Source organism: Lygodium microphyllum, chromosome 7 (genome assembly GCF_053477565.2).
Source record: "Lygodium microphyllum isolate KBCC chromosome 7, Lygodium_microphyllum_v1.1.10, whole genome shotgun sequence".
NCBI lineage: Eukaryota > Viridiplantae > Streptophyta > Polypodiopsida > Schizaeales > Lygodiaceae > Lygodium > Lygodium microphyllum.
In genome coordinates this window covers 152,135,626-152,207,714 of record NC_141141.1, presented here as the reverse complement: position 1 = coordinate 152,207,714, position 72,089 = coordinate 152,135,626, and positions in this window count along the sequence as shown.

The window sequence follows — 72,089 nt, the reverse complement described above, 5'->3', positions numbered from 1 at the left end:
AAAGCAAGCACCAACCGAAAAAGAACGAGCAAAAGAAAAAAAAAACCACAACTGTCGTCTTATCTCACGCCGTGCCTCCTTCCCCCACTTCTCTTTGTGCGGCCCTTCTCCCCCTTCTCCTTCCTCTGCAGCATCCTCCCGTCCTCTCGTGCTCCCATGTCGCCTCCCAGCCTCCTGCTCCCGACCTCCCGCCCTCCCGCGCCACCTCCCAGCCTCCTGCTCCCGACCTCCCGCCCTTCCGCCTCCCCTTGCGCTTCCTCCTCCCCTTCTGCCTTCCCTTGTGCCTCCTTCTCCTAGCGCTGCCTCCCTCCACTCCTCCTCCCCCCATTCCTTCCCCCACCTCTAAATTAACCCACCACCCCCCTAACCCTAGTTCCTCTAACTTAATCCACCCCCTCCCTACCCCAGTTAACCTAACCTAACCCACCCCCCCTCACCCGAATTTCTCTAACCTAACCCCCCTCTAACTTAACCCCAGTTTCCCCCCTTCTAGCCCCCTTTCCTACCCCTACACCACTCTACCCCCACCCTCCACACGCAGGCCACTTGCTTGGTGGTTCCGTGTCTGCGTGTGTTCGCGCGGGTGCCACGGCTTATTCGCATGATCGGGAGCTCCCTATGGTGGGTGTTCACGCATGAGGACGCACGTTTGGTCTTCTCCGTACGGTGGTGCGTGCCGTTCCTGAGCACACACATCTGCTCACACGTAGCCTGGGTATTTTCTTTGATTTTCCACAAACCCGCGAAAAATACCTTAAAAATACCTCAAAATTCAATTAAAAAACAAAAAAATTACTAAAAATTTCCTTACTAAATTAGATAATTTTTTGGTTGATCTTGTTGATTATAATATAGAGAATTAATTGTTTAAAAAATTTAACAATATTTAAAATCCTTTTGAAATTCATTAAAAATTGAGAAAAAATCATTAAAAATCCCTAAAAATAAGAATTAAATTCAAAAAAATCACAAAAATTCTATCAATGCATTTGGCTACTTTTGGAATATTTTATAAGCTGAAAACACCTTGGCACATGATCACCCTATTATTTTTGGACCCAAATGATAAACTTTTAATCTAAATTCATAAAAAAATTCATTTTGAATTCCAAAAATAAGCTATCAAATTACAAAGTAATTAAAATTTTTTTACAAGTCCATTGTCGAAGCCTGATGGTTTTATTTTCAATTAGGTTTGATTGATACTCTAATAAATCAAATATTTTAAAATAAAAAATATACAAAAAAAGAGAAAAACACAAAATAAAAAATAAAAACACACCTAAATTACAATTTAAAAAAATACTAATAACAATCTCATCGAAACACTAATCAACATTGCCTATACCAAATGTGATCCCACTAACATTGCCTTGATATTTATTTTGTTTTTTTAAATAATAAGGTATTTTATTTTTTTAGTCAGTGGTTTTTACTTTTTTGATTGGATTCCTTGCATTTGGGACTACTCAGTGCACCCTCAATCTCTTGCATACACACACCTACCAGGTATCTATTTTTTGTGCTTTATTTATTTTGGCCATCCCTTAACCACAGTTAATTGCTAAAATGAACTTTATTCACCCACTTTTTCACGCGCGCTCCTGCCAAACACACATTTTTCTAATAACTTAAAATCAACCTGCCGTTCACTTTGTACATGCTATGTGCGCTTCAGAGGCACTTTAATTTTAAATAAAAACGAGCCAGCCGTCACAAAAAATGCACGCGCTGAAAAAGAAGAGTGCTTCAGACACATTAAATTTTTAATCAATGAATATGTATTTAGAGACTTGAGTTTGGGGATCGCAGTACGGGTTTCGTTAAAAGCACAGTTTCACATTAATAAATTGTAACTAACAATTTAACAATGAACCACCGTTTTCTTATTAAGGTTTACAACCTAATAAAATTTCAACCATTGTTAATAATTTATTAAAACGAACCCTTCACTAAAATCATTCCCCTCAGTGTAATTTTTTTTCCTTTTCAATAAATACGCTTTGTGGGATAGATACGTATAGTCCTTTAAGCTGACAATGTGTATCAAAGTTTTGGTTATGTCATGATTAGGTTTTTGAGGTATTATGGTTTGATTATGTGATATGGTTACGGGTGTGGTCTGTATTTTTTTTTTTGCCTAATACGGGGTCTTGGGTGCCTGCTTGTTGCATAGCATGAAGCTTTCGGTCGCATATGTGTAGGGGTCATGATGAATTTTTCCTAGGATGTGGGTTGTTTGGGGTGGTCAATTGGTTAATTATGCCTTTGTGTGTTTTTTTTGATCGATTTCTTTTTTATAGCTATTTTGTTGTTTTACAGGCATTCTCTGTGATTGTTTGTGTTTGTGATGTGTGTATATTCCATCTGAATGGCGCCTCAAGCTCCTCCTCATGTTCAGTATGCCCCATTGATCAGTAGGGATTATTCTTCCCTACTGACTTTTGAGCGTATCGCGAAAGCTGTTGCAACTTTTGTAGCTGCTTCACTCCCTTTGATTCCAGACGATCCAGCCCTTATGTGATGAGTTTCGTACGTCATACCGTAAGAAATCGGGCTTGGTTCGTGATACTTCCATGGTCCTGACACCTAGAGGGTTAGGGAAGGCTTTGTTCTTCCCTAGAAAGGAGAAGCCTTTGTTACAACCAGACAGTTATTATCAAATGACGAGATTCTCAAGCTGTTACAGAAGCAGACTAAAGAGTTTCTCGATGTCAAGAAGGTGATTAACACTTCAGAAGTGTCTTTCTCAATGATCAATGATCCTCTCTGGAAGCTAGTCTGCCAATTTCTCCAAGACAGGTTCATGCCTGCCAAGACACCATCTCACTATTTGTCCAAGGAGCTCTTCACAGCTTCCAAGATGGTGTTAAAAGGGATTGCCATTGACTGGAGTACTTACCTTCGTACGAAGATGGACCAACATTTTGTCAAAGTGACTAGAGGAATGTTATCAACGTAACCTATGGTTCATATTTATCTGCTTTCTTGACATATTCAGGTCTTAAGAAGGGTGTGGTACCTTCTCCTCCATCTGATCCAGTACCTCCCCCTCCACCTTCAGAAGATTCAGAACCCATTGACTTAGAGGACCTTGGTTCCCCTCCTCCATTGGTTATTCAGCATTATTCAGGGCACATCGAGAGGGTTCTTTGGAAATATCAGTTCCTTCGCTGAACAATTTAGTGTCAGGGGATGCCATTCCTTTCCTTTGTAATGACATCCAGAGTTCTATTAAACTCTCAGTGACAGCTTGTGTTCAACAGTTATATGCTTCTTTTTATGAAGAATTGATGCAATCCAAAGACCAGTTGCATAAGGCAACCACAGAGTTAGCATCTGCTAAAGACACTCTTGCCGATATGTTTAAGCAGATGGAGCAGTAGACCCAAACGATTGAGACACAGAGAGAAGAAATATCTTCTTTGAAAATTCAGTTAATAGAGGCTTAGTCAGAGGTCACTAGAGTTTCAGAAGAGAAAGATAAAATGTCTAAAGAAGCTCAATAGTTTAAGACTCTTTTAGATATGAAATTGTCAGCTTTGTAGACTGCTCACAATACATTGGAATCCCAAGCTTCCCAAATTAAGTAGTTGCAGGACTAGAGCAGCTACAGTACAGTACAGCACCAGAGCAGCTACAGTACAGTTACAGTACAGAGACAGAGCAGAGACAGAGGCTCTACAGAAGGTTACAGAAGGTCATCAGAACCTCATAACTCATACTCAAACCATTCCAAACTATCAAAAACTATTCAATAGGCTTCCAAAAGATCTCAATATTCATAAATCATCAATCCATACTTCATACAAAAGAAAATAAGAACAAAATAGAAGCTATACAGAACCAATCAAAACATCAATAGAACATCATAGAGCTTCATATCTCCACTGAGAATCATCATGAACTTCCAAAACATAATCAATATCATCCAAAACACTCTCAAACACTTCCATTAACAACCATACATCACTCTAAATCCATAAAAAATCAATCATTCAGATCTCAAAAACAACAAAAATCAGTCAAAAATTCAGTCTTTTTTCACTTTCAACATATCCCCACACTTAAAAAGGAAGCGTCCTCGCGACCTAAGGAAAAGAAGAATATAAGTTCATTAAAGAGCTTAATTTTAATCTTTTGTAGGATATTCAATAATCTCTCCAAACCACGACCCCAACTTATCACCTGTATTTGATAGAAAAATACCACTAAAGGAAAACTTCATTATTCATTAACTCATCTGATAATCATTTAAAAGTCATAACAAATTGTAAAGGATATGAGAGGTTTTCTTCAACTTTGCACCATATACTTTCCATCAACCATCAATATTTTGAAAAGAGCTCTTAAACAAATTATTATCAATCAGCACGATCTCATCACATACAATTAACCCACAACACACACAAACACTAATACAACCATCTGAATGATACCTCCAAAAAGAGAGATATATATAGCATTAAGAATCATCCAAAATACATTGCAAAGGCATCAATGAAGGTGATCCCTTTTGAAGGATTGGTGGTTTCGAAAATGATCCATGGAGAAGGATTCATCTACAAATGTCTTTGGAGGATTTTGAAAGAACTGCAGGCTGCACATCCTTTCTAGCAAAATAAGGTATCTGCTAGGTAGACATAGGGCATGAAAATACAGGACATCCAACTGGTGGGAGTCAATGTTCACATTGACATTCATACAAAGCTTTGGAATGGCCTTTTGATTATTATGGGAATGCCTATGCATATATGCTAGATACCAAGCAAAATGAGCTGTCAATCTCACTGAAGGATCTAGAGATTGTGAATATTGGTGAGCAAAATGAAGGTAGTTCTGGTCTGCTTGACTGGCAGTTGTCCAGTCCCCTAGAATTATTGGCCAGTTTATCTGAGGTCCTGTAAGAGAATCAGTTGAGCTCCATCCTCTTCTTCTTGGAATCTGCTGATCAAACCCTTCGTATTCACTAACCAACTGAGGGGGTCGAGAAATAGAAGTGGTAGGAGATGGAAGTGGAATAAGTAAAAGAGGATGAAGAGATGGGTAGGCAAAATCATAAAAGGAGAAATAAGATAAAGAAGGAGTGGCTGAAAATTTAAGGGAATCAGTTAGGAAAGGTGTTAATTGATAAACATGAAAAATAGAAGGTATATGGATAGATGGTGAAGGGCATGGTGGAGAAGGGGAAAATACTCTATCTTTGATAAAAGAGCAATAGGTAAATATGAGAATTTGAGGAAAAGATTGAGGTTGGAAAAGAAGAGGTAAGATTGCTGTTGAATTGGTTTGATAAAGGGAAAGATAGGTATAATAGCAATAGATAAATATGGGAATTTGAGGAAAAGATTGAGGTTGGAAAATAAGAGGTAAGATTGCTATTGAATTGATTTGATAAAGGGAAAGATAGATATCATAGCGATAAGCCATTTTTTGATAGTATAATAGGCTAGGAATAGAGGGACCTAAGACAGATATTCTCTTATAGGCATCAAAAAAGGTTGAATCAAATGGATGGTTTTTGGAAAGATGAGCTAAGAGATCCACCCTCAGTTGGTTAGTGCTCTGTACATAGGTAGAAGTTGTATTCTGACGTTGATTCAGGACCACAGAATCAATCATTGAGTGCTAGGAATTGTCAGGGCAAGTAGCCACTTTTGAGGAGTAACACTGGAACATGTCATCTATCCGCAACTCTAAATAGTTGACATACAAAACAGCTTGCAAAACCACGTCCCCCACATGCCAAGCCATATCTACTTCATTTGGAATCAACAGATCTCCCCGTAGATACATGTAAGACATCAACATGGTATCCGTCGTCACAGAATCTTCAAACACATACGGACCACTTCTGTCAGTAACTCAGGAGACCAAGCTCCACTCCAACCATCCTCTGGAAGAGGAAGATCCATCATTGAAAGCTTCATATAAAAGGCCAACTTTTGCAACTGATAGTGGACAAAGAAGGAGGAATATACTCCTAGAAATGCTCAAATGTTGACCATAACAAATCCATCCGGGACTGCAATCTTTCCACTTTATCTTGGAACAATGGACACAATGTGGCCTGTCTCTGGAGAACTATCAAGTCCTACTTAGAGAGAGAAGGAATCATAGGAACATTGGGGCTTGGAGGAACAGACCGTGACTGCGTTAGTTGGTCTTGCAACTGCTTGATTTGGGAAGCTTGTGATTCCACTGTGTCATGAGCAGTTTGTAAGGCTGAGAGTTTTGCATCTAAAAGAGTCTGAAACTCTTGAGCTTCTTTGGACATTCTCTCCTTCTCCTCTGAGACTTTAGTGACCTCTGACTGAGCTTCTGTTAGTTGAATCTTTAAAGAAGATATTTCTTCTCTTTGGACCTCAATCATTTGGGTTTGCTGCTCCATCTGCTTAAACAGATCTGCCAATGTGTCTTTAGTAGAGGCTAACTCTGAGGTTGCCTTATGCAACTGGTCCTTGGACTGCATCAGTTCTTCATAAAAAGAAGCATACAGTTGTTGAGAGCAGGCTGTTACTGAAAGTTCAATCGAACTCTGGATGTCTTTACAGAGGAATGTAATGGTATCTCCCGACACTAAACTGTTTAGTGAAGGGACTGATATGTCCAAGGAACCCTCTCTATGTGCTTTGAACAAATTGTTACATGTGAGGTAAGCAGGGAGGTCACTGCCAGATGTAGCAAGAATTGACTGAAGGAAGAACTGAAGGATTTTTATTTGCCACATGCTTCAAGCGCTTTCGTTGAATGACCAGTGGAGGAGGAGAATCAAGATACTCTATGTCAATAGGCTGTAACTCTTCTGAAGGTGGTTGGGGAGGTACTGGATCAGATGGAGGAGGTGGTAGCACACCCTTCTTTAGGCCTGAGTATGTCAAGAAAGCATACAGGTAGGAACCATATGTGACATTTATAACATTTTCCCTGGTTACTTTGACAAAATGTTGGTCCATCTTTGTAAGCAGATAAGTACTCCAATCAATGGCCACTCCTTTTAACACCATCCTGAAGCTGTGAAGAGCTCTTTGGACAACTAATGGGATGACGTTTTGGCAGGCATAAACCTGTCTTGGAGACTGGCAGACTAACTTCCATAGAGTATCAGTGATCATGGAAAAAGATATGCCTGAAGTGTTGATCACTTTCTTGACATCCAGAATTTCCTTGGTCTGCTTCTGTAACAGCTTGAAAATCTCATCGTTGGAGAATAATTGTCTAGCTGCAACAAAGGGCTCTCCTTTGTAGGGAAGAGACAAAGCCTTCCCTAACCCTCTGGGTGTCAATATCATGGAAGGACCATGAACCAGGCCCGACTTCTTGCTGTATGATGCAAGGAACTCATCACACAAGGATGGATCATCTGGAATCAATGGGAATGAAGCAGCCATGAAAGTCGCAAGTCCTACTTTCGTTGTAGGCTCAAAAGCCTGTAGGGAAGAATAATCGCTACTGACCAACGGGACATACTGGATAGGAGGAGGAGCATGAGGCACCATTCAGATGGAAAACACGCACCATACACAGACAATCACAAAGAATGCCTGTAAAACAACCAAAGGGCTATAAAAAAGAAATCAATCAAAAAGAAGGACACACACATACACAGACGTAGCTGACCCAATTTACCATCCCAAACAACCCACATCCTAGAAAAAATTCGGCATGACCTCTACATATATGCGACCAAAAACTTCATGCGATGCAACAAACAGGTACCCAAAACCCCGTATCAGGCAAGAAAGAAAGAAAAAACTACAAACCGTACCCGTAATCGTAACACATAAATAAACCATAATACCATAAAAATGTACATCAGGACCTAACCATAACCTTGACCAACAATTTCAACTAAGAGGACTTTATGCGCCCATCCCACGAAGCGTATTTATTAAAAGGGGGAAAAAAGTGCAGTGAGGGGAAAATTATTTTAATGAAGGGTTCATTTTAAGAAATTATTAACAATGGGTGACATTTTATTAGGTGATAAACATTAATAAGAAAACGACGGTTCCTTCTTAAAATCTTAATTACAATTTATTAGGGTAAAACGGTGCTTTATCGAAACTTTTTGCCAGAGCGTGCTTTTTTGTGACGGCTGGTTCATTTTTATTAAAAATTAAGGTGCATCGTAAGCGTACGTAGTGTGTGCGAAGTGAATGGCTGGTTGATTTTTATTAATAGAAACTATGTGTTTAGCGTGAATGCGCGTTGAAAAGTGGGTGAATAAAGTTTATTTTAGCAATTAATTGTGGTTAAGGGATAATGAAAATAAATAAAACTCAAAAAATAAATACTTGGTAGGGGTGTTTATGCAATAAACTGAAGGCGCATGGAGTAGTCCCCCCAAAATGCAATGAATCCAGTCAAACAAAAACAAAGACCACTGATTGAAAAAAATAAAGCACCTTAGTGTTTTTGTTGAGTTTTATCTTTTTTTAAAATTTTTTATTTTATTTGTTTATGGTTTTTTTTCAATTGTATTTTAGGTGTATTTGTTTTGTGTATATTGTTTGGTTTGATTTATTTAGTTTGTTATTTTATTTTTTTATATTTTTATATTTTTTAAAATAATTAAATCAAAATATATAACACGTGAATATGTTATGAAGTGTAAGAGTAACTTTTTAGCCATCTAGCAAGTGTCAACAATGTATGTTAATTCATCCATGACTTTCCAACTGATTTTCAGGATTTAAAATGAATTTTTATGAAGTGTAGAATTAAAATTAGGGTTTTTTGCTTCAAATAATATTTTTTCATTTTATGGAAACATTTCTAATTGAGAAATCAGCAGCAAAAGAGGCAAGAGAATTTGTGGAATTTTTTTGAATTTATTTCTGTATTTGTACTAATTTTTAATGAATTTTACTCATTTTACATGTAATTGTGAATGATTTTTCAGATTTTAAATTTTTTATGATTTTTTTGAATTTCCACTTTAAAAATATTCCAAATAATTTCAGCAATATTGATAAAATTTCAATTTTTTTTGTATTTTTTTGAATTTTAAATACATTTTTAGAATTTTTATGTGTTATTTATTTATTTTTATGTATTTGCAAGTTGGAAAATAAAAGGCGGTACCTGGACTGTGTGTGAACATCGAAGGATGACTACGTGTGAATGGCTGACTGCAACTGTTTTTTTTTCCCTTCAAGTGTTGCTTTGTTGTTTCTTGTTTTTTTAAAAATAATTTGTTTGCTTTGATTTATGTATTATTATGATTATGTAATCGTTTTTTTTTTCTTTTTTCTTCTTCGTTTTGTGTCCTTGTTGTTTGTGTTTTTTTTCTTCTTCTTTTTTTTCTTTTTCGAGGTGGGTGTTTTTTTTTCTTTCTCCTCTCTCTTTTTTTTCTTTTGCTGCGTTTTTTTTTGTTTTTTAAATGGAAAAAGAAAAATAAAATAAATGAATAAAATTTAAAAAATGAAAAATGGAGGGGCAAGAAACACACCCTCGGCCCGCACGCATGCGCGGGCAGGGGTAAAAAAATTTGCAGTGATGGGGTCAAACGGGGCAAGGATGGCGATGTGCGTACCATAGACGCCAGGGGGCGTCCTGAGGCGCGTTAAACCAAAAACAGCCGCGTTCACGCGTGATACGAGATACACAGGAAAAATGAAGAAAAATTAATAAAACCCAAACCGTTCGTCGGATTGAAAAATCGTAAGAAGGAAAAACATGCGGGAGACGAGGAGAAAATGATAGAAACATGCAACACCGGCTCCGGGGAAAAATCAGGGTGTTCACATGGGAAAAATGCAAAAAAAAACCCGAAAACACATACGTGTATTAATATCGGAAAATCCGTGTATCGGAACAAAGGGTGGAAAGAAGGAAAAGTGGGCAAAATAAGGTGTCCTACAACCCTATCACAACAAAACACAGTTCCGATTGAGATAGGACGTGTTCACATGGAAAAAACCCAAAAAATAGACCCAAAAATGGATTAAAAAATTAATACGGGAGAAATCGTGCCCTAAAATAGAGGACAGTAAAAAAGGAAAAATGTCCAAAAGAAAGGGATTCATAGGATTGACAAATCAAAACTCAGTTTGAAAGGAATTAGGAGGGGTTCACGTGGAAAAAATACGAAAATCACACCTGAAAACACTCGAAAAAATTAATAACTAAAAATCTGATAGTCGGAAGAGGATGAAGAAAAAAGAAAAAAGTGGGAGAAAGGCTGGAAGGACACGGCTGTCAAGTCAAATTGGAATTCCGGTGAAAATAGGGCAGATTCACATGGAAAAATATGAAAAATAAGCGCAAAAAGGCCCGAAAACTCGTAAAAATTAATAACGGATGAACTGTGCATCGGAATGACACTGAGTAAAAAGGAAAAATGGCAGGGGAATGGGTAGGATAGGGCTGGCACATCAAACCAGGATTCTGAAGCAACAAAGATGCGTTCACATGGAAAACCATTAAATTTACGGGAATTGCTTCAAAAATTAATAACTTGAAAACCATCTATCAGAACAGGGGTTGGTAAAAAGAAAAAATGGGCAGGTCAAAGGAACGAACATGATGTAAGGTTGGATTGGGAGTTCGGTGAACGTAGGGTGAGTTTGCATGGACAAATCACAAAACAAAGGATAAAGAAAAACGATCAAGAAACAACCCCAGGGACAGGGTAAAATAGCACGAAAGGGTGGGGAAGGGACCCCATCAAGGTAAAATGAAGTCACGGCATGGATGCATGATCAGACAGGGTATATCATGGGGGTATGCAACATAGACGCGCAGGGACGCGTCCCCGCACTTAAAACCTTAGTAGGAAGGGTAAACCAAACATTAAGGACCTGGTACCTCACATCAGACCAACTACGAACGTCCCCACACTTAAGATATAACCATCACTTAGAAACAGAAGGTGTAGGGTTAGAAAAACTTGGCCCATATTGCCGAGGAGGAATGTCGACTATCGAGGTTGCGTCTTGTATCATTGTCGGCTACAGGAGGTAACAAGGTGTCTTTATAACACACATTCTTCATGGCAGGGACCACGCGGCAGCACCTAGGGAGGTAACTGGTTGAAGGAATTGCATGCAATTCGGCGATGGCGAGGGATATTGCACTTAACTCACGATCACTCAAATGGATTGAAAGAGCAGTCACTCACCCCATTATTAACGTCACTCAAGAAAATAATGATAAAAACCCAGAGCTCACATCCGGTTTAGGAAGCAGCACGGGAATGGTGCATAGAGAGTATGCCAGGGTGCACAATTGATGGTGCAACTGTGCGTCCAACCCCTCTGGCAAAGGTGCAAGGAGAAAGGCCAGGGAGCCTTGTAGTGCAGTGTACAGAACAGAATGACGTGTCCTGTGCTTATGGCAGAGACCCATCTCGTGGGTGCATAGGGAAACGGGAATGTACCTGACTCCAATTGTCGCAACGTCCCTCAATCCTCACCTCTCAATAATTGATTGAAGAAACATCAGTCACACTCAGCCCACCCTTTGTCTCATGCTCTGTTGAAAGATACAAAGGGCAACCCATTCTTGAAACCCATTGATGTAATCCTCACGGTCACTTGTACAGAGGTTGTATGCCTTGTGCGCTTTTGATGCTACACTGTGCATTCTGCCCTGTGCCGGCATACTGTGCAAGAAGGAAGGCCAGGGAGCCTTATGGTGCAGTGCACTAGAACAAATCGTGCATTGTGCATTGAGAGGCCCAACCCGTGCATGCAACACTCCATTCACACATCTCACCTCTCATTTGATTTGAAGGGAAAAACTAGTTACTCAGCCCACCCTTTGTCTCACGCTCTGATAGATACAGAGAGTAGCCCATACTCACGTCCCCATCCTGTTAGGATGAAAGCTCACATCACTCAAGGGGTTGGTGATGAAGATCATATCGACTGTTGTTGTCATCAGGATCTTGAAGAGGAGGCATACCCAGGGAGGTAGCCAACAAGTCTCATACTTCAATGATTTGCAAGAAAGGTCGTTTGTTAAGAAGGACAGATGGACTGATATTGCAAAGACAACGCACCAAGGGAGATGGCTTCAAATTACGTATTGGAAAGGTTCTCCTGGTGATGAGTCAACTATCCTGAACTGCAGGGTGTTACCACCTTTTTCAAAGTCAGCTTCCTACCCAAGGGTGTTTCCATGGAACGAGGCCTGCTATGACAGGGAATTTCTTCCTTTTCTCCCATAACAGTTTTGTTTTTTTTTTTCTTCTTTTTGTTGTTTTTTTTCTTCTTCTTTTTTTCGGTGAAAAAGAGAATGGTAGAAATACCATGTGTCAGGACCAACCTCGCCACCGTTGTTGGATCAGACGAGAAGAGAACAAGGTTGGGTTGAGATGTTTCTGCGAGAGGGGTTAGCAGAATGAGACCGCCTCATGCGGAGAATCATAAGGGCTATCAGAAGCACAATGAGAAGGACAGTGTGACGCCCAAAAGGGAAGGGGTAGATCGACTGTGATTGTCAAGATCCCTAGGGAGGGAAGTACATCTTTAGGCGATAACCATTGATCAGGAAAGGATCATCAGAGGCATCAACGGTCACCTGAACAGAGCCGTTAGGATTGACAGCAAGTACCTTGTATGGGCCCATCCATCGTTGTTGAAGTTTGCTAGGAAACTTGCCAAATCTCGAATCATAGGCTAGAACAAGATCACCTTTTTTGAACTCCTTGTGCTTAATGAAACTGTCATGATAGGCCTTACGTCACACTTGAGTGGTTTCCATGCACTGTAGGGCCATCCGACGTATCTCATCCAAGCATTCCAAGTGTAGGAGACGGCGTTGCAGTGACTCGTTATCTCCCAAGCATTCTTTAACTGCCACTCGCAAAGAGGGCAATTCCAATTCAACAGGGAAGACGGCTTCTGTACCATACACTAGCTGGAAAGGGGTCTATCCTATAGCTGCCTTATGGGAGGTTCTATACGCCCAGAGGGCCTCTGTAAGTAGACCGTCCCAGTCACGACGATGTACGGTAATCATTCTTGTCAAAATCGAGCTGAGGATGCAATTGGTGACTTTAACTTGGCCATTGGCTCTGGGGTAATAAGGAGTGGACTTGCGATGGCGGATCTTATATAGCTCTGTCAACTCCTCCATGATTTTGTTAAGTAAATGAGTATCTCTGTCACTTACTAGCTCAAGGGGACTACCAAAACGAGTGATAATATTCTTGTACATGAACAGGGCTACGCTGTTACCATCATCCCGCTTCAGAGCTTTAGCTTTACACCACTTTGTGACATAATCTGTACATACTAAGATGTATATGTTCTGTTTCTGTTTGGTGGGTAGATCAATGGGACCCACGAAATCAATCCCCCACTTCTCAAACAACTTTAGGGGAAGAATGGGTTGCAGCAGCATGGCACTTGTTTTGGTGGGTTTTCCCATTCGCTGACAAGTATCACATCTCTTGCAGTAATCATATGCATCCGTGTGTGGAGGGTCGGCCACCAGTATCCTGCTAATAGATCCTTCCTGGCTGTCGCTTCTCCTGCGAAGTGTCCACCACATGGTTCGTCATGGCATGCTTTCAATACTATGCCGATTTCATCCCCTGCAACACATCTTTGCAACACTTCATCTTTGCCTCTTTTGTACAGTGCACTGCCTAGCAAGGTGTAGGGGGATGATTCTAACAGAAGCTTCTTCTTCTCACAGCTTGAGATGCCAGGAGGATACTATTGAGTTGCCAGGAGATTGGCTATGTCTGTATACCAGGGAGTAACTATTTCAACTAGAAACAAGGAAGTATCAGGAAGGTCTGGATCATCCTGTTTCTCTTCTTCTGGTTGAGGGATCTATGATAGATGATTAGCTAGGACATGGGAACGGCCAGGCTTAGTGACCACTTCAAAATCGAACTCTTGGAATAGGAGCAACCATCTCATCACTCGTCCTTTAATATCTGCTTTGTTCATCAGGAAGGACAGGGTTTCATGATCCACACAGAACTTGAAATGCGTTGACAGTAGATAGTGTTGAAACTTCTCCAGTGCAAACACCATTGCCAAGCACTCAAGCTCTGTCATTGTATAGTTCCGTTCCCTATTAGTGACCTTTTGTCTTTCATAATATATCGGTTGATCTAATTTAGAGGGGCCCTTTTGACATAGAACAACACCTAGCCCTTCAATTGATGCATCTGTGTGCACATGGAACTCCTTCGTCCAGTCAGGAGGATGTAAGATAGGTGCTTGGATAAGGCAGTGTTTGAGGGTATTAAAGGCGTCTTCACAGTAATCAGTCTAAAGGAAATCCACCTCTTTCCTTAGGAGCTTGTGCAGAGGGGCTGCCTTGGTTGCAAAATGTGCAATAAATCTTCTGTAGTAGCCCACATGGCCAAGAAATCCTCTCAATTGCTTGAGGTTTGTTGGTGCTGTTAAGGCGGCAATCTTCTCAATCTTCGCCGGGTCTGTTGCAATCCCTTGTGCAGAGACAATATGGCCCAACAGAACTCCTGAGGAGACACCAAAGACACATTTGTCGGGGTTGAGAGAAATCCCATACTCTCGGCATCTGTCAAAACATTGCTCTAGGTGTCCTCAATGCTCACGGAGCAAACTATAGACACAAAAGTCATCAAGATACACCTCAATGAAATCATGAAGATGATTCTGAAAGGCAGCCATCATTACTCATTGGAAGGTGGCAGGAGCATTACAGAGCCCAAATGGCATCACTCTATAAGCATAGGTCCCCCATTATGTGGTGAAGATTGTTTTGGATTGGTCCTCTTCTAAAATTTGGACTTGGTTATATCTGCTGAATCCATCCAAGAGGAAGCTCATGGCCTGCCACTGTGTCCAACAGTTGGTCTGTAAAAGGGATAGGGAAATGATCCTTCTTCGTCTTCGAATTGAGGTTTCGAAAGTTGACACATATTCATAGTTTTCCGTTCTTCTTGGGTACTACCACAATGGGCGAGACCCATTCACTATTAGCCACGGGATAATAATTCGGCCTTCACCAGAGTAGAGTAATTAGGATTCATACGCCTTTGTCTTTGCCTTACAGGTTTGGCATCCGGCTCTAAGTCAATGTGATGTTGACATACTGTGGGATCAATCCCCTTTAGGTCTTTATATGACCAAGCAAACACATCTAAGTTCTCCTTGAGTAGGTCTCTAGGAACACTAGTTCTTCTTCTGGAAGATTGAGACCCACTTTTAGGTGACGTTCAGTACCATCAATATCCAAGAATGTTACTTGTCTTTCACCTTCCACTTTGCGGATGAATGTCCCACGAATTGCTTCTGGATAGAGGTCTGACTCTTTCAAGAGAGTAGTATCCTCGTTTGATATCCTGCTAGAACTAGTGTCCTCCTTTTGAACAGATGACTCATTCGTCTGTTTAGGTTGTTGGAAGGGTATCAGAGCTTTGTTTGCTTCTGTATGAGTAATGATTTCTTCGGGACTTGGGGATTCATCTTTAGAGGATGCGTCCAGGAATGTCACATAGCACGGACCTTCTATGGGCCATGGCTCTGATGGCTCTAGCTTCTGTTGGCAAGGGACATCATCATCATCTTTTCTTTGGACTGAACAATTAGGGCGACAGGAGCCACTGGTGAACTTAATTTTTATGCTTTTAATCCATTTCTTATACAGATTCTGCATACTTTGTGGTCCATTGATCAACTGAAATGGAACCATGGTTATTCCATCTAGCACCCTGAGATCTTCGGCCTCTGAGGTCTCTGTAGGGACATCAACAAGATCATCCTCTATCAGAGGAAATTCTTCATCTCTGCACTCTCATAACCTGCTTCATTTTCTTCCTCATCATTTTTATCCTCTTCCTCTTGAGGCTCTATCTATGCTTCTGTTGAGGCTCTGTAAGAGAAGAACAGATCTTCTGGCTCTATAGAGGGGAAGATATTCTGTTCTGAAAGTATCAAAAATCATTCTTCTTAGGATCGTTGTTGTGTCATTATAATAATGCCAGCTTTTGAGGGTTTCAATAGTGTATGTTGTGAAAAACACTCTATCTACCAACTTCCAGTGGGTTGCTAATTGGACTTATCAGTGCACCAAGCATCCCACGTATCTTGCTGTCGAGCATCCACGAACAAATTCCAATTCTTTTCCTTCTTGTTTTCGTGAACCTCCACAGACCACGACTCGTGAAGCTTCTTCACAATCTCCCACTTGATGATGTCTGGAAACTTCTCAATGAATGCCAAATCTTCCATGGATGGTCATTCTCTCTGTATTTGCTCTTCAGTTTGTTCCCAAACAGTTTGCCACCAAGATGCAAGTTTTTGCTGCTTCAACATGAAGAGGAAATAGTCCACCACATAGAGCATGCATCATGATGGTGATATGTTTCCGCCATTGTGGGATGAACTTCTTGTGGAAAGTGGCTTTGATAATAAGAATATCCAACTCTTCAGTGGAAGAAGGAACTTTGCAAACTTCCATTGAATTCTCCTCTTCTTGGCAATGCCATTTCCTTCATTTTTAGCCTCTTCTGATACTTGTTGATGGCAAGTTTCCCCGGTTGTGCACAAAAAACATGGAGCCCCAAGAGGAACACCAAGGAAAAGGAGATTCTACTGCAAGAAAATCTATCTTGTAACATCAACAAGCTTTTATCTCATTCTTTTGATGACCAAAACAAAGAAAACAACAAATCTTCACGCAGCATCATAGTAGATTTCTCCCACGGATTTGATAGAATCAACCATATTCTTCAACATCTTCATAGAATTCTTCAATAGAACAATGAGCGTAAAGAAATACACTATCTTTGAATGAAAATAAATCACATATTATTCATCTTCAATGTCTTCATAGTTCTCTCTATCAATCTCTCATATACAGTTACACTGTTTTGATAGAATTGACTCTCTTACTCTCTCTCTCTCTCTCTCTCTCTCTCTATTAATAGTATATCATATCCTCACTACAATACTCTCATAATAACTCTCAATAATCCTTCTTAGGTCATGGGTGGATGCACCTCCCAAGAGGTATGTCTGATATGAAGAGTTACCAGAGCCACTACAGTGTCTTTTCACAGCTCACTATTGTCACTGTCACTCAGTCTTCTCTTCAATATTCAACAGCTGCTTCTTCCACTTGTTTTATCTCTTTTGAACTTAGATTCATCCTTTCCAAAAGTTATAAAACTTTCCCAAAGTCACACATACTTTCTACAGAACACTTACAGAAGGTCTACAGAACAGTACAGTACAACACCAGAGCAGCTACAGTACAGTTACAGTACAGAGACAGAGTAGAGACAGAGGCTCTACAGAAGGTTACAGAAGGTCATCAGCACCTCATAACTCATACTCAAACCATTCCAAACTATCAAAAACTATTCAATAGGCTTCCAAAAGATCTCAATATTCATCAATCATCAATCCATGCTTCATACAGAAGAAAATCAGAACAAAACAGAAGCTATACAGAAGGTATACAGAACCAATCAGAACATCAACAGAACATCATAGAGCTTCATATCTCCACTGAGAACCATCATGAACTTCCAAAACATAATCAATATCATCCAAAACACTCTCAAATACTTCCATTAACAACCATACATCACTCTAAATCCATCAAAAATCAATCATTCAGATCTCAGAAACAACAAAATCAGTCAAAAATCAGTCTTTTTCCACTCTCAACAATCTAACAGATACCTTGTTTTGCTAGAACGGATGTGCTGCCTTCAGTTCTTTCAGAATCCTCCAAAATCTTTTGTAGACGAGTCTTTATCCCTGGATCGCTTTCGTACTCATCAAGCTTTCAAGAGGGATCATCTTCATTGATACCCCTGGATGTATCTTTTGTGCTTCTTAATGAGACATCTTTTTGGAGGTGCCATTTAGATAGTTGTGTTTATATTTGTGTTGTAATAATTTGTATGTGATGAGTTCGTGCTGGTTGAATAATTTATTCAAGAGTTCTCTTTTTAACTATTGATATTAATGGTGGATGGCAAGCCTACAATGCAAAGCTGTAGAACCTCTTATATCCGTTACAAATTTGTCATCACTTTTTATTGTTTATCAGATGTGTTAATGAATAATGAAGTTTTCCTTTAGTAGTATTCTTTTCTAGAGATACAGGTGATAAGTTGGGGTTGTGGTGGCGTGATTGTTGAAGATACTAAAGAAGATCAAATTGAGCTTTTTACTGAACTTACATTCTTATTTTCCTTAGGTCGCAAGGACGCTTCCTTTCTAAGTGTGGGGATACGTTGAGCGTGGAAAAAGACTGAACTTTTGACTGATTTTTGTTGTTTTTGAGGTTTGAATGATTGATTTTTGATGGATTTAGAGTGATGTATGGTTGTTAATGGAAGTATTTGAGAGTTTTTTGGATGATATTGATTATGTTTTGGAAGTTCATGATGATTTTTAGTAGAAATATGAAGCTTTGTGATGTTCTAATAGGTTCTGTTAAGGTTCTGATTGGTTCTGTTATGGTTCTAATTGGTTTTGATACCTTCTGTATAGCCTTTGTTTTGTTCTGATTTTCTTCTGTATGAAGCATGGATTGATGATTGATGAAGGTTGAAATCTTTTGAAAGCTTATTGAATAGTTTTAGATAGTTTGGAATGGTTTTAGTATGAGTTATGAGGATTTGATGTTCTTTGGTAACCTTCTGTAACCCTCTCTAAATCTTCTGTCTCTGTTCTGTCTCTACTCTATTCCTGTTCTGTTCTGTTCTGTAGATCTTCTGTAAGTGTTCTGTAGAATGTATGTGTGACTTTGGGAAAGTTTTCTAACTTTTGGAAAGGATGAATCTAAGTTCAAAAGAGCTAAAACAAATGGAAGAAGTAGCTACTGAAGACTAAAGAGAAGATTGGAGTGACAGAGACAGAAGTGAGATATGAAGGGTTATTGTAGTGGCTCTGGTGCCTCTTCGACACAGACAAACCTCTTGGGAGGCGTATCCACAACCTAACAAGGATTATTGAGAGTCATTATTGAGTATTGTAGTGAGGAGATGATGTACTATTGAGAGAGTGAGTGAGAGAGAGAGAGAGCCAGAGATAATTCTATCAAAACAGTGTAACTATATATGAGAGATTGAGAAAGAGAACTATGAAGACATTGAAGATGAATACTATGTGATTGATTTCCATTCAAAAATGGTGTATTCCTTTATTTTCCTTGTTCTATTGATGGATTCTATGAAGATATTGAAGATTATGGTTGATTCTATCAAATCCGTGGGAGATATCTACTATGATGCTACGTGAAGAATTGCTATTTTCTTTGTTTTGGTCATTAAAAGAATGAAATAAAAGCTTGTTGATGTTACAAGATAGATTTTCTTGTAGTAGAATCCCCTTTTCCTTGGTATCTCTCTTGAGGTTCCAGGAGCTAATACCAACCTTGTAGATGATGAGCTAGACTTGGGGGAATTTCCGTTCAACATTTAGCAAATGGTAAACCAAGATGACTTACAAATCAAAATGATGCATCATGGTAGATCAGTTGAGAAGATTATAGCCGATCTCAAGGAAGAGAGAAGGTTGGCAAGAAAAGCACTACAAGGCGTTATCATCTACAACCAAGAGTAGCGAGCTCAAAAATTGAGACAAGACATAGAAATGTGTGAGGTACATCGTGTCTTAGCTCTCACCAATAGAACCAAGGTAGGATCAAATGCTAAGAGGGAGAGAGCACTAGAGACTCATCTTACACTGAGCAAACTTCTCACAAAACGACTCTTAGGCAATATAGCTGTAGAGTAAAGAGGAGCATCCCTAGTGACTACGTTGCTAACAAGACTAGGAATCACGCCAAAATCCAAGAGCCAGACTAAAATACATGCGGTTGCTAAGAAATTCGACAAGTATCAACCACCCAACAATGACCCGTACAGCTTTGTGGAGCAGTTTGAGCAAGTATACAAGGCAAATGGCCTCATGGACCTTGCTCACTAAGCACAAGCTTTCGAACTTTGCCTAGAAAACAAAGGACAGACGTGGCTTACTAGCCTAGACAAGACCAAATGGAATAATTTTAGAAACCTCAAGTCCCTTCATTAAGAGGTTCTTCAAAGTGGGATACTTTGACAATTGCATCATTAGATTGATGAATTTTAGTCAAAAGGATAAGAAGGATATCCAAGATTATTTCTTTAAGAGAATCCCAACGACAGTATGACCTAATGAATGAGTAATCTCCACTGTATTTATAATGGAATATGAAGTGAGGAGCTCTACAAGGCCTTAGTGAGCAACTCAAACCTGCAAAGGGACATACTAGCTAGGGTTTTTGAAGAAGCCATACGGGTGGATGACTTGCTGAAGGAGAGAAGCTCCAGAACCATGACCCAAGATGACATTATTGCTAGATCCTTAGAGAAAGCTACAAACATAGGCAAGAAGTCTAGCTAGAGTGCACAAGACAAGGGAAAGGGCATCGACCAACCTAAGAGTTGGTGAACATAAAGCTAGGCTTGGCCAAGCTTCAAGAGATGATGAAGAGGCCCACATGACCTCATGTGCAATGCGTGCATTGTAGAGGAAATCGCCTCTCATCCAAGTGCTTGGATTCTAGGTAAAGACCATGCACTAATTGTGGTAGGTTTGGGCATGATGTGATGCATTGTAGATTGCCAAGATGATTTCCATACCCGCAACCCATACAATTAGCCTTATTACATGGGGAATAGGCCATCACACTTTGGGAGGGAAGCTCAATTAGCTCTCCTAGAACCCAAAAACTCAAAGCTAGCCATCCCTAGGATGGACATCAATCCTACAGGGATACCTAGACCACATGGGCCCATCCTGACCCATCCACCGAGCAACACTTGGATATATTATGTAGAGGAGTTGAATGAGAACAAAGCTTATGTGAACCCTTATGTCTCATACAACGAAGAGGGTAAACCCATCTTAATGGATTTAAGATCAGTGTTAGTGATGGCATTAGGCAAGGAAAGGGGTAGAGATCTAGGAGGACATAACCAAGAACCCATCATGTGCCGTCACCTAGGGCATATCTCATCTTGCTACCTCAAAAGGGAGCAAGCCAATCGAGACAAAACCAACTTGAGATGTCTAGAGTGCAAGACCACACACTTATATGCCAAGTGCCCTAGACGAAAAACCTCCATAATTCCACATTCATGCCATTATACCATTGGTATTGTTTGGGGTTGAGACACTTGATGGTGAGGCCACACCAATCCCATTGAATGTCATGACCTGAGCATAAATGAAGTAGTCCAATATCTCATTACCCGGACCTAACAACCTTGATGAAGCTTCAATAGGGAAGAAGAGCCACTAGAGAAGGAGAAAGAGGGTTGAGACAAATGGATGTGTGTTCAGCAATTGATTGAACGCCCACAGTATGCCAGAAGTACTCAAAACACTTGGAACAGGGCCAAAACAGGGTGCAGTCCAAACAGGGACAGATTTGGAAAAGTTGCTACAGAAATTAGTAGCATCATTCTAACAACAAAGAAACAAGTGGAAGTGATACTAGTTATCATAAGCTTCGAGTGGAGCCATTAAACGTCTCATTTGGACACATATTTCTCGAGCTAGAGCCTATTTGGTACCGGCAGTTCACTAGCAGTTTACTGTGGACAGTTCTGGAAATTCTTAAACAGAGAGGGGTATTGCTACTCCTAAATTCAAACCAGGATTTCTAATTGATACTAGACATCCTAACCTTCGAGTCAAGCTATCATACACCAAAGCATCGGTCTTTCCTTCAACTTAGGGTTTCTTAATCCTTGAGCTCTTCACTTGCCCTAGAGTTGTTGTTGCATCTAGCCCAACTCTCGAATAGGTTTCATTAACATAGTCACTATCGGACGAATCTCAAAGCATCGTAGGTTTTATCCTAATGAATGTTGTTTGTACTAGCAACGCATAACTTCAAGATCCCAATGAACTAATAGTTTGTGATATTAGCAAGACTTTAATGCGAGATCAATTTTTGTACCATCGATGTATGTTTTATATCATCTTTCCAGTCAACATATCAAGAGAAGCTACAAGGAAGGGAATTGTAGACATAGGAGCGGGAGTCAGTGTGCACAACCATACAATCATGTAGACTTGGGGTAACCCACCTGTGGAGATTGCTAGGTTTGATGTCACGCTAGCTAACAGAATGAAGGTTAGACTATTTGGAGTACTAAAAGACTGGCCCTTAAAAATAAAGGGAATCCAATTCTTAGTGAACTTCATAGTCATGAAGGGAGTGGACTATGACATCCTACTAGCCCGACCTTGGATGCAAAACGCATGAGCGATAGAAGACTGAGGCAACAATCTAATATTCTTAGGCAATAGATTGGAAGTTATAAGAGTCAAGATGGACACCTGGAAAACCATGCCAGTCAACCTAGACGCCATCTTTGCTATTTTGAGAGGACACTCACAAGTCAACAATTCCTACGGGCCACTAACAAAGTATATCCATTGCCCTAAGGAGGAAGAGTGGGATTGGATGCATGTGCTAGCTACCATAAATATGCCATTCTCAGATGATGAGAAGGATTATAAGTAGGCTACCAGGGCAGTCAATGAGTCCCACAAAGTCACATCATCTCAGCTCTGCTAGAGAGTAGAATCCCACAATTAGTACCACTTTGCATGATGACTAGGAGCTCCTAGCAATCGACCAACACCTGCTTCCACATCCCATCTAACAGACTCGAACTCCAAGGGATTCTTGAATATGTGATGAGAGAGCTGTCTAGTAACCCAGCTATCAATCTCAAACCCCTCAAGGACCTCATGGACGAGCCAAACCAAACTACATGACTTGAATCTATTATACAATTGGGCACTAATCACGGATGAAAAGAAGGCTGAGATTAGAAGCTTAGGAGATGACGAGTAGTCAAAATGTCAATTCGGACAATGAGTATGAAGAATGCTACTCTACAAATGAGGAAAGTGAGAAAAATGTCAATATAATAGAGTATGATATGGACGGCTGAGTGATCGAATAAACACAGGTGGACTCCAAGCCATAGAAAAAAGCCAACATTTTTAGGATTGAAAGAGGAGTCATTGAGATGGAATGCGACTCTACTTGGTTGTTGAGTGTTGAAATGACCCTTTTTTTGGCTGATTTTTGTTGTTTTTGAAAACTGAACGATTGATTTTATGAGATGATTGATTGGTTTGGAAGTGGTTTGAGAGTGTTTTGGATGATATTGATTATGTTTTGGAAGTTCATGATGATTTTCAGTGGAGATATGAGGTTCTGTGATGTTCTGATAGGTCTTTTGTATACCTTCTGTTTTGTTCTGTTTTCTCTCTGTAAGGAGGGATGGATTGATGATTAATGAAGATTGAGATCTTGTGAAAGATTATTGAATAGTTTTTGAGAGTTTGGAATGGTTTGAGTATGAGTTATGTGGTTTTATTGACTTTCTGTAACCTTCTGTAGATCTTCTGTAGAGCTTATGTTTCTGTACTGTCTCTGTTCTGTACTGTAGCTGTTCTGGTACTGTACTGTGACTGTTCTGTATGCTTCTGTATGTGTTCTGATGGATGTATGTGTAGCTTGGGAAAGTTTTCTAGCCTTGGAAAGAGGTGAATACAAGTGCAAAAGAGCTAAAAGAAGTGAAAGAAGTAGCTGCTGAAGACTCAAGTAAAGACTAGAGTGAAGTGACAGTGATGAGCTATGAAAGGACACTGTAGTGGCTCTGGTGACTCTTCATATCAGACATACCTCTTGGGAGGGGTATCCATGACCTAAGAAGGATTATTGTGAGTGATTATGAGAGATTGTAGTGAGGATATGATGTACTATTGATGGAGAGAGAGAGAGAGAGAGAGAGTCAATTCTACTAAAACAGAGTGATTGTATGTGAGAGATTGAGAGAGAAGACTATGAAGACATTGAAGATGAATACTATGTGATGTATTTCCATTCAAAGATGGTGTATTCCTTTGCTTTCTTTGTTCTATTGATGGATTTTGTGAAGATATTGAAGAATATGGTTGATTCTATCAAATCCGTGGGAGATCTACATGATGCTGCATGAAGATTTGTTGTGCCTGGTGTTCTTTTCTTCATTGTGATCATATAAAACCTAATAAAAAAGATTGTTGATGTTACAAGATAGATTTTCTTGCAAGAGAATTCCCTTTTCCTTGGTGTTCCTCTTGGGGCTCCATGTTTTTGGTGCGCAGCCGGGGAAACTTGCCATCAACAAGCACCAGAAGAGGCTGAAAATGAAGGAAATGGCATTGCCAAGAAGAGAAGAATTCAATGGATGTTTGTAAAGTTCCTTCTTCCACTGAAGAGTTGGAATTTCTCATAATCAAAGCCACTTTCCACAAGAAGTTCATCCCACAATGGCGGAAACATATCACCATCATGATGCATGCTCTATGTAGTGGAAAGTTTCCTCTTCCTGATGAAGCAGCGGAAACTTGCATCTGGATGGCAAACTGTTTGGGAATAAACTGAAGAGCAGAAACAGAGAGAATGACCATCCATGGAAGATTTGGCATTCATTGAGAAGTTTCCAGATATCATCAAATGGGAGATTGTGAAGAAGCTTCAGGAGTCTTGGTCTATAGAGGTTCATGAAGACAAGAAGGAAAAGAGTTGGAATTTGTTTGTGGATGCTCAACAGCAAGATACGTGGGATGCTTGGTGTTCTGACAATCTTCTATTTGTTCAATTAGCAACCCACTAGAAGTTGGTAGACAGAGTGTTCTTCACAGCAAACACTATTGAAACCATTAGAAGCTGGCATTACTATGATGATGACACCACCACAATGCTTAGACGTATGCATTTTGACACCTTCAGAACCGAATACCTTCCTCTGTGTAGTGGCATGAAAGCAGAATTCAGAGACGTTGAAAAGCAAGAAGTAGAAGAAATGTTGGCAAGACAGTCCTCCAGAGACTGAAGTCTTCTGTTATCCCTCTGTGGAGCACTAACAACAGAGTGGAGCCAACCCCCTGATGAATGACACAATAAAGAGGCAAGCATTAGAACGAGTCCAGAGGTATGTGAGAAGAGAGAAAGCAAAAATCAAAGCTGAGAACGAGCTCGCAGCAGAAGCCACCTTTGACGCCCTTGCGGAACTCTTTACAGAAGTCCCAATGGCACATCAAGCCCTTCCTCCTCCTGCTGGAGGTCCACTTCCAAGCCAAATCCGTCCTGGAAATATTGATGACAGGCCAGCGAATGTAGTTCCATTGCCAGTTTTTAAGGGAGAGTACAATGAAGATCATGATCTTCATGTAGCAGAGTTTATGGTAGCATGTGTGGCTAACAATGCCAGAACCCCTAAGCATTAGTTAGCAATATTCCCTGCCACTTTCAAGGGCGCGGTGTTTCAGTGGTATGAGAGACAAGCAGCAGGAACTTTTGGCACATGGGACGACCTGAAGTTGGCCTTCTTCGCTAAATTCAGGCGTGAAGGTTTTGAAGAGTGGATGCGAGAGGAATTTATGAATTTAAGTCAGTCCTCTCGAGAAAGAGTAGAAGCTTATGTCTCACGGATGGAATCTATCTTGAAGAGATGGACTAACCATAATCTAGATGATGGCATTCAAAAGGGGGTGTTTCTGAGAGGATTACAACCAGAAGTCCGTAAGTTTGTGGAGCTGCAAAGACCAGCCACACTGCAAGCTGCAACAGAAGGTGCAAGACTGTACGATGAAGTGGAAGCTAGATTGGCGATGAATCCAGGAAGAGGAGTCCTACCTCCTCTGATGCCAGGAATGATGTACCCACCAAATGCAGTCCCAGGGACAGTCCCCTACCCCTACCAACAGATGCCCCCAGTATCACAATACAGTGCACCAAATCCACAGTGGCCACAATTAATGCCTCAAATGATGGTTCAACCACAACAACAGTGATCCCAACCAATTTCCTCAATGCCAAATCAGCAGCAACAGTGGAACACTACCAACTGGAGCCAACAGCCAACAATTCAAACAAGAGCTCTGAATCAGAACCAGAACAGAGACCCCTCTGCACCAGCCCAACCTGTTTATGCAGCGATTACAAAGACTCCTCAAAACCCTACTTCCAGTACCTCAGGAGGAGAAATCTTGAAGGATTATTTATCCAACTCAGTTGCAAATATAAAAAAGGAGTTGATGGATGTGATTACAGAGCAGCTACAGACGCTGAAAGTGAATACTGCTAGCATATCCAATGTTGCAGGAGCAGGAAGAGATGTGATGCGGTCAAATACTTGGTGTGGAAAGTGTCATCAAGCAGGCCATTTAGCCATTGAATGTACATGAAAACCAACCATCCCTGGAGCTTTCTGTTCCTACTGTTTGCGGAAGAACCATACAGAGGATATTTGCTCTCTGAAGGAGATGCATGATAGGAGAAGGAAGGAAGAAGACGCAAGATTCAACTTGCTGGAATCCAAAATGACAACACAGGATATTGGACCCAAGCCTAGAGAGTTTGGTCCTAATTTCAGACCCCGAAGGTTTCCATCCCAAAGTTACAGAGGAAGACAGTCTGGCGGTGGTCAAAGATCAGAAGTGGAGTGTTACAGATGCGGAGAAAAGGGACACATTTCACCAAATTGTCCAAATCCCAGAAGGTCAGTGGATTATAAGCCCTTATGCAGTCGATGCAAAGGAGAAGGCCACACTGCAAAAGACTGTCCAAGCCCAGCCCCAGTGAAAAATAGTACTACTGATAGTCTGGCCAAGGCCCAAGAGCCTACCTCCAATTTAGTGGAATTGGAAGTTGCTGCCATCACGCATGTAAAGAAGAAGGAATCACCTATCCAGAAAGCAAATAATCCTCCTGCCAGAATAGTGAAGTTCAATCTTCCACCAAAAAAACAGAACAGAAGAGAGCCTGACAGTGCCATACAGAGCACTACAGTGCCACAGAGAGTCACAGAGACAGTTCCAGAGTCAGGACTAGAGGTCCAGGAAATAGAAGAGGAGGAAGTGCCACACGTGGCAGAAAAAGTTCCCATGATGCCCCTATTGGAAGAAAAAAGGAAAATGAAAATGGGTGTTGCCCCATTTCCTAACCGGTTAGAGAAGCCAGTGGATCCTATTAAGGAATACGATCTGGTTAGAGATCTAGATACCTTTAAACCAAACCTCACATTCCGACAATTATTGATGCTGTCTCCCAGTTGCCGAAAAAGGTTCAAAAGTATACTGACACGAAGACGTGGCTTAAGGATTGCTCCCTCAACAGCAACAAAGTCCAATAAAGCTCCAGAGCCTGTCAAAGAAGTGGACATGGCTAACGCCTTCCTAGATCCGGGTACCCCAGAGACTGGCATGTAGATAGAAGGCTGCTTTATTGCAAATGCACTGATTGACAGTGAACATTATGACGGATATGACAATGAAGGATCTAGGCCTACAAGGTGTGCAACCCACCCAATGGCTCATCAGACTGGCGGATCAGAGCAGAATCAAGCCTTTGGGTATTCTCCCATATGTGAAGACTACAGTGGCTGGAAAAGATTATTGGCTAACCTATCTGGTGGTGAAGCCAAACTCTTATGGTACATCCTACCCCCTATTACTGGGCAGACTAAGGCTTTTTGAAGCCAGAGCAAGGACGGATTGGTTCAAAGGAACCTTGACCTTGGGTAGAGGACCCAACAAGGTGGTGCTGAAACTATATGGTTCTCAAAAGGATATGGATCCACCTCCTTGGAATTATCTTCTGACTCCACTAATGAGTCTACCGATGGAACATCAGCAGACGAAGATGCTATCAAACAGATCCTTCCCAAGAAAACAGTGGCACGTTCCTTATCAGTGGATATTGTAAGCCAAATCCCAAAAGATGCAAAGCCATTATCAATGGGTGAATACTTCATGCCTGAACCAAGAACGATTTCCGAAATCACTTCTGATAGTGAGATAGAAGCATGGATGTACTACTTTCCTTGTTACATGGCCAGAGCAGAGCCAGAGATAGAGGCAGAAGATGAAATAGAGAACATGTTCTTCTCTTACAGAGCTCCTACAGAGACAGAGACAGAGACAGAGACAGAGACAGAGCCAGAGACAGAGACAAAGATAGAAACAGAGCCAAAAACAGAGCCATAGACAGAGCCAGAGACAGAGCTAGAGACAGAGCTAGAGACAGAGCCAGAGACAGAGCCAGAGACAGAGACCGAAGAGGATGGAGATGATATTGAAGAAGACAGTTATGAAAGCGAGATGGAAGAGTCTATCCCACCCGAAGAGGATACATATGAAGAAGAAGTTCCAGAAGCATCAGAAGCAGACGAGCTCAGGCTGTGGGACAGAATGGCGATGGTACCATTTGGTCTGGTAAATGGATCTTCTCATATGCAGAATCTTTATAAGAAATGGATAAAGAAGACCAAGCCGTCTTTCAGCAGTGGCTCATGCCACCCTCACCCACCTTTGCTAAGAAAAGATGATGATGATGCACCGTGCCAACAAGCACCAGTCTCATTATTCCCGTAGGAATCAGAGGGTCCTTGTTATGTGACGTTCTTGGATGCGTCATCAAAAGATGAGTCTTCAAGCTAAGAGGTAACTAATCGTGAAACCAAACCCGAATCGACTCTAATCCCATTTCAATATCTCAAGGACCAACCTAAGTCTTCACCAAAAGAAGAAGTTGGTTCTAGTGGAACATCAGAAGAGGACACCACTCCCTTGAAGGAGTCGGATCTGTATCCAGAAGCAGTCCGTGGGACCTTCATCTGTGAAGTAGAAGGTGAAAGGCAGTTAACTTTTGTGGATGCAGATGGCACTGAACGCCACTTGAAGGTGGGTAGCAGCCTACCGGAAGAGGAGTTGTCAACTTTGTACAACTTGTTGAAAGAGAATTTGGACGTGTTTGTGTGGTCCTACAAAGACCTAAAGGGGATTGATCCCACAATATGTCAGCATCATATTGATTTGGAGCCTGATGCCAAGCCAGTACGGCAACGACAGAGGTGAATGAACCCGAATTATTCCACATTGGTGAAAGCAGAGCTTCTAAAGCTTCTGGAAGCCGAGTTCATCTATCCAGTGGCAAATAGTGAATGGGTTTCACCCATCATGGTGGTACCCAAGAAGAATGGCAAGCTTCGTATATGTGTGGATTTCCGAAAATTGATTTCCAAGACGAAGAAGGATCACTTTCCTATCCCTTTCACAGACCAACTGTTGGACACAGTGGCAGGACATGAGCTTTATTCCCTTCTGGATGGATTCAATGGATATAACCAAGTGCAGATAGCAGAAGAAGACCAATCCAAAACAACCTTCACCACAGAATGGGGGACGCGAGTCATGATGGCCGCATTCCAAAATCATCTGTACAACTTTATTGAGGTATATTTGGATGACTTCTGTGTCTATAGTTTGATCCGGGAACACTGGGGACACCTGGAATAGTGCTTTGATCGATGCCGGGAGTATGCGATTTCCCTCAACCCTAACAAATGCATCTTTGGGGTCTCTTGTGGAGTTCTGTTGGGCCACATTGTCTCTGCACAAGGGATATCAACAGACCCTGCAAAGATAAAAAAGATCGCAGCTCTGACAGCACCCACCAACCTCAAACAATTGAGGGGATGCCTAGGCCATGTGGGTTACTACAGAAGGTTCATAGCTCATTTTGCAACAAAGGCAACCTCCTTGCACAAGCTTCTGAGGAAAGATACAGAGTTTACTTGGACAGAAGAATGTGACAAAGCCTTCAACACTCTGAAGCAGTGTCTGATTGAGGCACCCATTCTGCAACCTCCTGATTGGACGAAAGAGTTCAATGTACACACTGATGCATCCATTGAAGGCTTAGGCGCAGTTCTCTGTCAGAAGGGCTCCTCGAAGTTGGATCAACCTATCTATTATGCAAGCCGAAAAGTCACTAATAGGGAACAGAACTACACAGTGATAGAGTTGGAGTGCTTGGCAATGGTGTTTGCTCTAGAGAAGTTCCGCCACTACCTCTTGTCTACCCACTTTAAATTTTATGTGGATCATGAGGCCCTGTCCTTCCTGATGAACAAAGCAGACGTGAAAGGATGAATGATGAGATGGCTCCTTCTATTACAGGAGTTTGACTTTGAGGTAATTACCAAACCGGGTCGTTCCCATGTTCTGGCTGATCATCTATCGCGTATCCCACAAACTACAGACGAGGAGCAGGATGATCCAGACCTCCCTGATGCTTCCCTATTCTTGGTAGAAACTGTAACTCCCTGGTATGCAGACATTGCCAATCTGTTGGCAACCCAACAATACCCTCCTGGCATTTCTAGTCGAGAAAGGAAGAAGCTTATGTTAGAATCAGCCCCCTACACCCTGTTAGGCGGTGCACTGTACAAGAAATGCAAAGATGAAGTGCTCAGAAGATGTGTTGCAGGAGATGAGATTGGGATTGTTCTGAAGGCTTGCCATGACGAGCCATGTGGAGGCCACTTTGCAGGAGAAGCCACAGCCAGGAAGGCTCTGCTAGTAGGATATTGGTGGCCTACCATTCATAAGGATGCCTATGATTACTGTAAAAGATGTGATGCTTGTCAGAGAATGGGGAAACTCGTAGGATGGCTCTGGGTTAATAAGGAGTGGACGAAACTCGTAGGATGGCTCTACAGTGCATGGAAGCCACGCAAGCTCGACGCAAGGCTTAGCATGACAACTTCATCAAGCACAAGGAGTTCAAAGAGGTGATTTGGTCCTAGCCTATGATTCATGATTTGGCAAGTTTCCTGGCAAGCTTCAACAGCGGTGGATGGGCCCATATAAGGTACTTGTTGCTGTCAACCCTAATGGCTCTGTCCAAGTGCAAACCGTTGATGCCTCTGATGATCCCTTCCTGATCAATGGATATCGCCTGAAGAAGTACTTCCCTCCTTGGGGATTTTGACAATCACGGTCACCTGCTCCTTTCCCCCATTGGCGTGGCACTATCACTCTTATGATGCTACTTCTGATAGCCGTTCTTCAGCCACTTCTGATGCAGTGGACGCAACCCTCTGTCCCCTCAATCCCATCTTCCAGCCTTGATTAATTCAAAAGAAAAAAGAAAAAAATATACATATCAGTCATGGGAGAAAAGGACTTCGGTCCCTGTCATGCCGATCTATTCTTCGAGAAAAGGTGGAGACACCCTCGGGAATAGGGAAAAACAAGAAAAAAAGAGAGAAAAAAGAGAGAAAAAAAAAAGAAAAGAAAAGAAAAGAAAAAAACCAAAACTGTTATGGGAGAAAAGGAAGAAATTCCCTGTCATAGCAGGCCTCGTTCCAAGAAAAGGTGTTTAACACCCTTGGGTGGGAAGCTGGGTGTGGAAAAGGTGGCAACACCCAGCAGTCCAGAAAGTGGATTCATCAATTGATATCCCAAGGATCCAATTCTGAAGCTGCCTCCCTTGGTACGCTATGTCCTGTGCCTTTCTGCGGAGCGTTTGACAGTCCTCTAGCAAACGCCATGTCCTAGGTAACACAACGTTCGATTTGATGGCTACCTCCCTGGGTACGCCTCTTCAATAATTGACGACGCGATCTTCATCGACAAACAATCGAGTGACGCGAGCTTTCATCCTAACCGGATGGGAAAGTGAGTATGGTTGCCCGTTGTAACTATCAACAGAGAGTGAGACAGAGGGTGGGGCGAGTGACCAGTCTTTTCCCTTCAAATCAAATGAGAGGTACGAAGTGTGAATGAAGTGTTGCACGCATGGGATGGGCCTCTCAATGCACAAAGCACAATCTGTTTTTGTGCACTGCACTATAAGGCTCCCTGGCCTTCCTTCTCGCACCGTATGCCGGCACGGGACGGGATGCATAGTTGCACCATCAAATGCGCACAAGGCATACAACCTTTGCACAAGTGACCGTGAGGATTACATCAATGGGTTTCAGGAAATGGCTGCCCCCTGTATCTATCAGCAGAGCGTGAGACAGAGGGTGGGCTGAGTGTGACTGGAGTTTCTTCAATCATTTACCGAGAGGTGAGATTGAGGGACGTTACGACACTTGGAGTCAGGTATGTTCTCGTTTCCCTATGCACCCACGGGATGGGTCTCTGCCGTCATCACAGGACACGTCATCTTGTTCTGTACACTGCATTGTAAGGCTCCCTTGCCTTTCTCCTTGCACTTATGCCAGATGGGTTGGACGCACTGATGCACCATCAACTGTGCACCCTGGCATACTCCCTCTGCACCATTCCCCTGTTGATTTCTAAATCGGGTACGAGATATGGGTTTCAATCATTCTTCCTCGAGTGATATTAGTCATGGGGCGAGTGACAGTTCTTTCATTCCCTTTGAGTGACTGTGAGTTGAGTGTAATATCCCTTGCCATCGACAAATTTCCTACGTTTCCTTCAACCAGCTACCTCCTTGGGTGCTGCCGCGTGGTCCCTGCCACGAAGGACGTGTGTTGTGAAGATACCTTAGTACCTCCTGCTGTAGCCGACAACAACACAGGACGTGCCATCGACAACCAACCTTGATTCTCTACAATATGGGCCAAGTTTTTCTAACCCTACACCTTCTGTTTCTCAGTGACGCTCATGTTTTAAGTGTGGGGACATTAGTGGATGGTTTGTGGTGTGATCCTAGGTCCCTGTTGCTCGGTTAACCCTATCTGTTAAGGTTTTAAGTGTGGAGATGCGTCCCTGCGCGTCTACATTGCATGCCCATCTGCATATACCTCAACCTGCTAATGCCTCTATGCCATGACTTGCTTTTATCCTAATGGGGTTCCTTTCCACCCATCCGTTCATTTTTCACCCACCCTTGGGGCTGTTCCCTTGCAGTTTTCCTTCATTCCCTGATTTTGCGGTCCTGCCATGTGAACGTACCCTACGTTCACCAAAGTCCACATCCAACCTTATAGCCCTGTTCCTCGCTTTGAACTGACCATTTTTTCTTTTTACCTACCCCTGTTTCGGTGCACGGTTTTTAAGTTATTAATTTTTGAAGCATTTTGCGCCCATTAGTCGGTTTTCCATGTGAACGTGCTTTGCTTGCTTTGGAACCGTGATCTGACATGATAGCCCTGACAAAAACTTTTCCCTGACATTTTTCCTTTTTACTCCGTGTCCTTCCAATGCACGGTTTGTTCAATATTAATTTTGCGGTTTCTCGAGCCTTTTTCGTGCGTCTTTTTTATATTTTTCCATGTGAACTTGCCTTGTTTGCATCGGAATTCACATTTGATTTGACAGTCGTGTCCCCCGTGCCTTACCCCACCTTTTTCCTCCCCCCTCTTTCGACTTCTGGATTTTTAATTATTAAATTTTAAATGAGTTTTCGGGTGTATTTTTGGTGTTTTTCGCATGTGAACCCCTTCTACTTCCGCCGGCACTGCGTTTTGACATGACAACCCTGTACCCCCTTCCTGCAGACATTTTTCCTTTTTACTACATGTCATTTCGGCCAGCAATTCGTCCAATATTAATTTCCGATTCCATTTTTGGGTTTTTCCCATGTGAACGTGTCTTCTCTCAGTCGGAACTATGTTTTGACGTGGTAAGATTGTCAGGCATGTCTTTTTGCATATTTTTCTTTTTTCCTGCATCTCGTTCCGATGCACGGATCTTCCGATATTAATTTTCATTTGCATTTTTGGACCATTTTTTTGAGTTTTTTGCACGTGAACGCCCTGTCTTTCCCTCGGAACCCCCGTTGCACATTTCCCTTGTCTTCCCCCTGCCGTCCTGCCCACTTCTTGTTTTTACGACATTTCGTTTTGACGTTCGGATTGGGAGATATTAATTTTTCTTTATTTTTATGTGTTTTCGCGCGACTCGTCCCGCGCGTGAACGCGCCCGTTTTCGATTTCCCGTGTCTCCACGTGCCCCGGTCGCGTCCGCGTGCCCCGTCCCGACATTCCGGCACTATTTCGATCCTGTCACGGTAAATTTTTTTGCCCCGCCCCGCGCACGCGTGCGTGATCGGGGTATGCCTTTCTCTCATGGGCCCCCCACCCATTTCCTCCCTTGGGCACCTTCTTGGGCCCCTACCCACCTTCTTGACCACCCCTCCCCCTACCCTTCCCCTCGGGCCCCTACCCACACCCTTCCCTATCCCCCCACCCCACCCTTCTCTCTCCCCGACCCTTTCCCACCAACTGCCTCCCTACCTCTCTCCTTCTCCCCTCCCTGCGTTCTTCCCCTTCCTCCATCTCCACCTCCTTCATCTTCTCCTTCTCCCTCTCCTCCTCTTCTCCTCCCTCCCTCCTCTCCCGCCTGCCCTCCTCCTCTCCTCCCTCACTCCTCTCCTCCACGCCGCTGTCCTACGCCTCGTGCCGCCCTGTACCACCTCCCCGATGCCGCTGGCCTCGCCTCTGGACGCATTGGCCACTGTGGCCTGCTCCCCGCCGTTGAACGTCGCCGACGCCCTCTGCTGCAGCCGCCGACGACGTTGTCGCCACCACTACGTCTGTCATGCCGCCACGTGGCCCTGTGGACCTCCTGCCCCCGCCTCTGTGGCCGTTGACTTCCGCGCCCTGGCCGCTGCTTCCCACGCCGCCCGTGGCCCTGTGCTCGCGTCGGGTGCCGCCTTGCTCGCGCCGGGTGCCGCACTGTCCCCCGCCTCCAGCCCCGAGCCGCCATCGTGCCGCCGCCCTGTACACGCCCTCCTCGCTGACGCCATCCGCCGTTGACCTCGCCTTTGTGGCCTCCTCCACGTGCCCTGCACTCAAACACCCCACTTAATCTCCCCCTAAGCCCCCCTTCCCCCCCCCCCCAGAAACCCGCAGAAAACCACCTCCTTCCAAACCCTTGTTCCCCCTTGTAGAAACACACCCCGCAGGACACCACATTCCAAGCCCCTGTCCCCCCCCCGCAGATAACCGCAGACCCCCGAGACACATGCAGGCACCTTTTCTCAGCCCTTGCCACCCGCGCGTGTGGTTGTTTGTGTGTTCGTGATTGATCGTGTGCGGGAGACCGCTAGTGGATGTTCACGCGCAAGGACGCGAGTTAGCTGGTCCGTGAGGTGGTGTGTCGCTGGCTGTTCACACGCAGCTGCCACACAGTCTATTTCTGGGTATTTTCTCGGATTGTTAATTCAAATACCCGCAAACCTTTAAAAAAAAACATTGAAAATTAAAAACAAAAAAAATCATTAAAAAAACACTTAAAATTCAAGAAAAAAAAATACAAAAAAATCTTGAAAATTTTCCAATCTTTCTGCAAGAAATTGCCACATTTTTCAAAAGTGAAATTTTAGTAAAAAAAAAATTCAGACCATTTTCAAAATTAAAAATTCTTTTAAAAATACCCAAAAAATGGAAAAAATTTCATTAAAAATGGTAAAAAAATCAATTTTAATTGCCAAAAAAATCCTAAAAATTCTATTAACATTTTTACTTATTTTTGGCATATTTTCTAAGCTGTAAAAATACTTCATTAAACACCTAAATTCATCAAAAATTAAAAAAAAAATCCTTTTTAATTCAAACCACACATTGAAAAAAATCCAGATACCTTTTGGATTGAGGAGAGCGCATTCATTGCATTCACATACACCCACTACCAGGTATTTTTCCTTTTTTATTTTTTTTTCGCCACCCCAAAACTCATAGTTAATTATTAAAATGAACCCTAAACACCACCATGGCACGCACGCTTGCGCTAAAGACACCATTTTTTAATAAAAATAAACCCGCCAGCCGTCACAAGAGCACGTGCTGGCAAAAAAGTGCTCCACATCACCTTAATTTTTAATAAATGAATTTGCGTTTAGAGACTTAGTCTGGGTATCGAAGTCCGGGATTGGGATTAAAGCACCGCTTTAACCTAATAATTGGTAATTAAAATTTTAAAAAGGAATCGCCGTTTTCTTGATAAGGTTTATCACTTAATAAAAATTCACCCATTTCTTAATAATTTATTAAAATGAACATTTCAATAAATTAATTCCCCCTCACTGCACTTATTTCCCCTTTTTAATGAACTCGTTTCGTGGGATGGGTACGCGAAGTCTTTGGAGTTGTCTCCATGGTCAAAAACCTGATTATCAAAGTTGTGGTCCTGATATGTGTGGGTTGTTGTTATGTTTTGGTTTAGTTTCTTTGTTACAATTAAGGGTACGGTGTGTAGTTTTTTTTTCTTTATTGCTTGATACGGGGATTTGGGTGTTTGCATGTTGCATAGCATGAAGCTTTCGGTCGCATATGTCTAGAGGTCATGTCGAATTTTTTCTAGGCTGTGGTTTGCTTGGGGATAGTTGGTCGAGTCACGTTTTATCACTTTGGTTGATATCTTATCCTTGGTTTGTCTGTTGCTTTGCAGGCATTCTCCTTGATTGTCTGTGTTGTGGTGTGTGTGTAACCATCTGAATGGCGCCTCACGCTCCTCCCCCTATCCAGTATGTCCCACTAGTCAGTAGGGATTACTCTTCCCTACTCACTTTTGAGCCTCTCACGAAGGCGGGACTCGCTGCTTTTGTGGCTACCTCCTTTCCATTGCTTCTAGAGGATCCATCGATGTGTGACGAGTTTCTGGCCTCCTACAGCAAGAAGTCGGGACTGGTCCAGGGTACTTCCATGACTTTGACACCTCGAGGCCTCGGGAAGGCTCTGTCTCTTCCCTCCAAAGGTTACAACTTGCCAGCTTTTCTCTAACGAAGAGATTTTGAAGCTGTTACAAAAGCAGACTAGGGAAATTCTGGATGTTAAGAAGGTGATCAACTCTTCAGGAGTTTCCTTTTCCATGATCACTGATCCTGTGTGGAAGTTGGTATGTCAGTTTCTCCAAGACAGGTTTATGCCTGCAAAAACGCCATCCCATTACTTGTCCAAAGAGCTCTTTACAGCTTCAAGGATGGTGTTAAAAGGAGTAGTTATTGATTGGAGCACTTACCTACTCACTAAGATGGATCAACATTTCGTCAAAGTCATCAGGGGCAATGTTACCAATGTCACCTATGGACCGTACTTGTATGCCTTCTTGACCTACTCAGGTTTACAGAAGAGTATGCCTCCACCTCCTCCATCTGATCCAGTACCTCCTCCTCCACCTTCAGATGAGTCAGAACCAATTGATATAGAGGATTTGGATTCTCCGCCTCCCCTGGTCATACAACGCAAATGCTTGAAGCAGGTAGCAGATAAAGCTCCTTCAGTTCTTCCTTCAGTGCCCATTCCTGCTACCTCTGGCAGTGATCTCCCTGGTTATCTCACATGTAATAACCTATTCATAGCACATCGAGAAGGTTCGTTGGATATATCAGTCCCCTCACTGAACAATCTAGTCTCGAGAGATGCCATTCCTTTCCTATGTAAAGACATTCAGAGTTCCATTGAACTGTCAGTGACAACCTGCGTTCAACAGCTGTACGCTTCCTTTTATGAAGAACTGATGCAGTCTAAGGACTAGTTGCATAAGGCAACATCTGAGTTAGCCTCTGCTAAGGATACCCTAGCATATTTGTTTAAGCAGATGGAGCAACAAACCCACCTGATTGCAACCCAACGAGATGAGATATCTTCTTTGAAGATTTAGTTAATAGAGGCTCAATCAGAGGTTACTAGCCTCTCAGAGGAGAAGGAGAGGATGTCCAAAGAAGCAAGAGTTCCAAACTCTTTTAGATGTCAAACTTTCAACCTTACAGAGTGCTAATGACACAGTGGAATCACAAGCTTCCCAAATCAAGCAGTTGCAAGATCAACTGGCAAAGTCACGGTCTGTTCCTTCAAGCCCTCATGTTCCCTTGATCCCTTCTCTCTCACAGCAGGACTTGGCAGCTCTTCAGAGACAGGCTACCTTGTGTCCTCTCTTCCAAGATAAAGTGGAAAGATTGCAATCTCGAATGGATTTGTTATGGTCTACATTTGAGCAATTCCAGGAATATGTTCCTCCGGACCATTCTTTCTTTGTCCACTATCAATTATAGAAGTTGGCCTTCTACATGAAGCTTTCCATGATGGATCTTCCTCTTCCAGAGGATGGTTGGAGTGGGGCTTGGTCTACTGAGTTGCTGACAGAGGTGGTCCGTATGGTGTTTGAAGATTCTATCACGACCGATACCATGTTGATGTCATATATGTATCTACGAGGAGACTTGTTGATTCCAAATGAAGTGGATATGGCTTGGTATGTGGGAGACGTGGTTTTACAAGCTGTTTTGTATGTCAACCATTTGGAGTTGCGAATAGATGACATGTTTCAGAGTTACTCCTCCAAAGTGGCTACTTGCCCTGATAATTCTTGGCATAGCATGATTGATTCTGTGGTCCTGAATCAAAGACAGAACACAGCCCCTACCTATGTACAAAGCACTAACCAACTGAGGGTGGATCTCTTAGCTTATCTTTCCAAACATAATCCATTTGATTCTACCTTTTTTGATGCCTATCAGAGAAGATCTATCTCCTTCTGTTCCTACCCTATTGTATTACCAACAAATGGCTCACCGTTATGATATATATCTTTCTCTCTATCAAACCAATTCCACAACCATCTTACCCCTTCTTTTCCAACCTCGATCTTTTCCTCAAATTCCCATATTTACATACTGCTCCTTTATCGAGGATAGAGTATTTCCCTCTTCTCCACCATGTCCTTCTCCGTCCATTCATGTACCTTCTACCTTTCCTATTTATCAGTTAACACCCTTCCTAAGTGATTCCCTAAAATTTTCAGCCACTTCTTCATTAAATTATTCCTCCTTTTATGATTTTTCCTACCCATCTCTTCATCCACTTTTCCTTATTCCACTTCCATCTCCTGCCACTTCTATATCTCAACCACCTCAGTTGGTTAGTGACTATGACGGGTTTGATCATCAGATTTCCAGAAGAAGGGGATGGAGCTCGAATGATTCTCTTACAGGACCTTAGATAAACTGGCCCATAATCCCAGGAGAATGGATAACTGCCAGTCAAGCATACCAGAACTATATTCATTTTGCTCACCAATATTCACAGTCTCTGGATCCTTCGGTGAGATTGACAGCTCATTTTGCTTGGTACCTGGCGTACATGCATAGGCATTCTCATAATGATTCAAAGCCTATTCCAAAGTTGTGCATGAATGTCAATGTGAGCATTGATTCCCAGCAACTGGATATATTGTACTTTCATGCCCTGTGTTTGCCTAGCAGATACCTTGTCTTGTTGGAAAGGATGTGCTGCCTTTAGTTTTTTCAGAATCCTCCAAAGACATTTGTAGATGAATCCTTATCTATGGATCGTTTCCGAAATCACCAATATTTCAAGAGGGATCATCTTCATTGATACCTTTGCCATGTATGGTGGATGATTTTTAATGATAAATCTCTCTTTTTGGAGGAGTCATTTAGATGGTTGTGTTGTGTGTAGTGTTTGTATTGTGGGTCAATTTATGTAATAAGATCGTGGTGGTTGCCTATTCGATTTACTTTCGTGCGAGCTAAATTTTGGAGAATTGTGGTGATGGGGTTGTGGTTGGATAGTTGAAGATGCAGAAGAAGAAGAAACCTCTTATATCCTTTACAATTTTGTTGTGCTATCCAGTTTGATAAGAAGTGTTAATGTATAAAGGGTTTTCCTTTCGTTGTATTTTTATATCAGATACAGGTGATAAGTTGGGGTCGTGGTTGGATAGACTATTTTTGAAGAGATATTGAAGATCAAAGTTGAGCTTTTGAATGAACTTGTATTCCCTTTTTCTTGGGTCGCGAGGACACTTCCTTATTAAGTGTGGGGATATGTTGAGTGTTGAAATGACCCGTTTTTTGGCTGATTTTTGTTGTTTTTGAGAGCTGAATGGTTGATTTTATGAGATGATTGATTGGTTTGGAAGTGATTTGAGAGTGTTTTGGATGATATTGATTATGTTTTGGAAGTTCATGATGATTTTCAGTGGAGATATGAGCTTCTGTGATGTTCTGATAGGTTCTGATTGGTTCTGTATACCTTATGTATACCTTCTGTTTTGTTCTGTTTTCTCTCTGTAAGGAGGGATGGATTGATGATTGATGAAGATTGAGATCTTGTGAAAGCTTATTGAATAGTTTTTGAGAGTTTGGAATGGTTTGAGTATGAGTTATGTGGTTTTGTTGACTTTCTGTAACCTTCTGTAGATCTTCTGTAGAGCTTCTGTTTCTGTACTGTCTCCGTTCTGTACTGTAGCTGTTCTGGTATTGTACTGTGACTGTTCTGTATGCTTCTGTATATGTTTTGATGGATGTATGTGTAGCTTGGAAAAGTTTTCTAGCCTTGGAAAGAGGTGAATACAAGTGCAAAAGAGCTAAAAGAAGTGAAAGAAGTAGCTGCTGAAGACTCAAGTAAAGACTGGAGTGAAGTGACAGTGATGAGCTATGAAAGGACACTGTAGTGGCTCTGGTGACTCTTCATATCAGACATACCTCTTGGGAGGGGTATCCACGACCTAAGAAGGATTATTGTGAGTGATTATGAGAGATTGTAGTGAGGATATGATGTACTATTGATGGAGAGAGAGAGAGAGAGCCAGAGATAGTCAATTCTACTAAAACAGAGTGATTGTATGTGAGAGATTGAGAGAGAAGACTATGAAGACATTGAAGATGAATACTATGTGATATATTTCCATTCAAAGATGGTGTATTCCTTTGCTTTCTTTGTTCTATTGATGGATTTTATGAAGATATTGAAGAATATGGTTGATTCTATCAAATCCGTGGGAGATCTACATGATGCTGCATGAAGATTTGTTGTGCCTGGTGTTCTTTTCTTCATTGTGATCATATAAAACCTAATAAAAAAGCTTGTTGATGTTATAAGATAAATTTTCTTGCAAGAGAATTCCCTTTTCCTTGGTGTTCCTCTTGGGGCTCCATTGGTTGGACCACCTAAGTGTAATGGACTATGAGCAAGCTAGATTAGTTCAACCAAGTACTGTACCACTCTTTAGGACCGAATCAGCTTCAGAGCTGCTTGACCACCAAGGGAAACTCCTTCCTCTAGTGAGGGTTGTAAGTTTAACTCTGAATCATAATTGAGCTTTGAGAGCAATCTAGAGATACCCCAACCACGTAATACCAAATGCACCAAAGGGGACCTACCAATCCACCAAAGGCGCAAGTGGTTGAAGGAGAAAAAGAGGAGGCATTCAAAGGGGTCAGAAGCCCCAAGATCTATGGAAGCACTTTACGAATTTCAAAAAGAGCAAAAGGGTGGTGATCCTGCTAGAAGCAATAAGAGGTAAGGACAAGCAAGCAAACTGATAGAGGGCCCCACTATGATCAAGAAAGTCAACTTAGCACGGGAAGATAAAAAGCATCGACCCTTATTTGTAGCTGAGGACCTAGCTAAAAAAGAGGAGGCTGATCTCATTGCTCTTCTGCAAGAGTACATAGATGTGTTTGCTAAAAGGAGTAGATCTAAGGGTCACAACTCATAAAATCCCCATGACTCCTGATGCAATGCCAATCAAGCAGTGACCATGCCCAATGAATCCTAAGCATGCACATGCCATTAAGGAGGAGATAGATAAGCTATTGAAGGCCGGATTCATTTACAAAATTGAGCACACAAACTAGGTGTTGCCTATAGTGATTGTCCTAAAGAAGAAATGAAGATTCAAGTGTGTGTGAATTATAAAAAGGTCAATGTTGCAACTAAGAGGGACAACTATCTACTACCCTACACGGAGCATATTGTAATATTTTCACACAATAAAAGTTAGTTGGTTAGTTTGAAAGTTAGTTAGTCAATTAATAAGTTAGTAAGGTTATTAGCTAAAGACTAATTAATGTAAAAACTAACTAACATTAATAACTCATAATTTTTATTTAATTAAAAATGTTTTTATTTAGAAAGATCGAGAGTTGTAAATTCAAAATTTTTTGCGGATTGACAAGGACCATAGCCACCATTTACGTAAGTTACAACGGGAACGAGACTTATGAGCTATATTAATCACTAGTATTAATGTGTATAGTTTGGATGGTCCAAAAATATTAGATTTTGGGCAAAACTAGTATATTTTAGATATTATCCTAAAAAATATATGGAGATTTCTAAAATTGGATGTCATTTAAAAAAGATTAGTGATGTTTTAGGTAGTTTTGGATATTTAATCAAAAGAAAGAATAAAGAGAGGGATTTGCAAAATCGCATGCGCCGCGATCGCAGTCTACAGACAGAAAACAACACTTCGAACAGAGAAAAGAAGAAGTGAACTAAGAGCTTTCTAAGCAAGTGTCTTGGAGTTTTACCCCCCTTTCGGAGCCAATGGAACCATCAGATTTATGATCTGAGCATCAGATCACTAATTTTTCCAAGATCCCCCTCCACAAAGAGCTCCACTTCTCAGCCACAAGCCCTCTTCCCTAATCCACTATAAATATGCGGCATGGGGAGGCACAAGAGAGCATAAGGAGACCCCGAGAGGCTGCGAGAGAGAGGTAGAGAGAAGGATACTCTCCAATGGAGAGAGAGAGAGAGAGAGAGAGAGAGAGAGAGAGAGAGAGAGAGAGAGAGAGAGAGAGAGAGAGAGAGAGAGAGAGAGAGAGAGAGAGAGAGAGAGAGTTACCGAGAGAGACGGCACAATTCCCTCTATTTTGATCCCCGACTTACCCATCTTCTCTTACGCTCTCCCATCTTGAATCTATTCTAGCTTCTTAATCTCTTGAGTCTACTTGCGGATGATGCCCCCCAAGCAAAGAATGTTACATGCAGATGATAGCAATCCCATAACCAACAACGAAGCTTTAGAGGAAGGCATCACCATCAATCCAATTGCAGTACCGGTCGTAAGTAATGTATTTCCAAATTGGTAGATTCTTGTTTTGATTCTCATATGTGATATGTTAGGCCCCATACTGTGATGCACGAGATAGGTCATTGGAAGGGATAAATTTATCTCACGTATTCAAAAGATCGAGCTTGCAATGTGCATGTATTAAGGAAAGTTAATTGCACCTAGTTGCATATGGCTTATTAATTGATAGAGAAATTACAAGGAAGAATTGGTTAGGGGTTATGAATGGCATAATCATGACATTAAATAAATTAGGCATACAAGTGTTAAGTAAACTTTACATAGAATTGCTCTTTGATCCCAAGAGGAAGAATATATACGCGATGGTAATGATATCGTGACTATTCTTGCATTCTTTGGTAAGAATACAATTGATTTTTTTTGTTGGTTGATCTAACAACATCCTAAATGCTTTTACATTCAATTGGTTGTTAGTTTGTTGTTTGGATGATTGTTCCAAGTGCTTCGATTTATGCTAAATGCATGGCAAGGGTCTGTGATGACAAGTTGCCATGGGGATAAAGGAATGTTTTCCCAGAAAATGATATTAGGGATGAATGCCTTGTTGTGCTGGATTCCTAAAGGATTTACTTAAGGAAGGATATATTGCACGGGTAGATCACCTCCATGATTGCACTGTGGATTAACCCAAAGAGAGCACTGCTCGATTAATGGGCCGAAGCTTGAGTGGTAAAAAGGCCAACCACGGGAATGATGTTTCGCTCCTAGATAGATTGCGGGTCAGGTGGAGCTCTGGACACCCCTTGCTAGGTCTAGAATGGAGTTGAAGACCTTCGTGGCCCCCAATGTTTGGGCATGTTGGGAGATCGTATTTTAGATAAATGATTGAATTTGTGGTGCCATGTGATTTAGACTAGTTACTTCTGTAGGGTAGAAAGGATACTTCTGTTGTATAGAAGGGATACATAATTTCTCCTGTATGGGCGGGAAACAAAGATTAACTTGAAGATAAGTTAAGGAACTTGTTTTAACTTGTTTGTCAATAGATTGCTTTACTCTGTTTTTGTGTCTGTGCTGTAAGTTATGCAAATGAACCCTGTTTCCTAAAAGGCCTAATTAATGAAGCTGACTTTAAGTGTCACACATAAATGTGGTAGGACCTAATTAGAAAACTAAAGCTATTAAGGGAAGCAGGTGGGTAGAACCCTCGATGGGTCCGAACTAGGAAGCTTCTCACAAGATTTTTACCATCGTTCGACCTTTAGGTATTGTTAGGTTAGAACCCGATTCATGCCGTTTTAGGAGACCGGAATGGGACTATGCCCTACGGGCAAAGAGGTTGAGCGGCGCATCCCTCTCATTTCCCATTCGCTTTGAACCAAGTGCAGCATGGGTCTGCTTTAGCTTGGGTATCTTTGCATAAAGCAGGATGTCCAAGATTCGACGCTAGAATGCTATTAGGAGACCTTGGCCACTAGGAGCCCAAATTTCAAGTCGATCCTAGTGGGTTTGGCCGTAAACGTTCTGTTGCGAGGCAAATTTGGGAAACCCTAGGTGACAAAACCCGAAACATTCCATGGGAGTGCTAGGTAGCGACACTTAGATTCATTTCTCAATAGACCGCTAAAAGTGTGCCTGGACAGCGGGCACCCTACACTTATGCTCAAAAGAGTAGCGAGGAAGGAAGAATAAAGTTTCCTAGATGGCTTCTGAAGCTACAACCAGGTGCAAGTACACCCTAACAATAGATGTAAGATAGCATTTGCAATCAAATGGGGGTATTTACATATATGGTCATGCCATTTGGGCTAATGAATGCACCAGCTACCTTTCAGTGCCTCATGTGTGCCATCTTCAAAAACATGCTTAGGCAAGAATTGGAGATATTCCTTGACGATCTATGTCTCCATTTTGGTTGGAGGAAACACCTAGATAAACTTCATGCAGTCTTTGAGCAGTGTAGATTGTATAAAATCTCCTTGAACCCCCTGAAGTGCCAGCTCTATGTAAAACATGAATGTATCCTAGGGCACATTGTATCTAAGAACGACATTGCCACCAACTTCTCCAAAGTCAAGTTCATTGTCAATTTACCGCCACCCACCAACTATAAGGGAGTTCAATGCTTCCTAGGATACATAGGGTATTATTGGCGATTTGTTCTAAAGTATGCATTGATTGCTAGACTTCATTACAAATTGATGATTGTATTTGAGTGGGCTGAGGAGTGCTAGTGCACTTATGAGGAACTAAAGAAGGCTCTTACAAAGACCATGCTAATCTTGTGAGCCCCAAATTGGAACACAACATTCCACATGCACATTGATGTATCAAGCCATGGGAGTTGTTTTGTGCCAACTTGGTGAACATCATCTTGATTATCTTATGAGCTTTTCTAGAAGACAAAGCATGAATACAAATATGAATAACTCCACAATACGAAGAGGGAAGGCCTAGCTATGGTGTTCATTATGAAGAAGTTCCATCATTATCTTTTAGCTATGCCCTTCACCGTCTTCGTTGACCATCAAGCTCTGCTTTACTTTGTAAAAAAACCTTGTGCTATAGGGACACATAGCTAGATGGTTACTTCTGCTTCTAGAGTTTGACTTCTCCATGGTTGTATGCAAGGGTAAGCAATACTACATGGCAAACCATATGTCTCACATACCCATAGGAGAAGCTATTGATCAGGGCATCATAAACAACTTACCAAATATACGTACCTCTTTAGCATATCCAATGAGAGAGACATATTTAGGGTTGATTTAACACAATATTGGATAGATAACATAGTCCAAATCCTAGAGCATGGATTGCTTGAGAGACCTATAGAGAAGGCTAGGCTAAAGCTCCTTATCCTCAAGGTTTAGCCCTGTCATTTAATAGTCTGGCAGCTCTATAGACTAGGAGAGGATGGGTTACTACGAAGATGCATGTGTGAGAACGAGATGCATGATGGACTTGTTGAAGCACATGGTAAAATTGCTTGAAGACACTTCAACGGAGACAACACAGCACCTAAGGTGCTGCAATCTCAAGTGTGGTGGCTCACCCTATTTCATCATGTAACTAAGTTCATGAAGCATTGCAAGGAGTACCGTAGAACCAAACTCCCCATCTGTTACTAAATTGATTGCTTATTACACATTCTCTATTTAGTAAATTGAAGTCAATAAATTAATGACTCACTTTTTTTTAAGTGTTAATGATGATCTAGCATGGCCATGAGACCATTTAGAGACCAATATTCCTAGTGCATCACTTAATGGGGTGTATCAGTGCACTGTGACGGGGATATCTAGTACAGACAGTACAAGTTATGAAGGGGGAAGGAAGTGTTTGCCAAGTGTAAGAGTGTACATAATAACCAAGGAGGTACACATAAATGAATATGGATTGAGTTCTAAGAAGAGGAATTGCATTAGCATTGTGTATATGTATTTATGTGTGTATCTGGGGACGCTTGGAAATGTTTACTTGTGTGTAATGGGCATTGCATTCATTTGGGGTCATCCTCTCAAGGTTTAAGGTCTTTTCTCTCTTAATGAATTAAGGAGAGAAGTAATTCTTTCACTAAGAAAGACGAGAGAAGTAATTCTCTCACTAAGAAAGATGAGAGTCTCTGGAAGTGAGGGGAGAAGTGATTTTCTCTTTCTAAGGTCTAAGATGACAAAAGATTTTGTGTGGAAGTCAATCTTAAGGTTGAGGCCCAAGGTAATCTAATGAAATCTCCTATGGCTCAAGGTGGTTGCATGGACCATAAATTAAGAATAGAGTTTAAAAATATCATTTTCTTAAAATAGACATGGTGAATCCATTTTTAAAATATCTCGCGATAGAAAGCCGATCTCTAAAAATGACCCGCATAGTTATAAAAAACGGCAAGATCTACAACTTTTATGTTGGACGTTTTTCCATTCAAACAATGCATAGAGAGATATTCCAAAATTGGTACTATAGAGTAGGTCATGGAACAACCACATCTTGCATGAAGATCAACCTTTCCAATCTTGGCACTCAAGTCTCTCTCCAAGAAGAGAAGCTCTTGGAGCCTATAAAGGGGAGGCTCTCCTTGGGTGTGGGTGAAGGAAGCATCACTTTGCATGTATGCAAGAGGAGGAGAGAAGGCAGTTCGATTCTCACAAAGTGATGTGGAAGCTCTGCTAAAATCAAGCACCAAGAAGAGAACCCTACACATATTGTGTAGGAGAGAAGAAGAGAAATCAAGAAGATCAAAGGAGCCAACTTTTGAGTTGTGCAAGTGCTCGCCGATTGTATACCATGCAAGGATCTGTGTAAGTTCAAGCTCGCCAACCCTCGAGTTGTGCAAGTGCTAAGGAAGCTCTGCTAAAATCAAGCGAGATCCCTACACATATTGTGTAGGAGAGAAGGAGAGACTCAAGAAGGATTAAAAGGTGCCAACTTCCAAGTTGTGCAAGTGTTAGCCGGTTGTATACCGTGCAAGGAACCGTGATCTTGTCCCAAGATCTACAAGTTAAGAACTGGTTTATGTGTAATGGAGAAGCTTGCTCCTTGTCAATAATATAACTCCATAAGGGGGCCCAAATACCATATTGGGGAAAATGGGAAATTCCCATAATTTTGGGACACATGGTCAAATCTTTGGATTTGTCATAACTTGAATACTATAACTCAAAATCGAGCACTCTATAGCTCAATAGATTCCATTTTTCAAGCGCTTTTCAATGATAGGTCACATCAGATGGTTTTGAGAAAGTTATAGGCATATTATCTCGGTGCCACCTTTTTAGTATTCAAAAAATGGGAATTGGGAGATTCCCAAACTCACTAATATTGTGTTGGGGGGACTGGCCCATCTTCTAGTCCCTAGTGTGTTGTCAATCCCTTATCTCTCTCTCTTTCTCTCTACATCTTTCTTTTCTCTCATATGTTCTCTCTCTGCGCCAGCATAATATTCACCATATTTCTTTTAAGTATATAAGAACATTGAGCGTGTATCGTGGATCTTGTAATAGTGGTATCAGAGTAGGTCTCTTTGCTTTTCTTAAAGTAAAGAAGAAGGTAAAGATGGAAATTGATGAAGTGCCTACAAGTGAGCAATTATAGGCTCAATTGACAGAGTTTCCTAGCTTCTTGGAGATTCTCGAAGTATGTCAATTGATTGATACCTTAATGGCAAGGGAAGAAGCTACTTATGAAGGATCGTATCCTCTAAAAGGTGGTGATACTAGAGGAAATATCATTGGACCAATTGATAGTGAAGGTGCAAAGCATCCAATTGTTGAAAAGCTTCCTAGAAGGAAGAAGGACTTTTGGGCCAAGAAGAATAAAAAGACCTCACCTTAAGTGAGGCGGATAAGGGAGGAAGTCATCTCCCTCAGCAACCAGCTACTCCCCTGATTACTCAAGTTCCTCCTCCTCCTCCTCATCTTCTAGTTCCTACTCTCTTGGTTCTAAGTCTCGTTGCAATCTGCAAACTGACAAAGAGGGACCATAAGAGGAGTAAGCTCAAGAAGACTAAGAATTTCAAGTCTGGGGATAATGACATAAATTTTGACTCTTACTCTGATAAGAGAAATCCTGCTAACCTTTGTCACAGCTTTTCGTACAACATTTGGACTATATGAGTTCTCAGTCATGCCATTTGGTTTGACTAATCCACCCACCACATTCAATCAAATGATGGAGAGAATTTTTAGACCTCACTCAAAGTTTACAAGTGCCTTCTTTGATGACATTCTAATATTTTCACGGTCTGAAGAAGAGCATAGAAAACATCTATCTATTGTTTTTCAAGAGCTTTGCAAGCATAGACTGCAGATTAAAGCTAAGAAGAGTGAATTTTTTCTTTTAGAATTTCATTACTTGGGCCATATTGTTTCTCACAATCACGCAAGAATGGATCTTGAGAAGATTCGAGCCATTATTGAATGGCCTACACCTACTTCTATACATGAAGTTAGAAGTTTCTTGGGCCTATGTTCATACTATAGGAGGTTCATATGTGGTTTTGTGTATGTTGCATCTCCTCTACATGACCTTACTAAGAAGCAAATGCCTTTTTGCAGGGGATCAAGGCAACTGCAAGCCTTTGAAAGAATTTAGTTTCTCGTGACTCAAGAACTAGTTCTCATAGTTCTAGATTTTCAAAAACAATTTGAAGTTCAGTGCAATACTTATGGGGATTGCATTGGAGTTGTGCTTAACCAAGAGAATCATGAAATAGCATTTGAAAGTCGACACCTCAAGGATCATGAGCTACATGCTCCAGTATATGAGAAAGAGCTTATGGCGGTGATACATGCTCTTCAAGTATGGAAACACTATTTACTTGGTGCACATTTTGTTATTAATAGGCAAATTTCTTATCTATGTTTCACTTTCAAATCCTTCACACATCTCGAATTAAGAATGTGGTTGCAGATGCTCTATCAAGGAGACCTCGAGTGAATGCAATCACAATTGTTTACCATAACAAGTTTATGGATTTACCCAAAATGCATGCAACTAATTACAACTTTTCAACCATATGGGATAAGCTTAACTCAGGTCATTTAATTACACCTTGCACGATTCAAGATGGTTATTTGTATCATCATCAAGCAATTTGTGTAGCATTACCATTGCAACACAAGGTAATGGATGAAGCACATGCATCTCCATATGTTGGACATAGGGGTATTCTACCCACTGCTCAAGCATTGGAAAGATATTTTTTTTGGCCCACTCTTAGAGCTAACATTGAAAGATATGTCCGCAAGTGCAAGATATGCCAAAAAGTAAAGTACGATAGGCATAAACCACCTAGTCTATTGAAGCCATCACCTATTCCCAATAAGCCTTGGTAAAATATAGCCATGGAATTTTTCATGGAGCCTCTTCGCACACAAGCAGGCAACAGTGCAATTTGGACTATCATTGATAGTTTTAGTAAGCAAGCACACTTTATACCTATGCAAAAGACAATCAAAGCCGATCATATGGTTAAGCTATTTGTTGCTCATATTTTCAAGCATCATGCCATGCCTAAGTCCATTATAAGTGATTGAGATCCCTGCATGACCAACCTCTTTTGGCAAGCCCTCTTCGAGAACCTCAGGACTCAGTTAAAGTTTTCATCCTCTAATCATCCTCAAATGGATGGGCAAAGTGAAAGTTCTAATTCTATTGTTCTGGACCTTTTGAATTTCTATGTCTTTGATAATCAAAGAGAATGGGAAAAGTATTGGCCTTTAGTAGAGTTTGCATACAATAACACGGTACACTCTAGTATTGGTAAGGTATCCTTTGAGATCATCTATGGTAAGCCTTATTTACCACCCATTCTTCTTATTACGAAGGGTAAGATCTTTGCAGTAGATGAGTTTGTTAGAGACATTGATACAACTTTCACTCAAGTAAAAGCTGCTATCCAAAGGACACAAGAGAAGCATAAACGTGAAGTTGATAAGCATCATCGTAAGTTAGATCTCAAGTTGGGACAATATGTTCTTCTTAAGTTTGAGAAGGCTCGCTTAAAGAAGCAAAAAGGTCAAAAGAGTAAAGTGGTTAAGCTTTCTAATTACTATTATGGCCCTTTCAAGATCACAGATAAGATAAACGATGTGAATGTTTGTTTGGATCTACCAAGTCATTGGAACATTCATAATGCTTTCCATATAAACGATGTGACTTTTTGTTTGGATCTACCAAGTCATTGGAACATTCATAATGCTTTCCATATAAGTTTCCTACGTCTCTATATTGGAAAACCTCCAATGGAACCAATCAAGGAAGATTTACCTAACATTGCATGAAAGAATTTTACACCATCAAGACGTTACTCTAAGGTCAGGTAAGGTATTACAGAAGTATCTAGTTAGGTTTAAGAATTATTCCCCATTGGACGCTCAATTTATGACTAAGAGAGAACTACAAGACCTTCGATCTTCTTAAGGACTATGTATCCCCTCTATAGTTGAGCTCAACTGTTTAGAAGCTATAGGGATGTTACTAAATTGATTACTTATTACACATTCTCTATTTAGTAGACTTAAGTCAATAATTAATGACTCACTTTTCTTTAAGTGTTGATGATGATCTAGCATGGCCATGAGACTATTTAGAGACCAATATTCCTAGTGCATCACTTAATGGGGTGATCAGAGCACTGTGATGTGGATATCTGGTACATCAGTACAAGTTATGAAGGGGGAAGGAAGTTTTTGCCAAGTGTAAGAGTGTACACAAGAACTAAGGAGTTACATATAAATGAAGACAGATTGAGTTCTAAGAAGAGGAAGTGCATTAGCATTGTGTATATGTATTTATGTGTGCATTCGAGGACACCTGGGAATATTTACTTGTGTGTAATGAGCATTGCATTCATTTGGGGCCATCCTCTTCCTTAGATGTCAAGGTTTAAGATATTTTTTTCTTAATAAATTAAGGAGAGAAGTAATTCTTTCACTAAGAAAGATGAGAGAACTAATTCTCTCACTAAGAATGACGAGAGACGTGATTCTCTGGAAGTGAAAAGAGAAGTTATTTTCTCTTTCTAAGGTCTAAGATGACACAAGATTTTGTGTGGAAGTCAATCTTAAGGTTGAGGCCCAAGGCAATCTAATGAGCTCTCCTTATCTATGGCTCAAGGTGGTTGCATGGACCATAAATTAAGAATAGAGTTTAAAACTATCATTTTTCTTAAAATAGACATGGTGAATCCATTTTTAAAATATCTCACGATAGAAAGCCGATCTCTAAAAATGGCCCACATAATTATCAGAAAACGGCAAGATCTACAACTTTTGTGTTGGACGTTTTTCCATCTGAACAATGCATAGAGAGATATTCCAAAATTGGTACTACAGAGTAGGTCATGGAACAACCACATCTTGCATGAAGATCAACCTTTCCAATCTTGGCACTCAAGTCTCTCTCCAAGAAGAGAAGCTCTTGGAGCCTATAAAGGGGAGGCTCTCCTTGGGCGTGGAGGAGGTGAAGGAAGCATCACTTTGCATGTATGCAAGAGGAGGAGAGAAGGCGGTTCGATTCTCACAAAGTGATGTGGAAGCTCTGCTAAAATCAAGCACCAAGAAGAGAACCCTACACATATTGTGTAGGAGAGAAGAAGAGAAATCAAGAAGATCAAAGGAGCCAACTTTTGAGTTATGCAAGTGCTCACCGGTTGTATACCATGCAAGGATCTGTGTAAGTTCAAGCTCGCCAACCCTCGAGTTGTGCAAGTGCTACGGAAGCTCTGCTGAAATCAAGCTCCAAGAGGAGATTCCTACACATATTGTGTAGAAGAGAAGGAGAGACTCAAGAAGGATCAAAAAGTGCCAGCTTCCAAGTTGTGCAAGTGTTAGCCGGTTGTATACCGTGCAAGGAACCGTGATCTTGTTCCCAAGATCTACAAGTTAAGAACTGTTTTATGTGTAATGGAGAAGCTTGCTCCTTGTCAATAATATAGCTCTACAAGGGGGGGACTGGCCCATCTTCTAGTCCCTAGTGTGTTGTCAATCCCTCTATCTCTCTCTCTTTCTCTCTACATCTTTCTTTTCTCTCATATGTTTACTCTCCGCGCCGCCATAATATTCACCATATTTCTTTTAATTATATAAGAAGGTCGAGTGTGTATCTCGGATCTTGTAACACCATCCATAGGGACAAGATGGAGTTGACCTTAATAATAGCACAACAACCCTTTAAAAAGTGGAGAATCGACTTCATTAGGCTAATCCTAGTGAATGTCCTAACCAAAGTAGTCTCTACCTCGCACACTAACTAGGACAATAAGATCATGGCATCACTATAGGCCTATAGGACAGCTTACAAGATGACAATAGGACAGACACCATTCAAGCTAAACTATGGGACTAATGCAATTCTGCTAGTGGAGTTCTTTTTTCCAAGCTTGAGAGTGGCAACACAAGAGAGATGGGATGGAAAGGAAGCATGGACGGAATGCCTAGTAGAGTTAAAATGCCTCTCTAAAAGTGGACTCTTGGAAACTCATGCACTAATGTGCAAAAAGGCGAGATGCAAGAGCTAGTTTGACAAGCATATCAAACTATTAAAATATTGAGAATGTTTGCTAAGGGGGATCACTGATGAGAAAATAGATAATCATAATGAGATATAAACATTGATAAAGAAAAACAACTAATATTATCCAAGCATAATGCAAGTACAATTGATGAGAATGACTGATAAAATGAGTGTGGGGATGAGTGCTTTTTATGGTCTTACAGTAGGTAGTATTGGTAGGTGGAAAAAGGTGGAAAGGGACCATGGTAATCACCAACCATGGTTTTAATAAACCATGCATACATGACCTAGTCTAAGGCTTTATTTGTAGTATGTTTCTTTGCCTTGTTTGTTTCATACAAAGAGGCTATGGTGGATGTGATTGCACATTTCTCAACACCCCTCCTCAATCACAACCAAGAAAGACACTAAGTACACATAGGCTGTCATGAGTAAAACCTTGCTAAGTGTAGACATGGAAAAGACCAACCATACAAAGCTAGAGGCTATTACAAGGCCTCACTAAGTGTGTAGAGGTTGTAGTGCACAGAGGTTACATGAGGAGTATAGGAGCTTATGGTGGAAACATTAGGCAAGTCCACATTTTAAACTTAAATAATTCTATCAGAAAATGAGCTACAAAAGAGGACTGGTGAGTCCTATCCTTTTGTTCTTAGGGTTTTTCTTCTTCTTCTTCTTCTTCATTGTTGTCTTCATCTTCTTTGAGTGTAGCAAGATATTCTCTTTGAGACCTTTTCTTAGCATAGCAAAATTTCTCAATATGCCTAGTTTTCTTACAAAAGTCACAGACTATGCTCTTCTTCCCTTTCACATAGACGAGTTGTTGGTCTCCCCTTGGGATGCTTGTTTCTCCCTTGTTCTTGATATTCTTTTACTCTTGCAAGAGAGATGATTTGATATGCACAAGATTTGGCTTTAGCATGTTGATTAATGTGGTAGACACATTATCAGGTGGAAGACTCTTGAGAAGCACTCCAATGCAAATGTCTTCATCCATCTTCAAGTTGATTCCTACAAGTTGTGTCAACAAGATTTCCATATAATTGAAAGGAGTTGTAAGTGAGTTATTACTTTGCATGTCAAGCCTAAAAATTTCAATCTTTAAGCCATATTTGGAGGATTTTGAATGCGCTCCAAACAGAGTCTCTAATCGATCCCATGTCGCATAAGAGGTTTCACAATCATCAACATGATGGATGTAGTTGTCATCAAGTTTGAGCTTGATAATAGCTTGAGCCTTATCATCATTTTTATCCCATATGACTAAAAGTGCAGCTTCCCTTGGTTTCTTCTCTTGAACACTTGTGATTGAACACAAGCCTTTCTTCATTAGGATCAGTTTTGCCATGTATGGAATCTGACACCGTTGAATCAAGTTGTCAGTGAGTCCTTGCCCATGTTGAGGTTGTATGATCAGCAACAAATCAGATCCAAAAATTTTAGATATCAGTAGAAAAAGAGTTGAGCACAAGTGCCAAGAAGCACTAGGTGATTAGTATCAAGAGATACTAGGTGACTAGGTGACCAGTATGCCCTTTAAACTTGGGATCTTCAAGGTCTTGCAAGTTCATGGTTCGAGTCTTCCCCTCCTTGATTTGATGCTGGAGTAGCAGGAAAAACTCAGATTTGATCAAAGGAAAAGCTGTTTGTGTTAGATAATATAAGTGCTAAAAGCACTAGATGAGTGTCAATGGACACTGTGCTTGTATCTTCTTGAAATGCTTGCAAATCTTGTCAAGATCTCCCCTCCTTGCTGGTAAATCACTTGAATGCTTGTTGAAGATTGAGTACTGGGATATATTAGAGAGTTAGTAACTTTATTTGAGCCAAAGGAGTGAGAGAAAGAAGTGAAGCATGAGCTTGAAGCTTGATAGCAATGGCTGCCCTCTTTAGGGTTTTGACAGGCGACTAATATTTTGTTCACAGTTGATCGAGGAGTGAGCCATTTGACACAAAACTTGATGAGAAGGAAGCTCAAGTGTCAGACTTCAAAATCCCTATGTCATTTGTCAACATCGTTGTGCGTGCAAGTTGAACAGACGGTACGAACAAAGAAGGCACGGAAACTGGCAGCGGGCTAATACAAGTGCAATGCTAAAGCATATGTTGGGCAATCTCACATTGTGAAGTGATAGGCAAGAGCGTCTGGAGTAGAGGAAGAGTTCCCCAAAAGAAAGTACAAGTTGAAATGGCCTAGTTTGAGAGATTCAAGCCCTCCACTGAGGGTGGGTGGCTATGGAGGTAGGTGAGAGATTCATGGAAAAGTGGAGGGAGCCAGAAATTCAAACTGGAATGACCCAATCAGTGGCCTAATGACTCATTAACTTGAGACCTACTCTGATACCATGTTAAAATATTGAGAATGTATGCTAAGGAGGATCACTGATGAGCAAATAGACAATCACAATGAGACATAAACATTGATAAAGAAGAACAACTGATATTATCCAAGCATGATGCAAGTACAATTGATGACAATGACTGATGGAATGAGTGTGGGGATGAGTGCCTTTTATAGGCTTATAGTAGGTGGTATTGGTAGGTGGAAAAAGGTGGAAAGGGACCATGGTAATCACCAACCATGGTTTTAATAAACCATGCATACATGACCTAGTCTAAGGCTTTATTTGCAATATGTTTCTTTGCCTTGTTTGTTCCATATAAAGAGGCTATGGTGGATGTGATTGCACATTTCTCAACACAAAAAAATGACTTCGAACAAGGTGACCTAGTGCTCCTGTACTCGGTAAAGGGCCATAAACAAAAGATGAAGTTCAAGGAATTGGGACCTTTCAAGGTCCGAAATGTGTGTGTACATATATATATACGCACATACACACACACATATATATATGTATATCAAACCAACAATTTAGAGCTCAAGACTCTAGAGAGAGAGAGCATAGGTTTCTTTAATGACAGTCACCTCAAGAAGTACGACCCTCCAATGCACCCATTACACAAGCCTCTAATGCTGGACCCACCTATAAATGTAAGAGTAGCCACCATCACTGAGTTAGAGGAGGAGGACAAGGAAGCAGTGGCACCTACATACTTGTGCATATCGGTCATTGGTCACAAGACATATGCCTTTGATGCACTCATTGATGAGGGAGCTGACTGTAATATCGTTACATATGATCATTGGACTCTCATTGATCAGCCCCAATTGCAACCTACTAATGCAAAACTCAGCATGTTTGGGGAGCAGCCTTATTCACTGCTGGAAAAGTGTAAGGTAGCCGTCTCTATCAAGACTAAAAGCCTACCAATGATCTTCAATATGATGCCTAACACCAAGACCACTGGTAAGAATCGCTACTAGAATGTGCATTCAAGGAACTGGCACACTGCAATGTCGACTACAACTCATAATATATTCACCTTACCATTGGCAATGTTGCGATAAAGACAACTTTTAGTAAGGGCAGCATGGCTCTATCTAAGGCCGCACTACTATCGATAGAGCAACCTAGTGCCAAGCCTAAGGAGGGAGGTCATGACTTATCCCACCCCACTACAATGCACCAATCACAAGCACCAACTAACGCATCCAAAACCACTAAGCAATAGCTCAAATGTGTACCTAAATGGCAATCACAGTTGCCTAGAAGGCCAATTTGCACAAACTCATAATCCTAGAACCTAATGCCCTTGGCCTAGGAGACACAACTGGCACTACAAAAACTGACAAACAGTCAAAGCCATGATGAGTACACAAAGCCCTATTGCATGCTCAAGGCTACTACAAAGGTAACACTTGGATTTGGTTTCCCAAGACCACAAGTGGCACGCGTGTCCCTCAACCACCCACCACTGCCTTCCAACCCATCCCCACAAGACTATAAGCTAACTAGGTATGAGAACCGAATTGATCCAAAAGGAACCAAACGCGTCATCAAGACTCAACATATCTATTGACCAAAACCATGGTCCACTACATCCAAACCAACTCAACTTGACCCTTCTACTATTCTAATTGCTCCACAAGCAGAAAGCAACACATCAGTTGAGCCATAAGACCAACCCATTGAAAAAATAGCCGCTAGACACCCCATTGACTAGCCCATACAGTAGACATTAGTAGTTAAGTTATCCATCTCACTAAACCCCAATCTCCCACATGCCTTATACCCTCCTATTATGCCACCTTCACCACGTTTGCTACTAAAAGCTACGAATGGTTGGATTTAGGCCTCCTTGATGAACCATTACCAATGAAAGTACATTCCTTGCCATGCACTTGTAAGGAATATGAATTCATGTTCATCAAGACTCCCCAGGTGGCTGAGTACTTGATTGCCAATGAGGTTTCTCGAGAGAGCAAGCTCTCAAACAGCAGTTGCTCACCTCCTATAGCAAGAGAAAAGTCTTCGCAACAACCCAGGAACAGCAAAGCTGAAACAGTTAGCCGAATTTAACTTTTTTTTTCTGCGAAAATGCCAAGCTCTCCGTCTCCAATGGGAGCAAGAGGGCTACCAAATTATAACCAATGCTGAGTAGAGATGCACAATCAAAACCTCTGAGTACAATCCAACCTATGTGGCTCCTACCTCATTCAGAGTATTGGCCATCACACATAATCGACTTTTAGAAGAGCATGTTATGGCCCATCCCTATTTGGATTGACTCCCGACTGAGGAAGTCTTGCACGTCGTTAGCAAGATGAACTCTAGTGACTTCCTAACCGATGTCCAAACCTACACTACACACATAGGCATTAGGCCTCAAGACATGGATTGTCACGTCCACTTAGAGTATAACCCATAGTTCTATGCTTGGCTCATGAAGAAATAAAGCAAAACAAGCAGGTGCTTAGTGCCATTAACCCTTCATCCTCCAATCTTAGGAAGGATCTTCATCATTCCCGAGGAGGAGATAAGGTGGAAACGAGAACATGAGTTGAAATTTAGAACTTCAAACTGAACTTCAAAAGCAAAAAAGGACGAATAAAGGAAACTCGTACTTGAAGAAAAGTTTTTATGGAATTCGTGCTTGGAATGTGTGGATTGCTTGAACTATAAAAATTTTTCATTCCATATTGGAACATCGCACCATTCTATTGTATTTGTTCTTAATCTTTCTTTTTTATGAAAAAGGTACTCTTAAATGAGCTAATTGTAAGTTGTCAATCCATAACAGGAACTTGAGATGGCATGGCAACTTCCATTTTGTCGGAGGAAGAGCACAATAGGTACTGATTGGCCACTGAGACACACGTCTACAGAATGAGCTAAAATACCACAGCGTTAGTAATTTGGAAGAAGTGGTGAACAAGGAAGGCATGATGAAACAAATAGTCAATCAATGCAATCTCCACATATATGTAGAGAAGGTTGGTCAAAAAATAAACCATGACAGATGCACAGAGTTCCTGAGAACTTTCAACGCAAGAAAGAACAATGATATAGTGACCATCAGGCAAGGAGACTCACCCAAGAGGATAGTAGTTGTACTTAGCTCTAAAATAGTGGAGAAGGCATTAAGGTTGGCAAACACATAGGGAAAAAGACCAAAGAGGGATATTTACAACACGTTGAAGATGCTAAAGACAAAGGTGCACACCAACGATGGGATTAGTCTAGCAAACATCCGTGATCCCGCTGTCTAGTTACAGGCAAAGATGGTGCATGCCCTTTTCTCTAGTCATTGATACAACACCTTCATGGCCTGAATCCTAGTGCCGATGCTTGAAAGCATTATAGTAGGGGCCCTATATGAAATAAATATGAATGCCTACATCCACAAAATGATTGAGTCATCAACCAAGACATTGTCATCGAGGCAAAGACCTGCAAGAGGTGAGTCACCGGCCCCACCATGACTAAATCAGACAAGAAAAATGTGTGCATTGAAATCATCCATGATAGGGTTTGGAGGGGTGCTAATGACCACCATCCAAGAAGCCATGGGAGAGATGGAAAGGGAAGAAGAAGTAGGGGAGACTCTAAAGAGATCTCCTATCCAAGAGCAGCACCTCTCCCCGATCGCAAAAAGCTTGTCAATGTCTCCAAAAGTGAGATATATGGGAGACAAAGAAGCTAGCAAGCCACATAAAGAAAAGGCAGAGCAAGCTACAAGAAAGAAAGGACCTCAAATCCAAGCACACTAGCAATAGAAGGGGTCAAATGAAAGGACCATTATTGAGCAAGATGGGGAGGATTCGGTCCCATCGAGCCAGGGGAAGCAAGGAAAAATCATGCTAAAAATCTTGAGCAAGAAGACGGAAATTACAACAAGAGAGGACAAAGCCCTAGTAGCCATGCAGAGGAAATCAAGGAAGCTAGAGGAGAAAGGGAAGAAAAAGCACGAAGAAAAGAAGGAACACTTGTGAAAGGTAGAAGAAGGGTCTAGAAGGACAAAGGAAGAATGAAGAAAGAAGTGACAAGAGGAGGAGGGAAGACTAAGGAGAGAAGAGAATGAGCAGATGGCTCTTGCCATTTGGCTGTTAGTCGAGCAACCCTCCTGAGAAGAAGAGTTGGCCGAGAGGAGTCTAGAATACATGCCTAGAACCAGCTTTGGAATGGCAAAAGTAGCTTGAGGACATCATTGTGGATACAAAATCAAGAAAAGACCCAAAGAAAGCCTAGGTAGAAGCTCGACTATGTTCATACCCTTGGCCATGTGGCACAATACAATGAGTATGTCCATAGACCAACTAGAAAGAGTGAAAGAAGAGAGGAGGGCAGCAATGGCAGAGTTGGAAATAGAAAGGGAAACATTCTCAGCTTAGCAACTCAAAAAAACACACCAAGTAGCCATCCAGAAGAGACAGATAAGTGACTTGAGGAAGGATTTGAAAGCCAAAAAGGGACTAGAAGGGACGATGGAGGAGAAGGATGTAAAAGAGCCCCACTATAAGGAAAGAGGAGAACATATGATGCTTGAGGAGGACTTTTTGGTCCTCTTGTGCAATAGAATGAGGAGATGGAAGAATACCTTGACCATGTGAAGAAAATTGGAGAGATGAGCTCACTGAGGAGCTAGAAAGAGTAAGGACCCGAGCCTATATGGAGTGCTGGAAGAAGAAACAATGAAAGGAACAACTACTTAAGGAATTACACGAGGCTAAGGCACAGAGAGATGAAGTGTTAGCCAAAAAGTTGATGAAGGTGGAAAACTAACTCCAGGCGGCTCTCCTAGAGTAAGAATGACTAGTAGAGCAACTGAACAACCTCAGGCAATAGAAGGAGGGGATGCTCGAAATCTGGAAAGAGCAAGAATACTTGGTCATAATGTTGTCTCAATGCTAGAATTAGGGCATCAAAAGGATGAAGGAAAAGGCTAGGACTTGGGAAAAGACCACTACAAGACTCAGAGACATTGCCGAATGCCTTGCCTTAGTGGAAAGTGAATGAACTATGGCATTCACAAGGGAAAAAGCAGTGGAGGTAGGTCTCAAAGTCCAATAGCAAGCCTTCCTGAACATAGTCCTGCATGTGACTCAAGCTGAGGGCGAGGATACAATAGAAGGACTAAAGAGAAAGCTGAAACTTATAAGACGAGCCATGTTAACCCTAGTTCAAGATGGAGAAAAAGAAGTCCAAGTAAACTCCAAATGTGGACACAGCAAAAGAAGTAGGAAGGGAAATGACCAAACGCGCAAGGGCGGCCTCAAAAGCTAAGTCAAAGGCAAAGGTGAATTTTTTAAATGTAGAGGGCCCCTAAAACTCTTGTAAAAGAGTGCCAGACTCCCTCTAGTGAAAATTGTAAAAGGTAGAAGGCCATAGGTAAAGAGAAAGGGCAACTAGAAAGAAATGGGAAAAGAGGACCTTGCCACAACGGCCAATCATGTAAAAAAAGGGGATGGGTGCCCAAAGGGATAAGGGCTTTATATATAAACTCAAAAAGTGAATGAGAAGCTCATTCTTTGGTGTATGGCTAAAGTGGACTCTTCTTGTTCTCTCCTTCTTGCTTGTTATGTGTGCTTGAGAGAATGGTTAGGAAAGTAGAAGGAATCAATTCAATATTTGGTTTTTATTTTTGTTTCATTTAGAGTAGGATAGGATCGAAAGATTGAGGCAAGATGCTTTAGGGTTGCTCCTATGAAACAGGCTCAAACAAGGGCACAACAAGGGAAAAATGGAAAAAAAGAGCACTTAAATGTGTTAATGTCTCAAGGGGAGTGATTGGAGAGGTCAAGGCTGAGTGTAGGAAGGGTTTAAAACCCAAAAAGACAAGGAGCAAGCTCATTTGTGACCACAGCATTAAGAGAGAGAGAGAGAGAGAGAGAGAGAGAGAGAGAGAGAGAGAGAGAGAGAGAGAGAGAGAGAGAGAGAGAGAGAGAGAGAGAGAGAGAGAGAGAGAGAGAGAGAGAGAGAGAGAGAGAGAGAGAGAGAGAGAGAGAGAGAGAGAGAGAGAGAGAGAGAGAGAGAGAGAGAGAGAGAGAGAGAGAGTGTGTGTGTGTGTGTGTGTGTGTTGTTTCTAAGCATTTAGACAAGTACCAAGCAGGTCTGTGAGGCCAATGGCCTCACCGATCTCACCCAGTGCTCGCAAGCCTTCGGTCTATGCTTAGGCAAGATAAGGGAAGGACTTGGTACACCAGCTTAGATGCCATAGAACATAACAATTTCAACCATCTCAAGAACCTCTTTAATTAAGAGATTCTCGGAGACTAGGTACTCAAACAATCTGATCGTATGACTCATGAACATGAAGCAGAGAGATAAGGAAGATATTAGGGATTATGTGGCCCATGTGAGGAGTCTCTTTAAGATAATCTTGACAAACAAACTACCCATAGAAAGAGTGGTGTCCATGGTCTTTATCAAAAGAATACAAAGTGAGGAACTCTTCAAGACCTTGCTAGGCAACTCAATCTTGTAGCGAGACATGCTAACTAGGGTCTTTGAAGAGGCCATAAGAGTGGATGACCAGCTCAAGGAGAGAAGCTCTCGGAGCTCAAGCCGCAATGAGACTAGCTCTAGAACCTCGTAAAGGGCAACCACATCTAGGTCGGGTCCCAAGTATCCAGGATAAGAAAAAGCGTACTGACCAAAACCAGGAGCTAGGAGAGATGAAGATGGAGCTAGCGAGACTATAAGAGATGATGAGAAGACCTACACACCCACATGTTCAATGTGTGTATTGTGTCAGAAACCAAGTCCCAGTTGAGTGTTAGGACCCTAGGTCTAGACCTTGCACTAATCCTTGCGATCACCCAGGACACATCTCTTCATGCTGCCCTGAGAGGGAGCAAGTGAATCGAGATAAGGCTGATCTCATATGTGCTGAGTGTGGAATCACTCATCCCTTTGCCTATTGCCCTAGACGGAAACCATCCTCTAGTTCCACAATCGTGCCATCAATCCCATTGGGGCTATTCGACATCAAGACACTCGATGGGGAGGCCAAACCCATCCCATTACATGTCATGACCCAACTGCAAACAAACCAAGCCAGCATATCATTGTAGGGCCTAGCAAATGAAGTTTCAAGGGCTAGGACCTTTCAGAGTTCTCACCATCAGCCGAATCATTAATGTAAAACTCAAAACCCTAGAGGGTGAGGGCATAGGCTTCTTCAACGGCAATTGCATAAAGAAGTACTACCCTCCCACACACCCACTACATGAGCCTCCATTGCTAGAATCCAATGTCAAGGTATGAGTGGCCACTATCACGAAAATTAAAGATGAAGATGAGGAAGCAGTAGCTCCGGCTTACCTATGCATGATTTTCACCGCCAAGAAAACATATATATTTGATGCATTCATCGATGAGGGCACTAATTTTAATATCTTGACTCATGATCATTGGGTTCAAATTGACAGACCACAGTTATAGCCCACTAATGCTAAACTTAGCCCATATGGGGACCGATCATACCCACTTCTGGGAAAGTGCAAGGTTCTTATCTCTATCAAGTCTAAAATCCTCCCCATGATATTTTATATGTTGCTAAATACAAAGGATGTGAATACAAAATTGTTGTTAGGATGTACATTTAAGAAGCAAGCACTATGCAATGTCGACTACCAATTAGAGCGCATGGCACAAATACACAGGGTCAGTGTGGATTTGGTGGCTTTAGAGGTAGGGGGAGATCACCCCATGGTAGAGGTGGTGGATCTGGTTTATGGCAGTCAAATGATCAATCAAATAGAGATAAGGACTGTCATTACCGCGGCAAATATGCTATGCTAAAAAAACTTTTCCTGCACTTTATCTTTTTCCTTTTCCTTGCTCTTATCATCGCGCATTTTATGGCACTGCGGCCTAATATGTCCTCCTTTCCCACAATAATGACAGGTAAGATTAGACTTCCGTCCACGGGACTTACTACGACCACGTGACTTGGACCGGGACTTCTGAGAGTTCCTGCCCTTATGATCATTACCATGCCTGCCATTTCTGCCACCTCTAACAGTCAATGCATGTGAAAAGTGAGAAGCATCATTGTTTCTCATGTTGATTTCCTCAATCAATAAAGCACTCTCAACATCTTTGATTTGTACCCCATCAAGCTTGTTCATGCATATGGCAGTACGAAATACATCCCATGATTCAAGAAGGGTGCCAAAGCAAAAATAACGGGTGCAAGTTATCATTGAACTTAATACCCTGTGACAACAGATTCTTCATGATAGCATGAAACTGACTGAAATGAGATTATAGGGATGACCCCTCCTTCATGTGAAGGTCCGTTAACTGCTTAAGCCAATATATCTATGACACATGACTCTGTTGCGCATAAAGCTCCTGAATCTTCTCCCATAAATCCCATGCACTTTGATTCTCATCTTCAACAACATTATGATGGACCTCTTTTGAGAGTGACAAAATAATGGTAGACTTGCATAGCTCATCAGCTTCCATCCAAACATCATCATCCATATCCTCAGGTTTGACACCTTTGAAACGCAAGGGTTTAATATGCAATTTCTGCATCAAAACCTACCATATTTGGGACTTCCAATACCCATAGTTGGTATCATCCAACTTGGCAATGTTAAAGAGAGTTGTATCCTTCAAATTACCAGCCATACTGTCCCAAAGCAATGCAAAACAGTAAAATTGCAGGTTGCTGTAATTTGCAGAAAATGCACTAAAACCATTGCTAAAATTGGCTGAAAGAGTGGATTTCACCAAGAAAAGCACCTGTCCACCAAATATAACCAAGATAACATCAAATAGAAAGCACTATCCTCATAGAAGTGCTCAAAATCTGCAGATTTCAGCTTGTTGTAATAAATGACCGCAGTATGTAAAACTGTCCTAAAATGAAGCAATCACTGATACATATGTCACTACAACTTCCAGGTAACAAGATACATCCAACAGTGAGTTTCCACGGGCAAGAGGGTACCAAGAACTGTCAAACCAATAACCTATCAGGCAAGAGACATCTCATAGGTCCAAAAGTTATGTATGTAATGGGTCTCGGGGTAAGAGAAGAGAGCAAGCACAAGCACAACTGATAGAGCAAGAAGCTCAATACATAACCAGCCAAGATGCATACAAAATTGACAAACCTGTGATAGAGATAGGTGCTTGCCCCAATAGGCATATCAAATCAGCCCACTACAGACTAACTACAGACATAAAGCTCTCAAGAGAGCAAATGCATATAACTATCCCACAAGCTCAAGCTCAGTTGTAAATAAGACTCTATGTACATTCGAATATTTCAAGAGGCTCCCACTGGGAGTGAAGTTAGATGCAAAGAGAGCAAGCAATGCTCTAATACATCAAATACATAGCATCAGAAATGTTAAATCCCAGTAGGGTACATCTGGAGCATAAATCCCAAGCTATCTCAGACCCGTAAAGCATAATCTTGAAAGCATGCCAACTAAAGCCAAATGCCAGGGAAGAACAACCAAGTCGGAGCTTAATACAAGCTCAAAAGCATTCCAGAACCAAAGACAAGCTCAATGTCGCACCCTGAAGGTCAATACTTCATTGCATATCCCAAAGACATAGCCCGATTAGCATAGGCATAAGCATACATGAGTAAAATGACTTCAGCCGACTGTATTACAGCAGACACTCACTGCTGAGTATTTCAGGCCTCAAATCAGCACCAAAATGATGGCAAAGCATATGCACAAGATAGCATGATCATCGGGCATCAATAGGGTGTCAAAGTGCTTCACTATGTATTCCCAAACCAAGCATAACGTTAACTGTCAGTGTAGTACTAACATAAAATGCATGTGACCTACTATAAATTGTTTCAAAGCAGTGCTAAAGAGGCTCCAAATCAGTGCCCAAGCTTGAGGAGCATCAATACATGGCCAGGAACCATTTGCCAAGCACTTAAATGCTCAAAATTTAGTATATGAGCCACCAAGCATGAAGTGTGTAGTCGAATGTTGATCACATGCAAGGCTGGAATTTGGCGCAAAACATGCAGGCTACTCTGGATTTGCTGCAAAGCCATGCGGCCTAAATGGCAAGAGTGGGGGGTAGGGTAAGCACCAATGAAGCCTAGGAAGAGACCTCAACAAGCCACCATGAAGGGGGAGCAAGATATGAGCTCCATGAGCCTTGGATATGGCTGCCCTATTGCTTGCACCCTATGGATGGAATAAAAAACTATAAAGAATGAAGCAATATCTTTGTGTGAATGCCCTGAGGGTGCCTCAACAGACCGGGAGGAAGCTTGGGAAGTTGGGGAGTGACGGGAGCTCAAGGGAGTTAGCTATGGCTGCCAGGATGGAGACCCAATGCGAGTAGGGAGTCTATGGGAAGCTAAGAATGCCACGAGCCAAGCTGAAGAGTTGGGAAGCCGTGCTCTGATACCAGTTGAAAGGTGAGAAGGATCAAAGCTTGCACGCAAGAGCTATGGAGGGAGAGCAAGAGCAAGAAAGAGAGAGACAAGAAATGGGAACTCCAACGGCCACAATGTGTGGTTGGGCCTTCCTTTATTCAAATTGTCACTAAAAGAATAAAGAATAAGTGACTGTGATGGGTGCCCGCCACCTGCAGTGTGCAGTGGCGGGTACTGTCATTGTAGTAATACACGGGCGGCTAGGCGGAGGTGCCTTTATCCCCAACACAAGCCACCAAAGCTACAGGGCATTGTGGAATGTCTTGTGGATTTCGAAGAGCCCAAAGAGGTCGTGGCTGAAGGAAGTGACATAGAAACTTTGTTCAAGATTGATACGACGTCTATTTCCTCCTGGTATGCTGCTATAATGTACTATTTATCTATGGAAGAGACTGGAGCTACTTTATCCAAATCAGAGAAGAGAAAAATTAAACAACAGGCATTGAAGTTTTCCTTGATCGCATAAACACTATATCGGTAGGGTGTTGATGATATCTATTGCCGATGTGTAATGCTTGACAAGGTTCCATTTATCTTGGAGGAGTGCCATGTCTCCACTTGTGGAGGGCACTTTGTTGGGCAGTTGATGGCACAGAAGGCTTTAAGAGCTAGGTATTGGTGGCTGTCCATCTTCCAAAATTCATTTGAGTATGTTAAGAGATGCGATACATGCCAAAGACATGACAGTAGAGAGAATAGGAAGTGACCACTTACGCCTATTATGGCTATCCTTCCATTTGAGAAGTGGGGCATCGACTTTGTGGGTCCTATTACCCCATCCTCTACTACTCAGAAGAGATACATTGTAGCCACTTACAAAGTGGTCAAAAGCATGGGCGACGAGGCAAGACAATGCAAAAGAGATTGCCAGTTTTCTACTTGAGCAGATCATCTACCGTTTTGGTCCACCAAAGGAAATAGTATCGGACCATGGAACTCACTTTTTGAATAAGGTGATTAAAAGCTTGACTGAAACTTGGAAAATTAAGCATAATAAGATAACTCCCTATAATCCGCAAGCCAATGGACAAGTTGAAAGTACCAATAAGCAGCTTGTGGGTATCCTATCCAAGATAGTCTTCGAAAAGAAACGGGACTGGAATACAAAATTATATGTGGCGGTTTGGGTGTATAACAGAATGTTTAAAAGAGCCCATTCAAATTAGTTTATGGGGAGGAGTGTGTCTTGCCACTGGCTACATCCCATTCAAATTAGTTTATGGGGAGGAGTGTGTCTTGCCCTTGGAAATTGAATTGCCAACCATAAGATTCGCAATCAATCATTCTCTGGGTGATGAAGATGCCCTATTCAAGCAGTTTACGACTATAGCCCACTTGGATAAGCTCAAATTGTAGAGTTTGTTGCACCAGGAAGTGGCTAAGCATCAAATGAAGCAATTGTATGATCTAAAAGTAAAGAAATATACCTTTAAGAGAGAACAATTAGTTCTATATTACGATGCGCATAGGGAGCTATTTTCAGGAAAGTTGGAACCTAGATGGAATGGCCCTTACAAGATAGTTAGGATATGTAAAAATAAGTCCATGAATTTATTAGCCTATCTACAGGGTGTGAAATTTAAAAAAAAGGTTAATCTTAGTAAGATTAAACCTTATTATTTTTTAGTACGTTAATGTGCTAAATGCATTGCAGGTCCATGCTAGGGTTGATTTGAGACTTGCAGGAGATCTTAAACTGGTTGATGGGGCGGTTAATCCCTTATTTGGAGCACCCATATCTAGAGCAAAGATACCATCACAGGAAGCTTATCTAATGAAGCAAAGGGTACAAAGTGATTGAGCAAGAAGACGGTACCTTTTTGTGGGAGATTAAAGTTTTCTGCCATCACTGTTCACAAATCTTGACAAGCATCCCTGTTGAGTTTAATGAAGAAGGTGGGGTGGAGCCGTCAGTTCACCCTCTAAATATGTTGAATTTTGATTATAATGATTACGAATAGGAGAGTTCTTGATTGATGGCTATGTAAACCCATTGTGGACGTACACGTTATACTTTGATGGAGCGTCCTGGGACCCTCATAAAAAATGGAGTGTTGGAGTAGTTATCCGAGATCCCCGGTATAGAGTTACAATGAAATTAGTTATTTATCTCGGGGTAGGATTCACTAACAATATGGCAGAGTATAAAGCCTTGATTGTGGGACTAAATATTGCCAAGAAAGGTGGTATTTGGCGGTTGTTAGTAAAAGGGGATTCCCAGCTGATCATAAATCAATTAATTGGGACATACACGGTTCGAAATCCTATCCTTCGTATGTATCATCGAACTACTATAACCCTACTTGATGAATTCGAGAGCGTCTCTCTTCAGCTGGTTCCATGTTATTGGAATCAGTTTGAGGATTCATTTGCTAATTTTTCTTATGAGGAGGACCTCTTCTTCAACTATGGTCCTAGTTCGGATGTTTTCATTGATAATGAGACAGGACCTGGTCGCTTGTGGGAAGTTTTATCAGACCACGTGTTATATGGAAGGCGATGGTTGATATGGGTAATGCGAAGAGTAGCCGAGACCTATCTACCACTACTATCTTGGACCCATAGGTTGGTCAGACAACATGTTATGCGTACGCCTCTTTCTATATATGTAGGAGGGATGGGCCACAACTTAATGCATTTAGTCTAGGGTAGACAGTCCTACTTTTCCCCTTGGAATAGAGTGTATTTTTGTATATCTACCTTCTTCCAAGGAGGGATCTATATCAGCTGGTTTGCTTGATTTCTTTAGGCCAAGAGGGCCAGCTGCTTTAAGGTTTTAATGTCCAATTTCTTTACCTCAAGAGGGCCAGTTAGTTTTGCAGTGAAATGTGCTATTTCTTTAGGCCAAGAGGGCCCTATGTCTGTTTGATGTAGGTACATTTAATGGTTTGATGTTTTAGTGATTGCATCATATAGGTTGACGAAGTCGCTGGCGGTAGCCTTTGCTGCGAAGAAGCTTCTTGTGGCCATTCCAGGTGGTTTCATCCCCTTTCCGAGTCTTTTTTTCCCTTAAGCAAATAATGATGCATGTGTATGTAAGGGTGCTTTCTTTCTGTTTGTTGGGGACCGGCGATCAAGGCATGAAGTCCCAGGTTTAGGTTATGTATGTCTGGGAGAATATCTGATAGTCATTACCTCTTGTATTGGATTGTCAGGCACTGAAAGACATGTTTTAAACAGAAGTTCTAGTGACCCTATTCTGTTAACCTGCTAGGCGGTTGTTCTAGGAGTTCCTGTTAGTGTGAGGCAGTTAGAAAAGCCTCCAAAAAAAAAGATATTATAAAAGGAAAAAAATCCTAAATATCTGAAAGAAAATATATGAATATACAGAGGTGTGTAAAAAGGGGTTTTAATCCCTATAAAAATGGAGAAGAAAGAAAAATCTTGAAGCAGTCATTTATCGCCTTGCGAAGGCTTGGTAGGTTCCTGGGGATGAGACAAGACCCAAGGCCGATGCCTTGTCTTCTTGGGGGTGGCAACTAGTTGAAAAAGCAAAGTAAATAAAAGAAGATTAGAGCAAAAACAAAAGTGAGTGGTAGAAAAGGATTAAGTGTCACCTTGCGAGGGCTTGGTAGGTTCTTGGGTACCAAGACAGGGCCTGAGGCTGATGTCTTGTTCTCCTTGGGTCACTACGCTCAGCTCCCTCCTTTTTACACACCCGAGTATGGAAAATCGGAAGCTAAAAGAAAAATGTGCTAAAAGACACCATCTATTGATCAGGCTATATGAGTCCTCGCCTAGTAGCAGCTCCTAGTTGAGTTGACCTTAGTTAGGTAGGTAGTTCAGATCACCACTTAGGGTTACTTCTCAGATAGTTCTTTTTTGCTTGGCCATGTTGGACTAGTTGGTTAGTGACTAGCTTTAGGCTTTCTGTCAAATTATGCTAGGCCTACTCCTCATGGATTTCATGCCTTGGTTTTGTCAGGGGGTAGGGTGAGAGCTGTGATGTCTTTTGTTGTGTATTTCTTTTGTATCAGCTTGATGCTCTTTGTGGTTATGTTTATGTGCAGATCTATTCGTGGGATTCGGCAAGCTGAGTCGTCCTATCTAGTGGTTGCCAATGACAAATGATTTTTGACATCGAGAAGTGCTTAAAAATAGCCAAAAAATCCGAATTTCAGGGGGAAAATAGACTTCGTTGAAGGTGACAGCTGCAATCAGTACGATTTTAAGCAGCAAAGCCCCAAAGTGCTTTAAAGACCCATCGAGTGACGGTTGAGGAATTTTCATAATTTTCTCGACTATCAGATTGGATCTTGGGAGATGCCAGGTAGTGGGGGACTTCGAGACGATTGAGCAAAAATTTTCAGGCCTCAAATCCGACGCCAGACGCAGAAATGGGGGTGCCCAGGAGGCCAAGGGCCAAAGGAAGCAAGTGTAAATGAACTAGAGGCTTGGGGGGGTGTGACCTTTGGGACCTCCACCCCTAATTTTCACGCAAAGGGGAGGCAGGTTGTTTTTCATGAAAAAAAAGGAAAAAGAGGGCGCCATGTTTCAAGTGACGATTTCAAGAGGAGGAGGGGAGAGGGCAAACGCCACCTCAATACACCCCTACCAACTGATTAGATGACTGATCTTATTGCTTCCTACTCTCTCTATCGTCACCTTCGGCCTCTGAAATGGCTGCCCAAATGAGGCGGTGCAAAACCAGTCGTTCTCGCTCGTCCCTCTCTCTCCCCTTAAGGGGCAGTTCATGCCCATGAAGAAGAAGGAAGACCGGTTGAAGTATGCTTGCCCGGCATGAACCGGATTGCTCCAAGATCAAGAGGAGGCTGAGAGGAGATGTTCAACATTGAATATTTTCTGCTAGTCAATCCATTGGCAACCCAGAAAATTTGATTACAAAACCTGCAACACGTAAATAAGCGGTATGTCTCATTTTTACAAAGGAAAATTACTTCTTGTTGATGTTTGATGGTCTAAATGAAAATTTATATGGAAAAAAAATTTGTTTAGATCTTGTTTTCATTATGATTTAGGGCTGTGCATAAAAAAATTATAGACCCATAATTATAAATAGTCGTAATAATTAAATTATGGCTCGAGAAGTGCATTTTTAGTGTAAAAATGAAGGTTTTATTGGTTTCGGGTGGGGAAAAGAGATGTGGATGGGATAAAATTATGAGACAAAACATCTTTCAATTTTCATGATCAGTCAATAATCATAAATCAGAAAATAATCTATTTTTATGCACAAATAGATATACAAAATAGCTAAAATGGAAAAAAATAGGATTTTCGTGTTATAAAAATTTAGAAAATTATGATTCGTGGTTGTGGATGTATAACAAAGCTAAGGCATGAAGTTTGGCTTCAGTCGTTTGGCTTTGTTTATGAATTATAGTTCATGTTTTTTTCCATTTTATGCAAAAAAATGAATACAAAACAAAATCCTACACCTATGCAATGTAGCATAACCTAAACGTTAGAGGGAACGAGTGAGGTTAAGAGATTAAAAAAGCTGAGAGGCTTTGAATTTTTGAAACATTTGATTGTTCATTCCATGTAAAATTGCGATAATTCAGTTTAAGGGGCTAGTAGCATGAGAAATCGGTGCTAGTCTCCATACATCGAAGCATACGTTTAGTGAAAATCATGAAAGGGCTGCTTTGTCCACATCACAAAATGCTGATTTGACGCATGGCATGGTATCAATCCTGGATTGCATAGCAATTTTCTTCCTAGGACATGACTTATACGTTGAGTGGAAAGGAGCCTTCGCTGTAGGTCGTTAGTTATATGCTTTCCTTGGGACTGTTTGGTGAGGATTTATATATTCTTGGATCGTACAAAACAAGAAAAGAGTGGAGTTTATGCGTTATGTTTTATATGTTGGAGTGACACATCTTGGGACCAATCCCCAAGGTATAGGAGAGTTGCAGTGGAGCCGTGGCAATCAGCCGAGGGGAGCTTCCTGATGTTTGTGTGACGAGGCACTATGCCTACATGTTATGGGATCTCCCTCTGAGGAGAAGGGAAGGTAAAAATTGGACTATATATCAGCTACAAACACATAATTAAGTCTATCCTAGTATTCATCGGTGTAGTACAGATGCTCCTGGCCCACGAGGCCGTGTGGTGGGGTTGTCTGTTGTGTGCATGAGGTCTGGCTAGTGCCATAGCCAATGCTAGCCCATTTTAGGTCCCATCAACCTAGCTCCCAATTGCACTAGCATGAGCACAATGCACCACATGGTAAGGTAGACTCCCCCTAGGTAGTGCACTTATTTTCTTTTTAGGTACATACAAGGGCTGCAAATCATCCACTTCAGAGGCCCTGTGATCCACTCCAACCACTCTCGGCCTCCACCATCTCATCATTTTGATTAGCTTCTCTGCAAAAATAAATCCCTAAGAGGCCCCATCATCATCCACACTCCTACCACCCTTCAAATCACTGAACCCTTGTCAATACAGGCCCGTAAGTGATATGGGACTAGAACTTGTCTAGGAGGGGGTAATGTCAACCCTAGTTTGAGATAGAGAAACAGAAGTCCAAGAAAACTCCAAATGCTACCACAATAGAAGCAGCAGGAAGGGAAATGGCCAAAAGTGCAAGGATGGCCTCAAAAGATAAGTCAATGGTAAAGGCATATTTTTTAAATGCAAGGCACTCCTAAAACTCTTGTAAAAGAGCACCAATGCAAAAACAGTAGAACTCAAGTATGGTCTTGTAATGGTCAAGTAGATAAGACTACCAACCATCTTTTTGAACATAGTGAC